The sequence below is a fragment of the Bufo bufo genome, chromosome 7 (assembly GCF_905171765.1).
Source record: "Bufo bufo chromosome 7, aBufBuf1.1, whole genome shotgun sequence".
NCBI lineage: Eukaryota > Metazoa > Chordata > Amphibia > Anura > Bufonidae > Bufo > Bufo bufo.
This window is the reverse complement of record NC_053395.1, coordinates 78,098,441-78,170,529: the sequence shown is the minus strand read 5'-3', so window position 1 is coordinate 78,170,529 and position 72,089 is coordinate 78,098,441. Positions and strand designations below refer to the sequence as shown.

The 72,089-nt window shown below is 44.1% G+C and overlaps 1 long non-coding RNA gene across 1 annotated transcript; it reads left to right on the top strand.

The window, feature by feature from the left end:
• The first annotated feature begins 12,687 nt into the window (after window positions 1-12,687).
• Window positions 12,688-37,964, top strand: LOC121009013. The gene is made up of 4 exons (XR_005780664.1): window positions 12,688-12,698; window positions 17,163-17,166; window positions 22,651-22,661; window positions 37,810-37,964. It is a non-coding gene; the product is annotated as an uncharacterized LOC121009013 (long non-coding RNA).
• Window positions 37,965-72,089: the final 34,125 nt, after the last annotated feature.

Genomic DNA, 72,089 nt, shown 5'->3' with positions numbered 1-72,089 from the left:
AGTGGACACTGAATACACTAGCCTAGCTATCGATTTCCCTATTAAAACAGCAGCAGCTACACTGTCCCTCCTCTCACTAAGACTGCAGCTTCCGAATGAATCTAAAATGGATGCTGTCCAGGAGGTGGGAGGGTCTGGGAGGGAGGGTATGCTGCTGATTGGCTGGAATGTGTCTGCTGACTGTGAGGTACAGGGTCAAAGTTTACTCAATGATGACGAATAGGGGGCGGAACGAACATTGCATATGTTCACCCGCCGCGGCGAACGTGAACAAACTATGTTTGCCGGCGAATAGTTCGGGACATTTCTACTGTTGACTTGTCTCAGATGGAGTAGCCCCCCCTGGGAATTCATTCAGCATTGCGACTTCCTCATCTTCCAGCTCCTCGATGTCGCCACTAAAAGTCAGCAAGGCAGCCATGGCCGTGTAAGATCTTCTAAAATGGGCTGCCGCAAGACGTCCTGGTCCCCGGGGTATTTGGCAACGAATCGCTGCATGACTAAGTTCTGGACGTGTGCTACGCATGGCATGTGTGTCATCTTGCCCTGTTTCAGTGCGCTCAGCAGATTGGCACCGTTGTCGCACACCACTTTACCAACTGTCAAATTGAGCAGGGTTAGTCACCGATCGGCCTGTGACCACAGAGCTGAAAGCAGTGCAAGACTGGTGTGGCTCTTAGCTTCCAGACACAACAGCCGTAGCACAGCATGGCAACGTGCCACCTGGCACGTTGATTAGGTTCTGGGGAGCTTCGGGGGTGCAGCGGAAGAGGCAGTAGCAGTGGAAAAGGAGATGTCAGCTGAGGAGGAGACAGAGGATGGAGTAGGAGGAGAAGAAGAGGCAGGCCTGCATGCAATCCGTGGCAGTAACACCAAATCCACACAGGTGCCACGGGTTACATGCTCGACGGTTGTCAGAAGGTTCACCCAGTGGGCAGTAAAAGTTATGTACCTTCCCTGGCCGTGTTTGGTAGACCACATGTCTGTGGTCAGATGTATCTTGGCACCGACACTGTATGCCAGAGATATATTAACTTGCCGCTGAACGTGGCCATATAGTTCAGGGATGCCCTTCTGGGAGAAATATTTCCTTCCGGGGACCTTCCATTGCGGTGTGCCAATGGCAACAAATTTTCTAAAGTCCTCAGAGTCTCCCAATTTATATGGTAGTAGTTGGCAGGCTAGCAGTTCCGACAAGCCAGCAGTCAGCCATTGGGCAAGAGGATTATCTGGCGTCATCATTTTTTTATGCTTGAACACGACGACAACACGGTGGAAGGTGGAGTGGAGGACAAATGGGAGGAGAGATTAGAAGGAGAAGAGGCAGGACGTGGAGCGCCGGGAGTGTGGCTTTGTGGGTTCTGATAGCGTTGCACCCACTGGGCTCAGTGATGGGAGGCCAGGTGCCTTCTTAAGGCGGTCATCCCTAGGTGAGTGTTGGGCTTACCGTGACTTACACATTGACAGCACAGGTTGCAGATGGCAACAGTATTATCAGCAGCTGACACGTTAAAAATAGCCCACACTGCGGAGCCATATGCCGGCATCCTGGGAGCACAATATGTGACCGTGCATGGTGGATGGCTCGCTCCAGATACATTTGCAGTCAGCTTTTTGCCATGTGCACTGCGAGATCTGCCTGCTTCTCCTCCTTCTCCTCAATATCTGCTGTTCCGTCTCTCCCTCTGAACTCCCCTCCTCTTCCTCTCTTGTAAGCACCCACATGACGTCCATCGACACATCATCATCGTCACCTTCACCACTACTGACATTAGAGATTTCGGAGTAGGCAGCAAAAGCGGGGACCACCCTCCTTGGGCTGACCTGGGTACTGTCGTCAGACCGCTCGGTGGCGGCCCTTGCTACCTGCTCTTTCTCATCCGATGCCAAGAATGACTGCGCTTCAGTAAGGTCTGGGAATGAATGGGAAAATATTTCCTCTAACTTGAGTGGAGGGTCTATGGTGGTGGTGGTGTCTTTGGGGGTGCACACAGCAAAGAGTAAGCCACTCAACCAACTCTGGTGTGTCCTTTGACGTAATCGCACGCACCTTCTCCAACTTTCCACTTAGGCTCAGGCCAGGTGCAACTGCCCGACCCCTACCATCCCTGCGGAACGACCTGCTTCGTCCTCTGCCTGTCATTTTCAAAATGACCCTGTGCAAAAGTCCCTAGAGATGAGTAGTATTTGTGGAAGCAGGTATATTGCGGGCCTCAATCAGTATTTGGTGGAAACAGGTATATCAAAACCTTTAAACAGTATTTTGTGGAAGCAGGTATATCAATCACCATAATCAGTATTTTGTGGAAGCAGGTGTATCGCAGGCCTCAACCAGTATTTGGTGGAATCAGGTATATCAAACCCTTTACTCAGTATTTTGTGGAAGCAGGTAAATAGAACCCCTTAATCAATATTTGGTGAAAGCTGGAATATCGCACCCCTCAATCTGTATTTTGTGGAAGCAGGTATATCAAACCCCTTAATCAGTATTTTGCGGAAGCAGGTATATCGTAGTTCTCAATCAATTTTTGTAGAAGCAGGTATATCAATCCCCTTAATCAGTATTTTGTGGAAGCAGGAATATAGAACCACTTAATCAATATTTGGTGGAAGCAGGTATGTCGCAACCCTCAATCAGTATTTTGTGGAAGCAGGTATATCAAACCCCTTAATCAGTATTTTGTAGAAGCAGTTATATTGCACCCCTCAATCAGTATTTTGTGGAAGCAGGTATATCAAACCCCTTAATCAGTATTTTGTGGAAGCAGGTATATCGCACCCCTCAATCAGTATTTTGTGGAAACAGGTATATAGAACCGCTTAATCAATATTTGGTGTAAGCAGGTATATCGCACCCCTCAATCAGTATTTTGTGGAGGCAGGTATATAGAATCCATTAATCAATATTTGGTGGAAGCAGGTATATCGCACTCTTTAATATGTATTTTGTGGCAGCAGGTATATCAAAGCCCTTAATCAGTATTTTGCGGAAGCAGTTATATCGCAGGTCTCAATCAATATTTTGTGGAACCAGGTATATAGACCCCATAATCAATATTGGATGGAAGCAGGTATATTGCAACCCTCAATGTGTATTTTGTGTAAGCAGGTTTATCAAACCGCTCATTCAGAATTTTGTGGAAGCAGGTAGATCGCAGGCCTCAATTCATATTTGGTGGAAGCAGGTATATCGCACCCCTCAATCAGTATTTTGTGGAAGCAGGTATATAGAACCCATTAATCAATATTTGGTGGAAGAAAACCAAATAGACAAAGGGACACACATATAAGAAAATCTCAAATTTTTATTAAGTAATTGACATTACAGAAGTCATAAAAATAATAATAAGATTAGCAGCAGTAATGCAGACAAGCCCTACGACAAGCAGCTCATTTGTCGAATAGAGGGTGTACCCGATCCTAATATAGGGGGAATATAAATGCCGCAAAAGCAGGCAATATTGGAGCAGTCCCCACTTAACTATATAAAATCCCTGTTAGATGTATAAGACTACACTAATATGAGCAGTAATGAGGGCCAGCTATAAAGCACCTCCAACAAAAAGCCCATAGGCAGTGTAACAACAAACATTAGTAGTAATAACAAGCATGTAAAAACAGCAACATATTACCTAAAATAAATGGGATCACAAGAGGATCAGGCCCTGGATCAACAAAGAGCGCACCCCGACCTACGTTTTGCTCCGCTTCTTCAAGGGGCGTATATAGTTGTACCCATCTAATATACCCTAACTAATGAAAATAGAATACAGTTCAGCTGTGCACCGACCAATCATTGTATACCAAACAGGACCTGGCACAAGCTAGACCAATCAGCGATGGCCGCGTCATCTCGCGAGACAACGAGAAGATGACATCAGCCATCACATGACCCGCCGAAGCCAGGTAGAGGGATACATTGTGCAAGTAAGTATTGCTCGCATCATCTCGCAAGATCTCGGGAGACGACGCCGGCCGTAACGTGACCGACCAGAGCCCAATAAAGAACACCTCGTGAGGCTGCAAAGGTGTGATTGCAAATGAAATTGCTATCACATGATCACACCCCGCCTCCTAGTATGCAGATGACTCGCTCGCCATGGTAACCGGGAGATGACGTAGGCCGTCACATGATCCGCCAGCCCCAGGTAGATTATACATGACGCATGGCTAAGGTCCTACACCACCTCCTACTATGCAAATAACTGTCTCACCATGGTAACCGGCAATGCTATATGCAGACCAACTCACCTACGAAAGAGCGCTACCCACCAAACCACATCAGATCTTGTGCACAGTTGTTATTCATTAGGGGTGACAGGGATATAAGGTAAGATCTACTATATAATAGAATTTAAGCAACCAACTACAAATCTATAGCAGACCAGAAGCCCAAATGGCAATATAGTTGTGATAATATAACACAATATAGCGCTATATAAGGGCAACAAAAGTGCTAAGTGTATAATAGGTACATAATATAATCTAAACATCATCAAAACTCATTAAACAGACGCAACACCGTCTAGTTTGTAATGACATAACAATAAATACGAATATGGCGCTTACAAAGCGCAATAAAAGTGCTATGTGCGTTACTGATACAAAACATGAACCTAAAAATACATGTAATGAGCACAATAATTTTTTACAAGATTGACCAGTGTTCATGATATATAGATCAGATTTAAAAAAGAACATGTCCCAACTCTTGGAATTGATTCCCTGGTTTTTAAGATATTCCTCACTGGCCCAACCCATGTTCCAACTCACATTTGTTAATCATGGATACTATATAAAAGAGGACATTACACCTCCACTGTTCAAACCACTGAAGAAGGGGTTCCCTTACCCCGAAACACGTTTGGTTACAACAGTGAGGGATTATCAAAATAGGAGCGCTCCACATCATAAATTCTGACGTGTACCATCTAATATTTGGAACAGCGATCACGTCCGAATTCACTACCATTGAACACAGGTGATTTGAATCCCCGCTCAAAAGACGTCAGCAGCACATGACCAAGCAGTGAACCACGTGGGACGCCACGTAAGGTCCTGGAAGGTCACAGCAAAGAACTTTGCAAAATCGCTGCGCTCTGTGCTGAGGAGCGGGAGACTTCATCTACTCGGAGGACCGAATAAATAGTATGCCCAGCAAAAGATCAAGTGGATACTGGATAAAGATGTGGTAATGTACAATTAACCAACCAACTCACTTCTTTTGCTATATGTTATACGGATGAATTAATGACTATTCACAGCTCCGGTTGATAACAATTTGATCCAACCAGACAGACTTGTCACTTGCGCCAATCTATATTCCCTATTATATAGCCACTACAATTATCGATATTGGGACATTTTGATAAGAGTGGCATTAGAGTGCGGTATATACATTTTAATGTTGTTTCAATTGCATTTTTATGAGATGTTTTATTTATATATATCATTGTAGCGTGTTTATATATTTTTAAGCCTATAAAGTTGTGTGGATACTAATTCATCGTGTGTTTGCCTAAATATCGAGTGACCCCCTATCCAAGCTTTATACCAATTTTCACATATCAGCATCTGGGAGTGCTGAGGGGTAGTGCACCATTCCAGAAGTGGTACAGTGAGAGAGCCACCATCTTTTTTTCTAATGATGGATCACTTGTATATATCTATCTACACCATCTCTAATGGGAAGGCCTGCTATATTCTTCCCCTTAACGATATCCGCATTATAGAGGCCTGGATTAGTGTATTTACTTAGTTTTTTATCAATGATAATTGTCTTGTAAAGTAAAAACTAAAAATAAACCTTAGCATAACTTACTTGTCTTATATTTAACTGCACTTCTTTGTAACTTCAACACACATGGTGGCTTACAATCAGAGTGTACTATTTGCTCTGCTGGATTACAGTTGAGGTGCTGCCCTGCGCCTGTCAACCACTCCATGGTGAAGTCTGCCCCGGGCTGTGTGTCACTACTCCCCATTTGTAGTCAAGCCTCGCAGCTGAGTGCTTATTCTGCTGCATGATCTGCAATTGCTGAACCAGGCTGCGCACCTCAGGCAGCCGCTGAGGACCACAACAGTAGATGGTTACCATGACAGAATTATGACCCAGTGGGAGAGGAACTTTCCTCAGCAGTCGAGCCGGGGACACTTACACACCCGGCAAATGGCAACCAACTTGTCTACTGCCTTCTGGGCTCAGACGATCTAAGGACGACGTGGTCATGTCCATGTCCTTAGCCCTGAGAGTGTACAGTCGTGGCCAAAAGTTTTGAGAATTACATAAATATTGGAAATTGGAAAAGTTGCTGCTTAAGTTTTTATAATAGCAATTTGCATATACTCCAGAATGTTATGAAGAGTGATCAGATGAATTGAATAGTCCTTCTTTGCCATGAAAATTAACTTAATCCCCCAAAAAAATTTCCACTGCATTTCATTGCTGTCATTAACCCCTTAAGGACTCAGCCCTATTTCACCTTAAGGACTTGGCCATTTTTTGCAAATCTGACCAGTGTCACTTTAAGTGCTCATAACTTTAAAACGCATTGACTTATCCAGGCCGTTCTGAGATGGTTTTTTCGTCACATATTGTACTTCATGGCACTGCTAAAATTGGGTCAAAAAAGTTAATTTTTTTGCATAAAAAAATACCATATTTACCAAAAATTTTGCAAAATTAGCAAATTTCAAAGTTTCAGTTTCTCTACTTCTGTAATACATAGTAATACCCCCAAAAATTGTGATGACTTTACATTCCCCATATGTCTACTTCATGTTTGTAGCATTTTGGGAATGATATTTTATTTTTTGGGGATGTTACAAGGCTTAGAAGTTTAGAAGCAAATCTTGAAATTTTTCAGAAATTTACAAAAACCCAATTTATAGGGACCACTACAGGTCTGAAGTCACTTTGCGAGGCTTACATAATAGAAACCGCCCAAAAATGACCCCATTCTATAAACTACACCCCTCAAGGTATTCAAAACTGATTTTACAAACTTCGTTAACCCTTTAGGTGTTGCACAAGAGTTATTGGCAAATGGGGATGAAATTTGAGAATTTCTTTTTTTTGCCTAATTTTAAATTTTAACCCATTTTTCCACTAACAAAGCAAGGGTTAACAGCCAAACAAGACTGTATCTTTATTGCCCTGACTCTGCCGTTTACAGAAACACCCCATATGTGGCCGTAAACTACTGTACGGGCACACAGTAGGGCGTAGAGGGAAAGGTGTGCTGAATGGTTTTTGGAAGCCAGATTTTGCTGGACTGGTTTTTTGACACCATGTCCCATTTGAAGCCCCCCTGATGCACCCCTAGAGTAGAAACTCCATAAAAGTGACCCCATCTAAGAAACTACATCCCTCAAGGTATTCAAAACTGATTTTACAAACTTTGTTAACCCTTTAGGTGTGGCACAAGATTTAATCAAAAATAGAGATACAATTTCAAAATTTCACTTTTTTGGCAGATTTTCCATTTTAATATATTTTTTCCAGTTACAAAGCAAGGGTTAACAGCCAAACAAAACTCATTATTTATGGCCCTGATTCTGTAGTTTACAGAAACACCCCATATGTGGCCGTAAACTACTGTACGGGCACACAGTAGGGCGTAGAGGGAAAGGTGCGCCGTATGGTTTTTGAAGCCAGATTTTGCTGGACTGGTTTTTTTGACACCATGTCCCATTTGAAGCCCCCCTGATACACCCCTAGAGTAGAAACTCCATAAAAGTGACCCCATCTAGGAAACTACACCCCTCAAGGTATTCAAAACAGATTTTACAAACTTTGTTAACCCTTTAGGTGTTGCACAAGATTTAATGGAAAATAGAGATACAATTTCAAAATTTCACTTTTTTGGCAGATTTTCCATTTTAATATTTTTTTTCCAGTTACAAAGCAAGGGTTAACAGCCAAACAAAACTCATTATTTATGGCCCTGATTCTGTAGTTTACAGAAACACCCAATATGTGGTCGTAAACCGCTGTACGGGCACACGGCAGGGTGCAGAAGGAAAGGAATGCCATACGGTTTTTGGAAGGCAGCTTTTGCTAGACTGGTTTTTTGACACCATGTCCCATTTGAAGCCCCCCTGATGCACCCCTAGAGTAGAAACTCCAAAAAAGTGACCCCATTTTAGAAACTACGGGATAGGGTGGCAGTTTTGTTGGTACTAGTTTAGGGTACATATGATTTTTGGTTGCTCTATATTACACTTTTTTGTGCGGCAAGGTAACAAGAAATAGATTTTTTCGCACGTTTTTTTTTTTGTTATTTATAACATTCATCTGACAGGTTAGATCATGTGGTCATTTTAGAGAGCAGGTTGTCACGGATGCGGCGATACCTAATATGTATACAATTTTTTTTATTTATGTAAGTTTTACACAATGATTTCATTTTTAAAACAAAAAAAATGTTTTAGTGTCTCCATAGTCTAAGAGCCATAGTTTTTTCAGTTTTTGGGCGATTATCTTAAGTAGGGTCTCATTTTTTGCGGGATGAGATGACGGTTTGATTGGCACTATTTTGGGGTGCATATGACTTTTTTATCACTTGCTATTACACTTTTTGTGACGTAAGATGACAAAAAATAGCTTTTTTTACATTGTTTTTATTTAAAAAAATTTACGGTGGTCACCTGAGGGGTTAGGTAATGTGATATTTTTATAGAGCCGGTCGATACGGACGCGGCAATACCTAATATGTATACTTTTTTTTTATTTATTTAAGTTTTACACAATGATTTCATTTTTGAAACAAAAAAAATCATGTTTTAGTGTTTCCATAGTCTAAGAGCCATAGTTTTTTCAGTTTTTGGGCGATTATCTTGGGTAGGGTATGATTTTTGCGGGATGAGATGACGGTTTGATTGGTACTATTTTGGCGTACATGCGACTTTTTTGATCACTTTTATTACCTTTTTTGGGAAGTAAAGTGGGCAAAATTTCAATTTCCTAATAGTTTTTATTTTTTTATTTTTATGGCGTTCACCGTGCGGGGAAAGTAACATGACCGTTTTATAGATCAGGTCGTTACGGACGCGGCGATACCAAACGTGTAGGGAATTTTATTTTTTTCATTTTTAATCAGTGATAAATGTGTTTTTTGATTTTTACTTTTTTTTCACTTTTTTTCACTTTTTTTTTGACCCAGACCCACTTGGTTCTTGAAGATCCAGTGGGTCTGATGTCTGTGTAATACAGTACAGTACAATATATATTGTACTGTACTTTACTTACACTTTGTCTGAACAGATCTCTGCCTTTAGCACAGATCTGTTCAGCACCATGGACAGCTGGATGCCTGAGAGGCGTCCTGTTGCCATGGGAACCTTCCCCGTCTGCTCAGTACTGCTCAGAACTTCGCAGACGGGGAAGGGTAAGGAGGGGATCTGTCGGGGGGCTGTCTGGGAGCTCTCTCCCTCTCCATCGGGGGGCTGCAATGGCACAGCAGCCCCCGATGGGAGAGGGAGGGTGCTCCCTCTTACTGTTAACTTTTTCCATACAGCGGTCCGTACGGACCGCTGTATGGAAAGGGTTAAACGGCTGACATCGCATCATCATGTGCTGGCACCCTGGTATACCCACTGAACACCAACGATTATTCAAGGGGAGGCGGGCGGGGGATCGCGATCCCGCCTGCCGCACCGCCCGCCTCCCGCACCGCCCCCACCGCCCACAACTCCCCCCCCTGCACCACCCGCCGGCAAAAAAATCATGCAGGGGTGCAGGGGGGGTGGAAAATATATATTTTAGGGACACTAAAGGGCCCGCGGGGATCATAAACTGCAGAAAGCGCAGCAAACCGCAGGTCTGAATTGACCTGCGGTTTTCTGCGATCGCCGATGCAGGGGGGTCAAATGACCCCCCCCCTCATGGTTACGGGATGCCGGCTGAATGATTTCAGTCGAAATCCCGTTCCGATTAACCCCTGGGGCGCCGGAATACCGATTTCAAGTTATGACGTACTGGTACGTCATGGGTCCTTAAGGACTCGGGACCCATGCCGTATTGATACGTCCTAAGTCCTTAAGGGATTAAAGGACCTGCTGAGATCATTTCAGTAATCGTCTTGTTAACTCAGGTGAGAATGTTGACGAGCACAAGGCTGGAGATCATTATGTCAGGCTGATTGGGTTAAAATGGCAGACTTGACATGTTAAAAGGAGGGTGATGCTTGAAATCATTGTTCTTCCATTGTTAACCATGGTGACCTGCAAAGAAACGCGTGCAGCCATCATTGCATTGCATAAAAATGGCTTCACAGGCAAGGATATTGTGGCTACTAAGATTGCACCTCAATCAACAATTTATAGGATCATCAAGAACTTCAAGGAAAGAGGTTCAATTCTTGTTAAGAAGGCTTCAGGGTATCCAAGAAAGTCCAGCAAGCGCCAGGATCGTCTCCTAAAGAGAATTCAGCTGCGGGATTGGAGTGCCACCAGTGCAGAGCTTGCTAAGGAATGGCAGCAGGCAGGTGTGAGCGCATCTGCACGCACAGTGAGGCGAAGACTTTTGGAAGATGGCCTGGTGTCAAGAAGGGCAGCAAAGAAGCCACTTCTCTCCAAAAAAAACATCAGGGACAGATAGATCTTCTGCAGAAAGTATTGTGAATGGACTGCTGAGGACTGGAGCAAAGTCATATTTTCCGATGAAGCCTCTTTCCGATTGTTTGGGGCATCTGGAAAAAGGCTTGTCTGGAGAATAAAAGGTGAGCGCTACCATCAGTCCTGTGTCATGCCAACAGTAAAGCATCCTGAGACCATTCATGTGTGGGGTTGCTTCTCATCCAAGGGAGTGGGCTCACTCACAATTTTGCCCAAAAACACAGCCATGAATAAAGAATGGTACCAAAACACCCTCCAACAGCAACTTCTTCCAACAATCCAACAACAGTTTGGTGAAAAACAATGCATTTTCCAGCACTATGGAGCACCGTGCCTTAAGGCAAAAGTGATAACTAAGTGGCTCGGGGACCAAAACGTTGACATTTTGGGTCCATGGCCTGGAAACTCCCCAGATCTTAATCCCATTGAGAACTTGTGGTCAATCCTCAAGAGGTGGGTGGACAAACAAAAACCCACTAATTCTGACAAACTCCAAGAAGTGATTATGAACGAATGGGTTGCTATCAGTCAGGAATTGGCCCAGAAGTTGATTGAGAGCATGCCCAGTCGAATTGCAGAGGTCCTGAAAAAGAAGGGTCAACACTGCAAATACTGACTCTTTGCATAAATGTCATGTAATTGTCGATAAAAGCCTTTAAAACGTATGAAGTGTGTGTAATTATATTTCACTACATCACAGAAACAACTGAAACAAAGACCTAAAAGCAGTTTAGCAGCAAACTTTGTGTCATTCTCAAAACTTTTGGCCACAACTGTACATCGGCAAACGTGTGTGGGAGGGTCCACCAGTGGTACACATGACTCCTCAAAAACAAACGGAGGGCAACTGAGCCGATGCTCAAGCCTGCCAATCCTACCGCCGTCTGGCTTGGAGGAATCAGCACACGGCGAGGAATGCTGTGTTAACGCAGTGGTCTGCGTCACAGTTGATGTGCCTTATATGGATAATTCGATATTCACAGTTGAAAGGTCTAAGCGTAGATCAAAACATCTCGGTTAATCATATATCTTATTCTAAATTTACAATAGCTTGCATGAAATCAATTTTAATTTTCAATAATCACACAAATCAAAATGTTAGCACATTACTGTTTTTACTCTTTAAAGCCTAAACAGTAAACTGTGTTTGATATTTTATTTTATTTTTTGGTGGGGCCTGGATCTGATTGAAGGGGTTCATTAATTAACATAGATTCCTGCTGCAAAGTTACATCCTGCTGCGTTTTGCGTTCTTTTATTTAAATTATGGCGTTGGCCCCTTCTGGTGGTGTGGAAATTTCAGGGAACATTATCCTGCTGCATATTCTGCTGCTGCTGCTGTCCATTATGATGATGTTGAGTTACATTTGGCCCTTTTTACATACAACTACTGCTGCTGCTGCTAAAGAACTGGGGCAAGCTATATATGTCCCTCATACTAGACCTCTTATAAAATCCTCCTGATGCTAGTTATGATCATGTTGAGTTACATTCGGGCCTTTTTACATTCATCTACCTCTGCTGCTGCTGCTGATGCTGCTGAATTGGGGCAACCCACATGTGTCCTTCATACTAGACCTTGTTGTGCATTTTCATACGTATACAATATTATCTAATGACATTATAATCAAAATGAATGCTCATCTCATTGCCTTTAAGAATAAGATCAGCCTGAACCAAAGTTATATTATGTGGCTGAGGAAGCCAAGATGAGTTCATGGCAAGTTCAGTCTCATAAACGGACATTGTATTAAAAGTTGTTGCTAAAGATATGAGACCATCTGTAAGGAGTATGCCAACTCCCTAAAACATGTCTGTCTGGAGGGAACAAGGTTACTTGATAAGGAACTCATATCCTTGGGGCACACCTGCTATAAGAGGTTCAATTTATATATTCATAATTATATTATATATATCTTTGCATGGTATATTTAGTTTACAACATATGTTAATCAATAATTCATATAATGTGTTATCTATGTGTAACAATGTATCAATTTATATATATGTTATACCATGTATTTACCATTTAGAAGGTACAGAAACAAAGTAAGTTTAAGTTAATTGGGTTTCTGGGAGAAGTAAATGCCATTTTAAAATAATAGTTATTCATGGACGTAGATAAGTGAAATGTACAAGTTCCGATGCCAAGCATCAAAGCCGCTATATAAAACTTTCACCAAGTCAACCTATATTTCAAAAAGATAGGAGAAGACAGTCAACTCCAACAAGTCCAGGATATAGGTAATTAAAAGTGTCAGGAAAAGACCTTCCTCAATGATTTATAGTGAGAAAGGTCAACGAGGTCCTGTAAAAATATTATTAGATATTTAATTTTAATGCTTAAAAGTTGGGATGTTCACCTACAGTACCGCAGTGCCATCTGGAGGCAGATGGGCAACATTATATTATTTCATTATTTTTCCTATTCCATATTAGGAGTTGAGATAACGTCATGAGGTTATTAGCATGCGAATACACCCACCCTACCTGATTGGGAATCCATAATCTAAAGGGGATGATTCTTAGATAAGGGGGGGATAATTACTTGTGTGCGGAGTAGCATAAAAAGTTAGCAAGAGAAAAAAAAGAGCTAGAGGAAAAGATCCATATATCCATTGATCCATCCATTCATTCAATCAAAAAGAAAAACTTTACCAGAAGAAACTTGGATTATTCTTTTTGGATTACTAGGAAAGTTCCTCAGAACTGGTCCCATCTGAACTCTGTCTACCTTTGACCCGGTAACGTATATTTTGCCTACTACTCATGATATTAATAAGATATTTCTCTCGGTATATAGCCAAGAGTTCCCATATTGTGGGAATATATAGTGTTAGGTGCCTCCATAATGCTGATTATTCTCTTAGCAAAGATGCATATTGTTAATGGAAGATCTGACATTATTTGAAAAGAGGACCAAATCCTTGGGAAGTTATTTTCCTTAGTCTGATTGCCGAGCTGAATATTTTATCATATTAATATCATATATTTTTGATTGGTCATAGGAAAACAGAGTCAAGGGATAACAGTTATTTTCCTGTAAATCCGTGTTTTATTGTTATAGCCTGTTTGATAACAGAAGATCCTAAGTTTCTCTTGGTATATGAGTCTGTTTGTTAAAGTATGACACTGGTTGTCATGAATCAATAAATCATACTGTGCTGATCAGATAGGGGTGTGTTAATACCACCGTGTGGTACATTTCGGATGTTACGTTGTAACTTCATCATTTGTTTTGCAGTTGTATTGTTTTTATATTCTTTGTTTTTATAATAAACAAATATATTTTTGCACATACAATTGTTCCTTTGTTTTACTGCTTGCACAAATCAAATTAAGATACTTGATAAAAATAACTTAGAGGCATTTTTTTTATGTCCGCCTGAAGGATAATATATTTTTATATTTTTTTATCCTCTCTTTTATATGAAGATTATTTTTCATATAGAAGATATATGACAACCTGTTATAAATTCCTGCTGCTGCCTGTTATTATCCTGTTGAGTTACACATGGGCCATTTTAACATTACAAATACTGCTTCTGCTGCTGATGCTGCTAAATTGGGGCAACCTACATGTGGCCCTCATACTAGACCTCTTATGAAATCCTCCTGATGCCAGTTATGATCATGTTGAGTTACATTTGGGCCTTTTTACATTCATCTACCTATGCTGCTGCTGCTGCTGCTGCTGAATTGGGGCAACCCACATGTGTCCTTCATACTAGACCTGTTATAAAATCCTGCTGCTGCCTGTTATTATCCTGTTGAGTTACATGTGGGCCATTTTAACATTACAAATACTGCTGCTGCTGATGATGCTGCTGAATTGCAGCAACCCACATGTGGCCCTCATACTAGACCTGTTATAAAATCCTGCTGCTGCCTGTTATTATCCTGTTGAGTTACATATGGCCCATTTTAACATTGAAAATACTGCTGCTGCTGAATTGGGGCAACCTACATGTGGCCCTCATACTAGACCTGTTATAAAATCTTACTGCTGCCTGTTATTATGCTTTTGAGTTACATATGGGTCATTTTAACATTACAAATACTGCTGCTGCTGATTTTGGAAATGTACATGTGGGCCTGAAAATAGACCCCTTATAACATTCTGCTGCTGCTGCTAATGGCTGTTATGATCCTGTTGAGTTATATTAGGGCCTATGGACATTACAACGACTGCTGCTGCTGCTGAAGTGGGGGAAGCTACATATGTCTATCATACTAGACCTCTTATGAAAGCCTCCTGATTTCAGTTTTGATCCTCTGGACTTACATTTGGCCCTTTTTTAAATTACAGATGCTGCAGATGCTGCTGAATTGGTGCAAACTACAGGTGTCCCTCATACTACACCGCTTATAAAATCCTGTTGCTGCCTGTTATGATCCTGTTGAGTGAATTTTGGCCCTTTTACCATTAAAACAAACGCTGCTACTGCTGCGGTTGCCTGTGCAGCTGAATTGTGGAAAGCTACATATGACCCAGAATCGAAAAACTTTGACATCCTGATGTTGTTGCTGCGGCCTGTCATGATCATGCTGATAAATCTGAGGTCATTTGCACACAAGATTACATCACGTGCTCACTTCAGTTGATAAAATTCAAGGGCTCACACTACGTTGTTGACATAACAATGATTATGTATGAGATGATACTACCTTCATCTGGATGTTGTTTTTTAACACCTTAAAATTTTAGTTCAATTTACTTGCTTTGGCCCCACCTTCAAACCTCAGTACTTGATGTGAATAAGATAATTTGTAATATTGTAATATGAGTCAACTATTGGAGACTTTATGCAGGTTTTTTTTTTTTTTTTTTTTAGAACTTACAGAAACATGCAGACAATCAGACCCCAAATCAATGGACGAATATACCAACACTAAACCAAAAACACCTAAATCACATCTTTTCATTTTTTTTTTTTTTTTTTTAGCAGGCAGTATACTAACCTACTTGTGTATGCCTGAATTAAACCAATTTACAAATGTCAAATTATAATTCATTATTCAAATACAGTATAACCTGTAGATGATGTATGTCCTGATCGTGCGTAGACAAAGACTACCATGATGGATCTTGTTTTCTCTCTTCCACTTTCTAAATTATATAATTATGATTATGTATTGTATTCTCGCATGAGCTCTACTAATTATTTATTGTCAATATTTAGATTAATAAATAGGTATCCTAATAATTTTAAATAATATAAAAAATAATATAAAAAAAATTTCTAATTCGGCTTTGTTTACAAAATGATTTTATTTTATTTTATTAATTTTTATTTTAAAATAAGTGCGGTTTGAGGCGGGCCTGTTGTGGTTAACGCTCTAGAAAAGTGTGTAGTGCATGTGGCCTTCTCTTGTCAAAAGGTCTTTGGCAGTTGACACTGTATAGGACTGATTGATGAACCTACTTAATTTTATTTGTTTTATTTATTTTTATTTTGTTTAAATATGGATTTAGGTTCGAACACGGTGTCGTCTGTCATCCTGGGAGGGATGGCTGACTTCCGTGTTGACCTCTCTACATGGTTGACTGTGACTGGCCTTATACTCATCCGTGTGGAAATCCGGTTTTGTCAGTGGAGCCGTATTGTAACATGTATATATGCCTACCTACTTTTCTAGTTAAATTTAATTATTGGCATTAATAAAATGATTATTTGCTCATGCGAATTATAGTTAACCAATGCTTTAAAAAGTGAAATATAGACTGACAACTATATTATGTTCTTTAATCACATGTTTCTGGATGTAAAGCAGAAGCTATGTAACAGTATCCAAAGTTGAAAATAAATCTATGTAATGGAAGGTCCATGCTGGTTTGTTCTTTCCCTCTACCGTTCTGTTTTTTTTTTTTTTCATTTTTCATTTTTGGAAATATAATTTTTTGGGTTTTCCCAATTTTTTTTTTACGCTCATTTTTTATACTTTTAAAATGTTCAAGAGTTATCACGTTTAAGAATGTTAAGATGTTTTGTAGTAGTTAGTATTTTCTTATAAGTTTTTATTCTAATATTGTATGTTTTGTTTTTAATGTTATTCTGTTAAAACTGTTGATTTAAATGTTGTAGGATTTTGGATGTACTGTAGGGGCCGTAAATGTAACCCAAAGTTAAAAAATTAGAAATAAACATAATTTAGTTTTTTTTTAATAAAAACACAAAACAATTAAAGTTTAAGATAAATCCTTTATAAATAGAATGATTAGAAAAATAATAAAAACTATGTAATATAACAATTCCCCCTAGGGCAAGGCTTTGAGTTTGTCGTGGAGGTTTAAAAGCACCTCCACGGCCTTACAATTTTGCAAACTGCAGCTTCAATTCCCAAATTTTCCGGGCATGGTGTTCCCGCAGCTCCTTGACATCCCGTTGGTGATCCCGCTGAAGCTCCAAAATTATTTTTTTTCATTTCTTTCAATACTGTCAAAAAAAAAGGTTTTTTTTGTGTAAATATTTACATTTTCAAAGAATATTGTATAAACCACTACAATGATGGTGACTGTAGCAGCAACACAGAATGGTAAAAAGCACTGTTTGAGCGGTTATGTCTACATAAATTCTGTTTGTTTAATCTATCCATTATGGCCGGAATAGTTATTAATTTACCTATCATATGTGTGCTGTGACAGAAATTTTTAACAATTGGTATTAATGAGAGGGATTTTGGGATTTTTGTACTTTTAAATTGCAACACTATATACTCAATAATGAATCTACAACTTAACCATTCACTTTACACATAAGAACTATAAACTCTAATGAATTGTTCCAAAATAAACTACTAGCTGTAAAGGATTCCTTGAGATCTAAAATAAATTCAATGATATTCAGGAACACCACCCATTCTTAATGGTCAACGGTGCTCACTGTGGATTCATCTCCAGAATTCAATACTTTGTAGTGCACGAGCCATGTATCACAAAGGTGGCATAGTACAACGGGTTTGGTTGGTGGTTGTCACATTTGTGTTGTTGTTTTAAATTAATGTTGTTCTTGTGATACCTTCGCAGTTTACATAATTGTTATAATTTTTTATTTTTTTTGTTAAATTTGGATTTGTATTACTGTCTGCTTTGTAGTTGCACTAAGAGAAGAATCATAGATGCTCTGTATGTCTCAATGTGACTGTATGCCTCATTGAGATAATTTTTGTGAATCTTTACTGCTGTAACAATAGGTTTATAGAATCTTTTATTTAAAAAGGATATGGAGTGAACAGAGACATTGGGTGGGACAGGTCTCACCCGTACTACAGCTAGTGGTTTTCATTACGGTGTGGTTAAAAAAGCGGTTCAAATACAGTGTCGATTGACGATCACAATGCAAAACAATCCAAGAGGGGAACCAGACCTCACATAGACTGTAAAGAGTGTGGAGATAGTACTTTTTTTCTAATGCAATTGTATCTAAATGTAAGTGTGGGAATTTAGGTTATCCAATATGTGTGTCGTGAACAAAGATTCATTTCAAAGCGTTTAAATTGTTATTATTGCTTGGTCAAAGAAAGTATGCCTGTGGTGAAGACTAAACTGACATGTGTTTGTGTGTGTGAACAGGGAACAATTTAAAACAGCCATAGTACATAAATACCCTTCTGATGGGGGGTGGTTGCTAGTATTGCTACCTCCGCATCGTCGTCCTCATCCTCAGACAATTGGGTGGGGGAAGCAGATTGGGCTGAGGGTCCGCCCTCAAGTCCCTCCATGTACTCGGCCTCCTCCGGGGGGCTAGGGGCAGGTGGCTGACCTAAGGGCCCAGGCTGTGCCTCCTCCTCCTCTTCCTCAGACACCTGTCACACCTCCATTGTGTCAGTCCGGCGACGGACTGAGGGCAGAGGAACACCTATAACAACAAATTTGAATAGGTTTTCAAATAAAAATGCGACCATAAATGTACATATGCTTCACATTACTCTTGTATCTTTCACCAACACTCTGTAATCATTATACCTGGACAAGTTTGGTCCCAGATTTCCCTGATTTTGGCCGCATGCCTCCTCTTTAAATCTGACCATTTTTTGAGTATAGCCAGCCGCTTATGCTGGCCATCGTGCTCACTCCACAATTCGTTCGCAATCCTGTGCACAATTCTTCTTTTTTCAATATGTGAGTGGGTCTGTTCATATCCCCGCTCAAGCATTCTCTGCAATGTAAAAAAAAAAAGCATATGATCAGATGTTATAACTGTAACTTTACAGCTAATATTCCGCTACAACATGCGCTGCAGTATAAAAAAAACAAGCATATAATCTGATCTTATAACGGTAACATTAAATCTAATATTTACCTTTCAAACAATAATGAAAAAAAATTTGGGTGGTTGACATGATGTAGAAATGTTGGTGGCTATAGAAAACTTACGGCAGAAAAAAGGCAGCGCATGGCAAGAGGTTCCCCGGACTTAAAAAACGACATGCATAGCTTTTAGTTAGACTGTCTCTCGCCAGGTGCTGCCTTGCTGCTGCTGGAACTCCGCCACCGTCACCATTATTGTCATGGGGGAAGAAGCGTCATTCTGGGGGCTTAGGTGACCTAGCAGCAGTACGGATACGACATGCTGTTCACCTTCCTGGAATAGTCAGATGTACTCCCCGCCCACTAATGTTAAAGTCGCGCAATCTTATGTTTTACAAATATTAGGGATTGTACTGAAAGTGTATGTGTGTGGAGTATGAGCTACTGTATACGGCCATCTTAGGAGAGGAGTACCTGTCTAGTGAAGTAACAGTACGGTATGGGGTGTAAAACTGGTTCGCCTCCCCACGGTGCACCCTGGGTAATGCTAAATGAACCAGCAAATACTGAATGTCCAACATTACTTCTGACCACCAGGACACTTATTAGAATCTATCAGGGGTCAAGTCCTGGGAAAAAAAGTGTGGGAACTCACCCAAGTGCCTCCGCGTGATGTCACAGCGTGCGGCGTTCGCAAAGGGCAAGGGAGGTCGGCTGGAGCAAGCAAGTACTGTATTTTTTGCCCTATTAGACGCACCGGTCCATAAGACGCACCTAGGTTTTAGAAGGGGCAATAAGAAAAAAAAAATTTCATTACACCTCAGGTCAGACCACCAATCAGACCCCCAATGTTAATCAGACCTCAGCTAACAACCCCAATAAGATCCCCAATGTTAATAAGACCCCAATAAGACCTCAGATCAGACCCCAATATGAATGACCCCCAATCAGACCTCAGATAATAGCCCCATGCCTCATAGCAGCCCCCCAGTGCCTCTCATCAGCCCCCCCAGTGCCTCTCATCAGCCCCCCAGTGCCTCTCATCAGCCCCCCAGTGCCTTGTCTCATCAGCCCCCCAGTGCCTTGTCTCATCAGCCCCCCAGTGCCTTGTCTCATCAGCCCCCCAGTGCCTTGTCTCATCAGCCCCCCAGTGCCTTGTCTCATCAGCCCCCCGCCCATAATATATGAAAAAAAACTGGTCCTTTTGCCCTGAAACTTTGGGAATGGCGTTCCTGCCATGAAAAAAGTGCAGGAACGCCGTTCCCACCCGTTCCCCCTCGACTCGAGCCCTGGAATCTATGGACTAGGCATCATCAAAGTGTGGTCCTCCTGCAAACTGTGGCCCTCCAGCTGTTGCAAATATAACAGTCCCTTCATTCCATTATAGCCTAAAGCTATCATCCGAAGCGTATAATACTGCATCATGGAAGTTGTAGTTTAACAACATCTGTAGGGCTGCTGCTTCAGAATGCCTGCTATAGACTGTGTGTGTGTGTGTGTGTGTGAGTATGTGTGTCTGTGTGTTGTGTTGGGGGTGGGGGGTGGTCTTAGGGGGTGTGGGTTTGAGGTGGGGGTCTGGTGGTATATAGTGGTGGGCATATAGCGAGGGTATATTGTGTAAGGCGGAAAATCAGATGTGCAATGTGCATCTAAAATATATTTGTCTGCTATCTATGCATAAGGACATTAATGTAGGCCGCATGTATGTATGGTTAGCATGTAAATATCTATCAGATGACAGTGACATAATGCTCTGATGTCAGACCAACCGTTTATTGATATGGAAAATGTTTATCTATATTTTGTTTCAATCCATATTACATAACATATTATTTAGGTTTCATAGATAATAATGATTTGTGAAAAAAAATATTTTTTTAAAGTAAACTAGGTTTGTTTCCAATAGTCATTTATATGTAAGCAATAAGCTAATGATGTGAAAATAATTTTTTAAGTATTGCGAAAAAAGTTTTATATATTTTTTGTAATCGCGAACATTTATTCACAGGAGTTATTAAGTTAACCCCTTACGGACCGGACTCATTTTCACATTAAGGACCAGGACATCAGGCCGTACAGGTACGCCCTGTGTCCTTAACAGGTTAACATACATTTTAATATTACAAGCATGTGCAATGTACTAGATTTAATCTTGATAAATAACTTACTTTGATTAGGACTTCTTCCTCCGCCTCGCTGAACTTGCCTCCAACCATTTTGTTGAAGATGGATTCGCATCCACAGACTTGTTCTATCCGCCTTCCGGAAGAAGCCACGCCCAAAATTGCGCAGGCGCATACGAATATGTTATCACAGTATGACGAACAACGAATACTATCTATGCGCACACGATTAATCTTTAGTAAAATAATCGGATACTATGCGAATTCAGCGAATATACGAATATAACAAATTTGCGAATATATCACGAATATCTCGCAAAATATTCGTTAAATATCGAGAATACCAATATTGCCCCTGCCGCTCATCCCTAAATGAACACTAGCAACCTCACCACCACCAGCATGATCCGTCACATGACATCCAAGCACCCTACTAAGTGGGCTGAACGCCTGGGTCCACAATCTGGGTCTGCCGGTCACACCACTGTCTCCTCTTCCCCAGTCTTACGTACTGTCCAAGACGCAGGCCCGGATGCCTCTCGCCCTGCACCTGGACCTTCAAATGAACCAGCAGTAACAACATCCACTTCCCTGTCCCAGTGCAGTGTCCAAATGTCCATACCACAGTAATTTGAACGCAAGTGCAAATACCGACCCACCCACCCACAGGCCATAGCACTTAATTGCCAACTTTCAAAATTACTGGTCCTTGAAATGTTGCCATATAGGCTTGTGGACACTGAGTCCTTCCGCAGCCTGATGTCAGCCGTGGTCCCTCGGTACGCAGTCCCCAGCCGTCACTATTTTTCACGGTGTGCCGTGCCCGCCTTACACCAGCATGTGTCCTAGAACATCACCTGTGCCCTGACCAATGCAGTTACTGGGAAGGTCCACTTAACCACAGACACATGGACAAGTGCTGGAGGCCAGGGACGCTACATTTCCCTGACCACACTGAGTCAATGTGGTGGAGGCCGGGAGTGAGTCGTACCCTGGGATGGCACAGGTGCTACCCACGCCCAGGATTGCGGGCCCTACGTCCATCAGGGTCTCCGCAAGCAGCTATGTTACTGGCTCCAACCTCCACTTCTCCTCCTCTTCTGCCTCATCCTCCTCCACTTCCACCTCCATCAGCCATCAGTTGCTAGCTGGAAGCAGTGTATCACTGCTGTGGGTAAGCATCAACAGGCCGTGCTGAAGCTGATCTGCTTAGGAGCTTTGGCAGGGTATAAGGGACCAGACCGAGCCGTGGCTCTCTCCAACCTACAACCAGGCATGGTTGTGTCTGACAATGGCCGTAACTTGGTGGCGGATTTGGAGCTCGGCAACCTGACTCACATCCCATGCCTAGCCCACATCTTAAACTTAGTGGTTCAGCGGTTTATGAAAACATACCCAAATTGGCCGGAGCTACTAGTGAAGGCGCGCCGCGTGTGTGCCCATTTCCGCAAGTCGTCCACAGCTTCAGCCGGCCTGTCAACGCTGCAGCAGCGCTTGCGGCTTCCAGCTCACCGACTGTTGTGCGACGTGAGCACACGCTGGAACTCTACGTTCTATATGTTGGTCAGGCTTTGTGAGCAGCAGAGGGCAGTTGTGGAATACCAGCTGCAACATGGTCGTCGCCTTTCAAGTCAACTGCCACTATTCACAAGCGAGGAGTGGGCATTGATGTCAAAACTTTGAAGAATCCACACAGATGGTTAGTGGCAATAACGCTATTATCAGCGTAACCATCCCACTGCTGCGTCTACTCAAACAATCGCTGCTCACAATTAAGAGCGACGCTCTGAATGTGGCAGACGAGGAACTGGGGGAGGACATCTCACAGGGTGATACCCAGACCCACCCACAGTTCGTCTTCTCAGCACGAATTAGACCGTGAAGAGGAGGAGGAGGAGATGGAGACTGTTGCCTCTGCTACTGAGGCTAGTACCCATGGAACTTTAATTCCATCTGTTCAGCGTGGATGGGCCCAAGAGGAGGAGGAGGAGGAAGAGGAGATGGAGAGTCATCCTGATGTCGACATCTTGCCTGTTGGTCCATGGCTGAATTCATGTTAGGCTGCCTTACCCACGACCCTCGCGTTATACGCATTTTAGATAACACGGATTACTGGGTGTTCACCCTTCTCGACCCCCGCTACAAAGAAAACTTCATCTCTCATTCCTGTGGTGGAGAGGAGTAAAATGGTGCAATACCAGAAGGTACTTGTTGACAGATTGCTCTGGAATTTATCATCTGACAACGCTGACGGCTGTACTTCCTTAGGCAACCAGGGAAGGGAGACAATGGGAGCACACAGCAGTTCCAACAAAGGCAGGGTAACACTCTCCAAGGCATGGGACACTTTCATGACACCCCGCCAGCAACCTCACCCTGAAGCACGGCCTAGTGGTACAAGGAGGGAAAAGTTTTGGAAAATGGTGAAGGAATACATAGCAGACCGTGTCAGAGTCCTAAATGATCCCTCAGTGCCTTACAACTACTGGGTGTCCAAGCTGGACACGTGGCACGAACTTGCGCTCTACGCCTTGGAGGTGTTGGCCTGCCCTGCCACCAGCATTTTGTCAGCATGTATTTAGTGCTGCTGGTGGCATCATTACAGATAAGCGTATCCGCTTGTCCGCTGGCAATGCTGACAGGTTGACTCAGATAAAAATGAACAAGGCCTGGATTGCCCCTGACTTCTCTACTTCACCAGAGTAACGCTGAGCTAATTAGGAACAAACACACAATTTAATTGTATGCTTTACAATGTACTCAATCCACAAAATTTAGATGCACCTTTTTCACCTCCAAAAAAGGGTATATGTTTAATCTTGTTTACTCATTCTCCTCCGGTTCCATACAGTATATATGCCCTCAGTACAATGTTTCATAAGGTCTGCTCACCTGTAGGCCCTCACTACAATGTTTCATACGGTCTGCTCACCTGTAGGCTCTCACTCCAATGTTTCATACGGTCTGCTCACCTGTAGGCTCTAACTCCAATGTTTCATACGGTCTGCTCACCTGTAGGCCCTAACCTCCAATGTTTCATACGGTCTGCTCAGCTGTAGGCACTCACTGCAATGTTGTATGGGGTTTGCTCACCTGTAGGCCCTCACTGCAATGTTTTATGGGGTTCGCACACCTGTAGGCCCTCACTCCAATGTTTCATACGGTCTGCTCAGCTGTAGGCCCTCACCTCCAATGTTTCATACGGTCTGCTCAGCTGTAGGCCCTCACTACAATGTTTTTATGGGGTTCGCTCACCTTCAAGCCCTCATCTCCAATGTTTCATACGGTCTGCTCAGCTGTAGGCCCTCACTACATTGTTTTATGGGGTTTGCTCACCATAAGGCCCTCACTACGATGTTTTATGGGGTTCGCTCACCTGTAGGCCCTCACTACAATGTTTCATATGGTCTGCTCAGCTGTAGGCCCTCACTACAATGTTTCATACGGTCTGCTCAGCTGTAAGCCCTCACTACAATGTTTTATGGGCTTTGCTCACCTTCAGGCCCTCACCTGCAATGTTTCATACGGTCTGCTCAGCTGTAGGCCCTCACTACAATGTTTTATGGGGTTCGCCCACCTTCAGGCCCTAATCTCCAATGTTTCATATGGTCTGCTCAGCTGTAGGCCTTCACTACAATGTTTTATGGGGTTTGCTCACTTGTAGGCCTTCACCCCCAATGTTTGATACGGTCTGCTCAGCTGTAGGCCCTCACTACAATGTTGTATGGGGTTTGTTCACCATAAGGCCCTCACTACAATGTTTTATGGGGTTCGCTCACCTGTAGGCCCTCACTCCAATGTTTCATACGGTCTGCTCAGCTGTAGGCCCTCACTACAATGTTTTATGGGCTTTGCTCACCTTCAGGCTCTCACCTCCAATGTTTCATACGGTCTGCTCAGCTGTAGGCCCTCACTAAAATGTTTTATGGGGTTCGCCCACCTTCAGGCACTCATCTCCAATGTTTCATACGGTCTGCTCAGCTGTAGGCCTTCACTACAATGTTTTATGGGGTTTGCTCACCATAAGGCCCTCACTACGATGTTTAATGGGGTTTGCTCACCATAAGGCCCTCACTACAATGTTTTATGGGGTTTGCTCACCTTTAGCTCCTTACTCCAATGTTTTTTTAAACGGTCTACTCAGCTGTAGGCCCTCACCTCCAATGTTTCAAACGGTCTGCTCACCTGCAAGCCCTCACTATAATGTTTTAAGGGGTTCGCTCAGCTTCAGGCCCTCATCCTCAATGTTTCATACGGTTTGCTCAGCTGTAGGCCCTTGCGACAAAGTTTTATGGGGTTTGCTCACCATAAGGCCTTCACTATAATGATTTATAGGGTTCGCTCACCTGTAGGCCCTCACTCCAATGTTCCATACGGTCTGCTCAGCTGTAGGCCCTCAGTACAATGTTTCATATGGTCTGCTCAGCTGTAGGCCCTCACCTCCAATGTTTGATACAGTCTGCTCACCTGTAGGCCCTCACTACAATGTTTTATGGGGTTTGCTCACCTTCAGGCCCTTATCTCCAATGTTTCATACGGTCTGCTCAGTTGTAGGCCCTCACTAAAATGTTTTTCAGGGTTCGCTTACCTGTAGGCATTCACCTCCAATGTTTCATACGGTCTGCTCAGCTGTAGGCCCTTACTACAATGTTTTATGGGGTTTGCTCACCATAAGTCCCTAACTACAATTTTTTATGGGGTTTGCTCACCTGTAGGTCCTCATTCCAATGTTTCATACGATCTGCTCAGCTGTAGGCCCTCACTACAATGTTTCATACGGTCTGCTCAGCTGTAGGCCCTCACCTCCAATGTTTGATACAGTCTGCTCAGCTGTAGGCCCTCACTACAATGTTTTATGGGGTTCGCTCACCTTCAGGCCCTCATCTCCAATGTTTCATACGGTCTGCTCAGCTGTAGGCCTTCACTACAATGTTTTATGGGGTTTGCTCACCATAAGGCCCTCACTACAATGTTTTATGGGGTTCCCTCACCTGTAGGCCTTCAACCGCAATGTTTCATACGGTCTGCTCAGCTGTAGGCCCTCACTACGATGTTTTATGGGGTTTGCTCACCATAAGGCCCTCACTGCAATGTTTTATGGGGTTCGCTCACCTGTAGGCCCTCACTCCAATGTTTCATACGATCTGCTCAGCTGTAGGCTCTCACTACAATGTTTAATAGGGTCTGCTCAGCTGTAGGCCCTCACTACGATGTTTCATACTTTCTGCTCAGCTGTAGGCCCTCACCTCCAATGTTTCATACGGTTCGCTCACCTGTAGGCCTTCACCTCCAATGTTTTATATGGTCTGCTCAGCTGTAGGCCCTCACTACAATGTTTTATGGGGTTTTCTCACCATAAGGCCCTCACTACAATGTTTTATGGGGTTCGCTCACCTTCAGGCCCTCACCTCCAATATTTCATACGGTCTGCTCAGCTGTAGGCCTTCACTACAATGTTTTATGGGGTTCGCTCACCTGTAGGCCCTCACTTCAATGTTTCATACGGTCTGCTCAGCTGTAGACCCTCACTGCAATGTTCCATATGGTATGCTTAGCTGTAGGCCCTCACCTCCAATGTTTCATGCAGTCTGCTCAGCTGTAGGCCCTCACTACAATGTTTTATGGGGTTCGCTCACCTTCAGGCCCTCATCTCCAATGTTTCATAAGGTCTGCTCAGCTGTAGGCCCTCACTACAATGTTTTATGGTGTTTGCTCACCTTCAGGCCTTCACCTCCAATGTTTCATACGGTCTGCTCACCTGTAGGCCCTCACTCTAATGTTTCATAATGTCTGCTCACCTGTAGGCCCTCACCTCCAATGTTTCATACGGTCTGCTCATCTGTAGGCCCTCACTACAATGTTTTATGGGGTTTGCTCACCATAAGACCCTCACCTCAATAGAGATGTCCCGAACTATTCGCCGGCGAACAGTTTCCGGCGAAAATCGCTTGTTCGCGTTCGCCGCGGCAGGCGAACATATGCGATGTTCGGTCTGCCCCCTATATGTCATCATTGAGCGAACTTTGACCCTGTACCTCACATTCAGCAGACACATTCCAGCCAATCAGCATACCCTCCCTCCCAGACCCTCCCACTTCCTATCAAAAAGCAAGGACAGCATCCATCTTAGATTAATTTTGAAGCTGCAGTGTTAGTGAGAGCAGGGAGAGTGCAGCTGCTGCTGATTTAATAGGGAAAGCGTTAGCTAGGCCAGTGTTCTGTGTCCAATCCAGTCCTCAAAGACTCATCTGATCTGCTGTAAGGACAGCGTCCTGACAGCACCCCAAAAAGCCCTTTTTAGGGCTAGTACATCAGTCTGCTATTTTTTTCTCTGTAATAAAATTGCAGTTGCCTGCCAGTGTGTGTCAGGCCCACAGAGTGTACTGTGCCCACTGCCAGTGCCCACCACTCATATCTGGTTTCACAGTAGCTTGCAGATAAAACAGTAAAACAATTTTTTTCTCTGTAATATAATTTCAGTTGCCTTCCAGTGTGTGTCAGGCCCACAGAGTGTACTGTGCCCACTGCCAGTGCCCACGACTCATATCTGGTTGCACAGTAGCTTGCAGATAAAACAGTAAAAAAAAAAATCTCTGTAATATATTTGCAGTTGCCTGCCAATGTGTTTGACAGAGTGTACTTTGTCCACTGCCCAAAACTCATATCGGGTGGCACAGTACCTTGCATGCATAGTACCACCAATCTAAAAAAAAATGACAGGCAGAGGCAGGCCAACCCGCAGGGGCCGTCGCGGTCGTGGTGCTGTGATTTCCTTTGGCCCTAGAATAATGCCCAGTGTTCAGAGGCCACGTACCCTGAACTCGAAAAGTTCTGAGTACATAGTTGACTGGCTAACACAGGACACCCAATCTTCTACAGCTTCCGCTCGGAACCTTGACGCACCATCCTCCTCCAGCTCAGCTTCGGGCACCTCTCAAGTTACCACTCGCCCGCCTGCCGCCACCACCAACACTAGCACCACAGCTGCTTCACTTGATCTGTCAGAGGAGTTATTTACACATCAGTTGGAAGAAATTAGTAATGCGCAACCATTTTTTGCCAGAGGATGTAGATAACAGGGATATGTTTCAGTCAGGCAGCATTGCACACATGGACGTACGGTGTGATGATGATGATGATGTACCCGCTGCTGCTTCCTTTGCTGAGTTGTCAGATACAAGTGAAGCGGTTGATGATGACGATGTGTCCGTTGATTTCACGAGGGTACCCGCTCGAAGAGAAGAAGAACAGGGGGAAAGTTCAGATGGAAAGACAGAGAGGAGGAGGAGACGAGTTGGAATCAGGGGGAGGTCGTTGCAAGGAGCTAGTGGCACAGTCAGACAGCATGTATCGGCACCCGGGGTCAGCCAGACAGCACGCCAATCACCGCATGCTGTTGCCACCACCAGAATGCCGTCATTGCAAAGCTCAGTAGTGTGGCATTTGTTTTGTGTGTCTGCCTCTGATAACAGCAATGCCATTTGCCACCTGAGCCAAAAGAAACTGAGTCGTGGGAAGTCTAACACCCACCTAGGTACAACTGCTTTGCGAAGGCACATGATCTCACATCACAAACGCCTATGGGATCAACACATGATGAGTACAAGCAGCACACAAACTCAAAGCCGCCATCCTCCTCCTGGTCCAGCATCTTCAGCCACGTCAACCACTGCTGTCCTCCTTGCCCCCTCTCAACTACCCGCCACTCCGCCTCTCACCTTCAGCAGTTCCTGCTCATCTGACCACAGTCAGGTGTCTGTCAAGGAAATGTTTGAGCGTAAGAAGCCAATGTCACAGAGTCACCCCCTTGCCCGGCGTCTGACAGCTGGCTTGTCGGAACTCTTAGCCCGCCAGCTTGTACCATACAAGCTGGTGGAGTCTGAGGCCTTCAAAAAATTTGTAGCTATTGGGACACCGCAGTGGAAGGTATCCGGCCGAATTTTTTTTTCACAAAAGGCAATCCCCAACCTGTACTCTATTGTGGAAAAGGAAGTCATGGCATGTCTGGTCCACAGTGTTGGGTCAAGGGTCTATCTGACCACTGATACCTGGTCTGTAAAGCACGGTCAGGGCAGGTATATCACGTACACTGCGCATTAGGTAAACCTGCTGAAGGCTGCCAAGCATGGACTGCATGGCTCTGCAGAGGAGTCGGTGACACCGCCACGACTTGCAGGCAGGCCTGCTGCCACCTCCTCTACTCCTCCTACTCCATCCTCTTCGCTAACCTCCTCGGCTGAGTCCTCTTCTGCTGCTGCGTCTTGCTCCACATCAACTGCACCCCCCAGCTCCCCAGGGGCTATTCCACATCCCGGATACGACAGTGTCACGCCGTCTTGCGGTTGACTTGCCTGAAAGCAGAGAGTCACACCGGACCAGCACTCCTGTCCGCCCTGAACGCACAGGTGGATCAGTGGCTGACCCTGCACCAACTGGAGATCAGCAAAGTGGTGTGTGACAACGGAAGCAATTTGTTGGCGGCATTGAATTTGGGCAAGTTGACACATGTGCCGTGCGTGGCACATGTGTTGAATCTGATCGTACAACGCTTTGTGCATAAGTACCCAGGCTTACAGGACATCCTCAAGTATGCCAGAAAGGTGTGTGGCCATTTCAGGCGTTCCTACACGGCCATGGCGCACTTTTCCGATATTCAGCGGCGAAACAACATGCCAGTGAGGCTCTTGATTTGCGACATCCCGAAACGTTGGAATTCAACACTCCTAATGTTTGACCGCCTGCTCCAACAAGAAAAAGCCGTCAACGAGTATTTGTATGACCGGGGTGCTAGGACAGCCTCTGCGGAGCTGGGTATTTTTTTGCCACGTTACTGGACGCTCATGTGCAATGCCTGTAGGCTCATGCGTCCTTTTGAGGAGGTGACAAACCTAGTCAGTTGCACCGAAGGCACCATCAGCGACATCATCCCATTTGTTTTCTTCCTCGAGCGTGCCCTGCGAAGAGTGCTGGATCAGTCCGTAGATGAGCGTGAAGAGGAAGAGTTATGGTCACCATTACCACCAGAAACAGCTTTATCAGCATCGCTTGCTGGACCTGCGGCAACGCTGGAAGAGGAGTCTGAGGAAGAGGAGTCATAGGAGGAATGTGGCTTTGAGGAGGAGGAAGACCAACCACAGCAGGCATCCCAGGGTGCTCGTTGTCACCTATCTGGTACCCGTGGTGTTGTACGTGGCTGGGGGGAAGAACAGACCTTCAATGAGATCAGTGAGGACAAGGAACGGGACATGAATAGCTCGGCATCCAACCTTGTGCAAATTGGGTCTTTCATGCTGTTATGCCTGTTGAGGGACCATTGTATAAAAAGGCTGAAGGAGAACGACCTGCATTGGGTGGCCACGGTACTAGACCCCAGGTATAAGCAGAAAGTGGCTGAAATGTTACCGAATTACCGGAAGTCGGAAAGGATGCAGCAGTTACAAAACAAGTTAAAAAGTATGCTTTACACAGTGTATAAGGGTGATGTCACAGCACAACGGGAATCTAGCAGGGGAAGAGGTGAAAGTAATCCTCCTCCTATCACGACCACGCCGGCAAGGACAGGATGCTTTACAGACGTGTTGTTGATGGAGGACATGCAGAGCTTTTTAAGTCCTATGCATCGCCATCGCCACTTCGTATTATTGTTTAGAGACATGGATTTATCTACACTGGTTTCTCTAAACTTGTCTGTCTGAGGAACAATGGGTGTTTCATGGCTAAACCATGATCTGATAAGAGACGTCCATAAAACACATCTGGTGTGGAACAGATATCTATTCATATATTCACACACATATATATATATATATATATATATATATATAAAAAGTAAAAAATCGGACTGCACTCCAAGCGTATCTTCAAAAAAGTATGTTTTTAATCACCCATACGGTGGCAAAAGCGACGTTTCGGCTCAAGCATGAGCCTTTTTCATGAGCCTTGAAAAAGGCTCATGCTTGAGCCGAAACGTTGCTTTTGCCACCATATGGGTGATTAAAAACATACTTTTTTGAAGATACGCTTGGAGTGCAGTCCGATTTTTTACTTTCTATAAGTGGTAAGCACCTTTTACCATACTTGGATATTGCACCCGTCTATTTTTTCATACTTTTTTAGGGTGGTGCTGCCAGTGGTTTTTTTCCCCCTTAGATCGATTACTTCGACACTATGCGGTTAGCGCCAGGTCCTACATCAGGGACACTGGTGACTTTTTGGATAAGATCTCTGACATTGTGCTGCCAGATGGTTATCTCCTGGCATCCTTTGATGTCACGAGCCTGTACACCTCCATTGACCATGATAGGGGGTTGGCTGCGGTCCGGAGACAGCTATCTGGCAGCAATTATTCTCTATCTTGTCAGGATTTCATTATCCATCTTTTGGATTTGGTTCTGAGAAACAATTATTTTTTGTTTATGGATATCTTATATCTCCAGTTACGAGGGACCGCCATGGGGTCGAATGTGGCACCCACCTATGCCAACGTCTTCATGGCGGCCCTCGAGGAGGACCTTATCTATGTGTCCCACCACTTCAGCCATGTGCTGGGGTGGTGGCGATACATAGATGACGTCTTCCTCATCTGGCATGGTGACTCTTTTTCTCTTGAGAGCTTTTATGATTTTTTGAACCATATGGACCCGGACATCAGTTTTACTCTTGTGCACTCGACCACCCATGTCCAATTTCTTGACAGTTACCATAGTGGGTGATCAATTATCTACTGACATCTTCACTAAGCCTACTGATTGTAATACATTGCTGCATTATGGCAGCTGTCACCCAAGGTCTATTATCAATTCTGTACCATACAGTCAACTACTCAGGGTTAAGAGGGTGGTGCAGGATCCTGATTTACTCCGGACTCGTTTTTCTCAGATGATGCACAAGTTTAGGGAATGTGGTTACCCTGCTCGGGTGATTAATAAACACCTTATCAAGGTGAAAGATTCACAACAGATATCACCAGATGATATACACAACAAAGTTGAGAGGATACCTTTTATATCTACGTATTCGGAACAAAGTGTCCAAATTGCTCGTATTGTCCGTAAACATTGGGCAATACTTAAGAGTAATTTTTCCAATGTCACGGCTTTGACAGTGTCGCCTTTGCTTTCCTATAGGCGCTCTGCCAATTTTTGGGATAAGTTGGTCTGAGCAGACATTCCTGTCAAGACCTTGGTACAGTCTCATATTGGCTCTCGCAGGAGGGGTTCCTATCCCTGCCTTGGTTGCGTTAATTGCGCGTATATGACCAAGGGGGAGAGGTTTACTCATCCAGTTACGGGGACCCAGTATGAGATTGGTCATTTCTTGACATGTAACAGTTCCTTTGTGATCTACGTGCTCTTCTGTCCTTGTGGTCTCCTTTATGTTGGGGAGACCACTTGTGACATGAAGGCACGTTTAAATAATCACCGGTTCTCCATCAAACAAAAACGAAAAGATCTGCCTGTTCCTAAACACTTTGTTGAGGCCAACCACAAGGAGAAGGATTTAAAATTGTTAGTGGACCAGATCACTCTGTCTAGAAGGGGAGGAGACAGGACATTGGCTCTCAAACAACGGGAGCTGAGATGGATCCATCGTCTCAACACACTGAGATCTCATGGTCTCAATGTTGATTTTAACCGCCTCACGTCCGCCCATAGGATATAAACGTCCTATGGGTGGACGTCTATTTCTGAAAGCACGTTTTAAAACGTCCTGTCAGAAATAGCAGCTGCACGCTAATCGTGGAGCTGCTGATCGGGTTGCCCGCTGTCAGTGACAGCAGGGCAACCCTAAGACAAGGCAGGGACAGTGCCCAGGTGTCCCTGCCTTCACGATCGCTGCAGACACAGCGCTCGCCGAGCGCTGTGTCTGCAGAGCAGGAAGCGCTGTGCGCTTCCTGTTCCGGCCCGGTGGTCATGTGACTGCCGTGACCGGAGAGTGCAGGAGTTGTGTGAGGTCTCTCAGAGACCTCGATCAGCCCTGCTGTGAGGCTGTACAGCGCAGGATTGCTGGTGTACAGCCTCTATAGGGGTGCATTTGTCCTGTAACTGGGGCTACTATGTCAGCCCCAGTTACAGGAGAAATCAACAGTGAAAAAAAAAAAGTGAAGTAAATGTCCCCCAGAGGTCTTGTATGACCTTATGGGGGACGAAAAGTGTAAAATAAAATAAAAATAAAATAAAGGGTTGAAAAAATAAAATAAAAAAAAGTTTCACATGTAAAAAAAAAAAAAATCCCAAGTAAGGAATAAAAAAAAAAATTAAAAATAGAAAAAATAAAATAGACATATTTAGTATTGCCGCGTCCGTAAAAACCAGCTCTATAAAAATATCACATGACCTAACCCCTCGGGTGAACACCGTAAAAAAAAGAAAAAAAAAAACTGTGTCAAAACAAGCAATTTTTGTCACCTTGCATCACAAAAGGTGCAATACCAAGTGATCAAAAACGCGTATGTCCCACAAAATGGTACCAATAAAACCGTCACCTCATCCCGCAAAAAATGAGCCCCTACATAATAAAATCTCTCAAAAAATAAAAAAAACTATAGCTCTTAGAACATGGAGACACTAAAACATCATTTTTTTGGTTTCAAAAATGCTATTATTGTGTTAAAGTGAAACAAATAAAAAAAAGTATACATATTAGGTATTGCCGCGTCCGTAAAAACCAGCTCTATAAAAATATCACATGACCTAACCCCTCGGGTGAACACCGTAAAAAAAAACTGTGTCAAAACAAGCAATTTTTGTCACCTTGCATCACAAAAGGTGCAGCACCAAGTGATCAAAAATGCGTATGTCCCACAAAATAGTACCAATAAAACCGTCACCTCATCCCGCAAAAAATGAGCCCCTACATAAGAAAATCTCTCAAAAAATAAAAAAACTATAGCTCTCAGAACATGGACACATTAAAACATAATTTTTTGGTTTCAAAAATGCTATTATTGTGTAAAACTTTAATAAATGAGAAAAAGTATACATATTAGGTATCGCCACGTCCGTAACAATCTGCTCTATAAAAATCTCACTTGACTGAACCCCTCAGGTGAACGCTGTAAAAATAAATAAATAGAAACTGTGCTAAAACAACCAATTTTTTGGTCACCTTGCCCCATAAAGTGTTATAATGAATGATCAAAAAATCATATGTACCCAAAAATAGTACTAATAAAACTGGCACCTTTTCCCCTAGTTTCCAAAATGGGGTCACTTCTTGGGAGTTTCTACTGTAAGGGTGCATCAGGGGGCTTCAAATGGGACATGGCATCTAAAAACCATGTGGAGTTCCTTATCTTCTGCGCCCTGCCGTGTGCCCATACAGCAGTTTACGACCACATGTGGGGTGTTTCTGTAAACCGCAGAATCTGGGTAATAAATATTGAGTTTTGTTTGGCTGTTAACCATCGATGTGTTAAAGAAAAAAATTGATTAAAATGGAAAATCTGCCAAAAAAGTGAAATTTAAAAATTTGATCTCCATTTTCCTTTAATTCTTGTGGAACGCCTAAAGGGTTAACAAAGTTTGTAAAATCGGTTTTGAATACCTTGAGGGGTGTAGTTTCTACAATGGGGTCATTTATGGGGGTATCCACTATGTAGGCCCCACAAAGTGACTTCAGACCTGAACTGGTCCTTATAAAGTGGGTTTTGGCAATTTTCTTAAAAATTTGAAGAATTGCTTCTAAACTTCTAAGCCTTCTAACTACCTAAAAAAATAAAATGACATTTCCAAAATGATGCCAACATAAAGTAGACATATGGGGAATGTTAAATAATAAATATTTTATGAGGTATCACTTTCTGTTTTAAAAGCAGAGAAATTGAAATTTAGAAAATTGCGAATTTTTCAAATTTTTGGGTAAATTTGGGATTTTTTCATAAATAAAGGTGAAATATTTTGACTCAAATTTATGACTATCATGAAGTACAATGTGTCACGAGAAAACAATCTCTGAATGACTTGGATAAATAAAGGCGTTCCAAAGTTATTACCACATAAAGTGAGATATGTCAGTTTTGCAAAATTTGGCCTGGTCAGGAAGGGGGCAAAGGGCCCAGATGGGAAGTGGTTAAGTGGAGTGTAATATAGGATGGGGCTTTTTGCTATTCTCTCTTATCCCTCTCCTGGTTATGCCCTGGTGTATGTGAATTTTATATTGGTGTTATCAATTATATTACGAATTTGTTTCATATAGATGTACAGCTTTCTGTCTTATTGCTTATATACAATCTCTTTTCTTTCTCTAGATTATTGGTGCTCCGCTGGTGGTGTTCATGGACGGTATGCGCCCTCTTCTGCGTCTCCGTGTTGGGATTATGGTGATGGGAGAGATCCTTGGGCGCATCTACATTGGTTATGCTATACAATGTGTGGATCAATTATAATTATATTGTTTGTTTGGAGTGGTGGTTTTTTCTCTTTTTATTTTATTTATGGACTGAAGGGTCGGTTATTGGGTTTGGGACCTGTGGCATGGACGTGTCTCTGATCCCATACCCTCAATGGACCTGGGGTCTTTACCGTGAGAACGGCATGACCTTTGGCCCCGTCCTGTTGTCTTATAATATGAGTATGGCACAGGTCATGAAGGTTCCTCTGCCCAGTGCTGATATACTCTTCTAAGCCACGTTCACTCCGCTCTTTGAAATACATATATAGTGACCCGATGGGGAACTTATTGGTTTCCTTTTACCCACTTATTTCTATGTTGCGGTGCCCGGTATGTTTCTCTCCCCTCGTCTATATTTCTTCCCCCTCCCCCTGCTGATCCTTGTGCCCTAGTGTCCGTGTCTGTCATTTGTTTGGGGCGGACCTCTGTGCACGTTGCTGGGCTTCTGTTGCCGTGACAGCAATGTTTGCATTGTTGCCTGGCGACGCACGTCCGGCTGTGTGGGCGTGGTTCTACCCGGTGCGTCCTCTTGATGGGTCATGTGACGGTCGCTCTGGTCATGTGGTTTCACATCTCCATGGCGATGACGCTTGGCTCCTCTCCTGGGGGTGTTTCTCTTGTGACATAACGGGGACTCTGGGCATGCGTGGTCCGGCGGCGAGGACGCGGATTTTGGCGCTCCTGTCCATACGCCCCGGTGTGAGTTGTTTTTAATCTTAATGAACTTTCTTTATGTACACAGGTGATATGACACTATATTGATGAATTTGATATTGGTCAATTAACTCACTATCATGTTATCACTATAATTAATGCGTGCGTACACTGCATTGAATTATGATGAACACTATGTTATGTAAACCACTTGGTCATGTAAATCACGGGAGTTTCTATATATTATATAATGTATTATCCATGTTATTTCATCCAGTATTGAATAATTGTCACTTTTATTGTTTGCAATGTATTGTGGGTATATATACCCTTGTATGACACCATGTGATATGCTTGAGAAAGACCGCATTAAGACGGTTGAAACGTTGCACAGAGGGGAATAAAGGATCCACTTTTTTACTTCATTTGGAGTGCTGCTTCATCTTTGGATACTATACTTGTTTATAGCCGTCTAAGCCTGCGGCTGAGAGGACTTGCACCCGCAATTTTTTGGTCTTGTGCTGCTGTGATTCTTTTTTGGTTTCTATATATATATATATATATATATAAATCCAGAAAAACGGGCGGCACTCCAAGAGATAAAAGAAAGTGAACCACCTGGGTGAATAAAGGTTCACTTTCTTTTATCTCTTGGAGTGCCGCCCGTTTTTCTGGATTTATACATTGGGGTAAGAAGCCTATTCCCCTTGGGACGTGCACCCTAACTTCAACTGATCTTGTACCAGTGCCGCCTTTTTTCCTTGGTATATATATATATATATATATTCCTGTGTGCATTTATTTAGCGTTTGAACTTGTTAATGAAAGCTGTAATGGCACCGGACGGGGTTACAAGCAAAGTGTACTTGGCTTGCATGCTGACCTGCATTCCCTGGATTTTGTGTGGCTGTCATGGCCCATGAACAGGTAGGAACAAGAGTTAGGGACCACTCAATTGAGACGACCTTGACGCGGTGAGTGGCTTACTATGCTTTGGCCAAAATATAAACCAATGTCTCATCCAGCATGGAGGGCAGAGTGCTGGATGCAGTGTGCGATCACATTTGCATTTTCCGTTTGTGTATATATATATATATATATATATATATATTCCTGTGTGCATTTATTTAGCGTTTGAACTTGTTAATGATTCATATATACTATGTGGTATTGATGTATTATAACCAAATATTATTAATGTATATTTTATAATGTATGTATCTCACTGAGTAGGATATATAATTTTAAAAGGATGTGGAGAGCGTTTAGGTTGAATTCTCCTAGATCTGATTCAGAGGAGCTGATGTTATTTCAAACATCATTACTCAATAGTTAAGACAGTTAGGGTATACAAACCAGCAGAAAGCTTTCTAAGGGCCATTATACTCTTAACTGCCCCATAAATTCAGGGATTAGGGAAACTTCTAATACCGCCAGTCAGTCTGAGCAAAATGTCAGAAAGAGTCCCTCCTAATTGATTTAAGGTGGAAAAGGTCAAAGTTTAAGTGGTGTAGTAAAGCAATATATATGTGTTAATTCTTAAAATATTTAAAATTGTTATATGATACAACAGTGCCATCAAGTGGTAGATGGGCAGAAGTTTCTAGGGAATGCCAATTAAATGACATCATCCCCATGTTTAACATACGTCACACCCACCTTATCTAATTGGAAATCCCTAATCCAAGAGGGGATGGGCATAGATAAGGATTAGAATATCTGATCCAGTTTGGAAGATCAGGGGAGACTTCACAAAGAAAAAACTGGACAAAGATTCCCTCATTAGCATCACTTCACACATCAGGAACGTACCACAGGACGGGACATATCTAAATCTTGGAAAGCTGGGTCCATTCTAAAAGCTCTTTATCCCAAAGCCAGGGGTAATGTATAATCTATTCCATTTGCAGTAATTATAAATCGCTCCAATTGGCATATAGTTGAGACCCCATTATTAGTGGGTTAATAGTGTTAAAGCAATCATTTTATAGGAAATTTTAATGAACGTGCACATCATTAGAATTCCTGTAATATTGCTATCAGAGTGGGATCTCTGATCGGATTTTATTATCCGTAGTTAGGCCAACGGGTGTATTTATAAGGTGTCTCTTACTGCCATATTCTTTGATTGCGCATAAGGGTTTTTCCACAGATTCATTTCTATAGTTTTTTTTGTTGTTGCATTATAATATTTTGATAACCAGTACACTAATCGGTAATAATTTAATAAAAGAAAAAAAGTAGTATTGTATTGTACTTGGTGTACTAAATTAAGTGAGCCCATCGTAAATGGTGGAGCACCAACTTGTGGTCAATTTTGATATTATCCTTGTATTCATTTGTATGCCATTTTTACTGCATGTATTTATAATAAATTATATTTTATATAATTAATTGCACCCTGTTTCATTAGCTGCACAAATTAACTTTAGATCTCATCAATAAAAGAACTGGCGTTTATATGTCCGCCAATTAAATTTTTCATTTTTCATTTTTAATATTTTATAAAAATATGAAATCATAATTTTTTTAAATTTCATATCTTATATGAAATAAATATTCGACATCTGTCATAAGAAAAGAAAAATGAGACGCACAACGGATCCTGTCTGTGTAATGTAAGGCCTGTCCACTGACACCCTCTCCACTCTGTCGGGGGGCTCTACTTGTATAAGCGCTTAATAAAACATGTTCTGTTGACATCTATGTGGAATCAGCTGACAACGGTGTAAAAGGAGTGCGCTTCTTCTTGGCGCTGACATCGACCTGTAAGGCTCAGTTCATACTTGAGTTATTTGGTCAGTTTTGGCCCCGTGACTGCCCAAATAAGTGAAGTGTGCAGTGATTCTAAGAGCGATGCCTGTCATCTACATGTCATACTGACTCACAGTATAATTTCACTACCACAGCAGACTTCCTATGTGTGTTACGGCAAGGCACAGGCTCTCTGCAGCCAGGAAATAGCCATTTTATAACGTGATTGGCCGCAAATAAATTCGGATCGAACCAAATTTTTTAAAATAATTTTGGAGAACCGGATGAATTTTTGATAAATTCACTCACCTTTAGTCCTTTTCATACCCATAATACTCAAGTGTACTCATGTTGTAGGATACTCACATACAACTCAGCTTTGAGACCACTATCAACCCTGCTCAAGTTTTCAACGCCTTTGGATGTGAAACAACCCCATATCATCAGGCTTCCTCCACCAAACTTGACAGTTCCTTCAAGTTCTCAATCTGTTAGGCCCCTTTTCCCTTGTTTCTTACAGACCCATTTGCTCAGTTACTGGTTTCGTCTCATAGCTCCAAATCACCTGTTTCCAATTTTCTACTGTCCATTGTTCGTACTTGTGGCGAAACCAACCTCGCTACTGGGCTTTGGAGAGGACTGGCTGCTGGCCTCTTGCCCCAGGATTATGGGCCCTATCATCAGCCCATGCAAAACTTAAGCTCCATGGCAATTGAACTGTATATATGTGGTCTGAGCGCCATTCAATAATATGCGCTCAGACCTAAGCTATCTGGGGATATGTTGCATGTCTTTATTTTATGTAGTAAATGTAACCTTGTGTATTTTATTGTATTTTATGTCTTTTTGCAACCATGTGCTCAATGGAGTCTGCCTCTATCCCTGGATATAATTTGATTATTTCCCATTGTCTCCAGGAAAGAGGGCTCTGTAAAACTGGTTTGAGCCAGATAGCCATGTGCCAGCCAGGGCCCAAAAGATATTTTACTAACTTTTGAACCCCTGGTCTGATTCATGCCAGTTTTTAATATGTTGTTCCCCTGAATGGATTGATTGCGAATATGTAATTTTTATGTGAATGTGATGTATGGTTTTAGAGTTATGAAAGTTGGGTAGAAAGTATGTTTAACTGTATGTATAATTGAGTCTCCTCTCAGGATAAGGGGAGGGAATATGCTGGGTGTGTTTCTATTGTCCCATTGTGTGTTTAAAAGGGTGATGTCTGTTCTGTTGTCCTCACATGTGTATTGGCGATCTCCTTTTGTCCGCAGAGATAATTGGATTGCTCTTCAGGTTGTCTGGACAGAGAGGAGGAAACCATGATGCATTGTGGGGATATGTTGTCCTATGTTACAGTCTTCATTCTGGTCCTCTGGGGGCGTGAACGATTGGTTGCTGTAGTTACATTGTATGTCTTGTTAATTACTGATTGGTTGTATTTCAAACCCCTGTGGGCAGTACTATGTTTGTTTTTTGTGAATAAAAGAGGCTGTACTTCAAGTACAGTCAGACCACTGTTTGACCCTCAACACGGAGCCTTGTCTCGTTATTGGGGGGATTCACTGTATGCTGTTAGAAGACCGATTGCCAGGATTGTATGCTTTTCCTGTTCGTCTGCTAGCAGCTATTCGTGAGGTTCCAGTTCGGAGTGCTATTTTGTATCCAGTTCGGGAGTTTGGTGTATCCTGCAGTAGCTGTGCCTGTCTCTCAGAAAGGGGCTTATCGCCTAAACGGATTTTAACCCCTTGTCTGCTGAAACGGACCGTTACAGTACTATTTTGCAAACTGGAGCTGATGCTTCTTAAATGATGATATTGAAGCCAAGGCTTCTTTTTTCGGGCAACCATTCCAGACTTGTGTAATGCATGTCACACAATGCTTGCATGAACATCTGTGTCATAAGCACCTCCTCTGCCATGTTTGTTGTGCAAGAACTGATAGAACCTTGTGATGAGCTGACTTATTGGCTCCAATATTTTGCCAAGGACATCCACCTCTTGGCGTTGGGATGGATGGATGGACTTAAATTCATATACTTCCAACTTTTATGGCACTCACATGATGCAGTTTGGAAATGTTCTTGGCTGAGATACCGCTATCGATGAGCTGGATGATGCTGTTCCTCTTTTCTTGGGAAATCTTCTTCATGGCAGCTCCTGGAGTCAAACCAGTGACCTTTCGCTTGGGACTCAACCTAATAACACACTGTGCTATTAGTGAATGTGAGAACAGGTTGTAATTTGTAGTATACAAGAAGAAAAATATCGTTCCACCACCAGGAGCAAAACAATAACAATGCAGTTACATAAGAATCTGCATAACTAATCATATGCTAAATAGTTGCAAGTCCAATATATGTAGGAAATAGCTAAAATGATTGTCTATAAAATGTTAGTAGTCTAACTTTTGAAGCTGTAGTGGATGGTGAGATATGAAGCCTGAAAGTCAAAAGTTCAAAACATTGTTACCCTTTTGTTTGGCAGTGTACATCAGAAACATTGTCAAATGACTCCCTAGGTATGTTTGTTGTGGCCAGGAGAGAGGAACACCATTAGTTTCATTGCTTCTTCTATGAAAGGAGGAAGGACACTACAGGAACTCAGCAAGTGATAGGAATGGATTAGTCCAACTGTGCATGGTTGGTAGGAATGCAGATCCCAAAAATGGAAACCTTGAAAAACTTAGAGCTATTCTCTCTTGTCTAAAGTTTATTGCAAAAGAGTTTCTGACTCCCCCATTAAATGGTAAGTATAGCATACCGTTGCAAAGGTCCAGGAAAATGAATGATAGGTCTTGTATATAGAAGCGACAGGGGTGGCTCAACAAAACCGCTGTAGGTGGACAGTGGGACTCACCCAGCTATTGTTCTGTCCAATGCTGGGGCAAGGTATCAATTGCTGGGATGCTTGGCAAATCTTGAGTGGTATACCAGCTGCTGTAGAGTACTTGGGCATCCTCTAACATGAGGTGTACAAAATGTGGTTGTGCTCCAGTTTTCCTCTCCTGGGACAGAGCTCAGCCGCCTTGTGTCACAGAAAAGGAAACACTCCTATAGGTCACACCACACACTTTCTGGGAAAGTGTGGATACAGTTTCGGGAGTCCTCAGAGTGGCATACAAAGCTTTTCAGGGCAATCTGAGCACTTTTGAGTAGAAGTTACTCACATCTGAATTAAATTGTCCAAATGAGTTGTTAGAATTGGACCCAAGTTGAATTCAGGAAATTGGCTCATCTCTGATGTGTACCCTTTTCCTGCAACTTGCCTTTGAGGGTGTCAAAAGTTCAGGAAAGCACAACCATTTTATATGATATTATTTGTAAAACTGCTATTCAAATTTACTTACACAGTTTAATTTATTAAGGTTACACCAGATGTCCAGCAGTGTTATCATTGCTAGATTACATTACTGTTGGTAAAATAGCGACAGCAATCCTAGGTTAAAATGTACTTTATAATGATTGCTTGAAGCAACTAGAAATGATTTCATAAATACAGTACTTGACCTATGGATACAAAATTTTTAAGCATTGTTGTTAATGTCTCTCTCTCTCTCTCTCTTTCTCTCTCTCTTTCTCTCTCTCTCTCTATCTCTTTCATTTCTCTTTCAAGTTTGTGGTATTCTTTATGGGGTTTCTTTGGCCAAAACACTGGCCCAGGTGTTGCTTTAAAGTCTTAGCTGTGAATAATAGAAAACACTAAATGGAAAGCCCTTTTGCTATTGGTGACTTCTTTTTTCAATATGCAGCATACTCTAGGTATGACATCTTTTTCTGGTGTTTCCCCAAATGCTTCTCTATGTGACTTTAAAGACACCAGGAAAAAAATGATCAGAATTAATATCAAAAGATCAAACTGACCAATTGTGAATGTTTAATTTCTATTTAATATTATTCAATAGAAATTGAATTGAAATTAATTTAAGTTTGTGTTTTGAAGGTTTTCTATTAAGTCTGACATTTATGCACTAACTGAAATTGATTTATTACATATGTGACATTTAATTTTTCCTTTATTTGACTATTGACACATTTCTCAAAAAGAAGAGTGAAAGTAGAAATATTGCTTATTAATCTTTTTTTTTTTTTATTAAAAATTCTGATTCTAACAAACTAAAATAATTATAATCTTCTTTGGGCGAATCAGAGACCCACATATAAGGCTCCATTGGTAAACATCTCCACATTATACTTCTCTGAAAAAAAAACATACAAATCAGCTCTCAATCCAAAAGGAAACTAAGAGAGTACACCTGAGTACCTGACAAAAGCCACTTAGGTAGCAATGTTTTTTTTTTTTGTTTTTTTTGTGTGGGGAATTAGAAGAGTAATGTGGAAATGTTCAGCTTTTCTTTTCCTGTTTGAGGAGAGAGCTGTCTTGCATTTCTCTTTTTCAGTGGAATGTTACACCTGAGTCTCTACAATGTTTTTCTCTGGTTTTTGAAAGAAAAAGAAATAAGTCATAGGAGATTTTGGAGTGTTATATATACATTTTCAGGACAAATGGAGAGTATTTGATTCAGGTAGAACTGAATTAGACCTGAATCAAATTTTTGAAAAATTGAATGAATTGGAAACAAAACAAATTTCAGAAAAATCTGCTCATGTCTAAGGGTAGGTTCACATCATTGTTTAATTTTTAATTCTACTGATATGTCAGAAGAACAGGAAGAAAAACTGATTCTTGATTTTAAGCATCCATTATGCTCATTTTCATCTGTTTGTCGCCTGCTCTGTGAGAGATCTGAGAAAATTGGATAGACTTACAGCACGTGAGTCTATCTGACAGGTATTTCTCTGTTTCCCTTCTGTTTGTTGTTGTGGGCAGGATCCCACCCTTTCCACAGGTTCTGCTCGTTAGCTGTTTTAGAGGCTCTATTTTAGTCCGCCTTTTACTGCTGACTTTGCGGTTGATATTTTCCTTCTGGAGTTCTATACTGGTTGTTTGTGGATCTTCTACTTCCCGCTCGTCTCAAGCTAAGTTATCCTGTTCTCCCCTTTGTGTGTGTGTTGCTTCTAGGTCTCAGGGAGACACTGGTCCGTTCACGGTGGAAGGTACTGGCTGTCTCATTCCCCACTCCCTAAGTTAGGGTTTGCTTCAGTGTCAGCAGGGCTTAGGTTCCAGCGTATGAGATCGTTCACCATCAGGACTTGCTCATACTGTCAGCAGTCAGGGAGAGGCTCAGGGATTGTTAGGAGGTTACCATTTCCTCCTCCCTAGCTTTGGGGCCTAGTCTTTTACCTGTTGCTGTATGTTTACTTGGTGTTCCTCTTATGCCCACTTGCCGTGACACTGTTTTAGCCATTGCCGTCTGAGATCAGTTATCTTAGGCGTAAGAAAAATTCCTTTGTGGAAGACTTTTTTTTTAGTTTAAAATAACTGATCTCACAAAAACATGGATCAAGCGGATGCAAAATGAGATGCTTAAAATTAACAATGTTTTTTTTTTCTGTTCTTCTGACAGATCAAAAGAACTGAAAACAAAATGGTGATTTGAACCTAGCCTAATGCTATTAATCTCAGTGCATTTATTAATAAATCCTTGTATTTCAATGGCTGAGGTTAACTTGAAAAACAATGGAAACATGCGTTACTTTGGTCCATTTTGCACTAAACAACTACCAGGGAGCTCTACGTTTTCTGAAGTTCTAGGGTTCAGAATTGTATACACTACACATTACTAAAATAAAATGTAGGTAGAGTAGTTTAAAAGAGCCTGGACAGGGTTGAAGGGTAGATGAGGTTCCCTAGTTTCTGAAGCTGGTGTCCCATGCATCATTGCAATATGCTGCCTCTTTATTTAATTTAGAAGTAGTTGCCTAGTGCTTAGAGATGAGTGAATCGATTCTAAATTCTGAACAGTGGCGTACCTACCATATATGCAGACCACACAGCTGCAATGGGGCCCCTAAGGAAGAGGAAGTCCCCACCCCTGTCTATCTTCCTAACTGTCTCCCATCTGCTAGCCCCGCCTCTCGCCTGCTAGCTCCGCCTACCTCCTGCTAGCTCCGCCTCCCACCTGATTCCTCTGGATTGCCACAACCCCACCAGTAATGAAGTAAGTGACGACTTGTAGGTGAGGATAGTGCAGAGGTGTGTGTGTGTGGGGCGAGGGGGGTCACTCAGCTTTCCCAGGCTATTCCTCTGCACATATGCCATTGAGAACAGGAGGAAAGATGGGTGCTATTATGTAATGTGACTCAGCTTTCCTTATGTCCTGCATGGCACAAGGGCAGAGGCAGGAGAAGATATGAGGGTAGGTGGGAGTTGTGTTACTCAGCTTTCTCATGTCTCTCCACATGTGCCATGCAGGACAGCAGAAAAGATGGGTGCTATTACATCATGCAATGTCACTCAGATTTCCTGCTACCCTGCAAGGCATAAATGCAGATAATAAGAACATGGAAAGGCAGGGGGAGGGGTTCACCCAGCTTTCCCAGAGACTCCTGTCTTTGCACATGTGTCATGCAGGATAGCAAGTAATGTCAGTGTCTCCCAGCTGTCCTGCATGACACAGGGAATGGGAGAAGGGGGGCACTCACTTCCTCACACTTTTCTCATGTCTCTGCGCATGTGCCATGCTGGACAGCAGGAAAGTTGGGTGGTATTACATCATGTAATGCCCCAGATTCTTGTCAATATATGCTGAACACCGCCAGAACCTACCAGATCCCATTCACTATAATGGGTCTGTTGGGTTCCAGCGTGAGTGCTGCCATTTTGTAGAGCAAAATACTGCTGCACGAGGTGGAGCAGGGGAGAAGGTAGGGAGGGTAGTGAGAGGAGCCAGGGCGCATAGTGGGGGAGACTAGAAACGGACATGGGGGCCCAATCTAAATTCTTGCTATGGGGCCCAATGATTTCTGTGTACGCCCTTGATTCTGAATTTGATTAATCAAAAATTTCATAAAAATTCTTCTGCCAAATGATGAACTGTACAAAATACCGGCAGCAAATACCGGCAGCCATTTTACATTTAAAATTTGGTACACTAGTAAGAGTGATAGGGTAAGAAAGATGAATGCAGAAAATCACATGACCCTGTGCAGGGTCTGGCTACAGGACTTGCCCAAATTTCCATACAGTCATCCTGACAAGCAATCAGGAGGGAGGATATTAATTGGTATATAAGGCACTTACTTAGCTCTGAAGCAGAGATGCCATTATAACATCAGCCACTAATGTGATAGAGCATATCTGTTATGTCTCAGACACAGATATAGCAATAATACACACCAAACCTGTTTAGTCCAAACATTGCTATTTTTCGGACAGTAGACAAACCTGAATATTTACGTGTTCGTTTCGGCCGAATCCACAAAAATGGGACGTTGCATCATTTTAGTGAACATGTTGGTGGGAAAAAAGAACTAGGGAGGAAGAAGAAATGGTCTTATATGAGCATTAGAGGAAGTGGGAGGGGGAGGGCTTGCCCTGATTGGCTCCCAGGCTGACAGACAGCCTGGATGAGCCAATCAGTGCTGTAGCAGGCAGGGAGGTGCCCTAGCAAAACAAGCAGAATGCCATTCTGTGCTGGACTGTGAAAGAGGGTGGTTGGGTGTTACCGTGTCTGCCAAGAAAGCGAGTCAGGGACAGGCAGAAATCAATCAATCAATCAAGGGAAAATCTAGGATTCCAAGGAAGAATTGTGTGTGTTGTGTACAATAGAGAGGAATAGGGAGGCTGACAGATAGGTAGAGAGGAGACAGAACCTGTGGCTGGCTGTGCCTGCTTTCAAAAGTGTAGGTGCACCTCAAAAGCAGCTACCTGCAAGCAAATACTTTAATTTTGCTTCCCCATTGTCACTGAAACACTTTTTTGTGTGGTTCAAAATATAATTAGGATAGCTAGATGGATATATATGTGTAAAAAAGGCCAAGGCAGCACTCAAATATCCGTGAAAAAAAGGGTATTTTAATCACCCATGTGGTAACAGCAACGTTTCAGCTCACTCCATGGAGCCTTTGTCAAGCCATAATGCATAGTGCAAAATCAAGTGCTTATATAGCATACATGATTAACAAAGTGATTACATGATTATACATCAATCTTTACAAAAACAATGTTAAAAACAATATATATCAAATGTGCATAATTATATCTCACTAAAAACAGACAAGAAGTCATAAAGTGCTATGTGGCAAAAATGTGTCCATAAATTCATATGATTACAGTGCATAACATCATTACTCAATATCACAAATCAGGTGTACATAATCGTGTTGATTAAAAACAGATAATTCATCCAATAGAAAGTTCTCACATGTAGCTTGAGACGGCAGGACCCAGTCGGCGTCCGGAATTGAGTAGTGTGCAGGCGTGAAGAACTCCTCATCCCTCGAGACTATCTCTCACATAAAAGACATAGGCGCCCACATTCAAGATGGCGACCTGGCATTGAGCATCGACTGAGCATGCTCATTCCCAAAGTAGGGTGGAAACATTCTGACACACACATCTCACATGACAAAGTCACATGACCCCCATTCATACCAGCGGACCGATCATACTGCACCATTTCTTTAATAATTACTCAAAAGGAGGGAGTCAAACAATGCAAACTGGGCTAATGGAATCCCGCCAATATCACCCTTATAAACATAGTCCCATACCATCATATGTCAATGGTTATATATCTAATGGTCCACCTGTCGTAGGCAGTCACACTTTATCTCAGGGGGCGTGGCGTCTTCACCGGGGGTCACTCGTTCAGAGGCAGCATGCCCAAATGGGATCCACAGACGCAGCCGTCACCATGAAGCGACTCGGCATCCCGGTCCCCAATCACACGCAGACTGTATAATGCCCTAGGGATCCAATATACACAGATACATGGCCTAAAACCAGTGGCCATCTGCACTGTGCCAAAGGTCCCATAATATTAGAAAAAATATATTGCAAGCTCAGATCATGTCTGTGTCGTCATATGTCCCAATGTGATTACATACATGCATCAGTGAGCACAAAAAAAAATTTAACAAATTAATTACAAACAGGAAAAACAGAAAAAGAACAGGAAAAAGACAATGAGAGATATTCATATAACCCTGAAATCCACATTGAGGCCTCTGGGCTTGAGAGTTTGTAACTCAAAGATCCAGTAGAGCTCTCTTCTTTTTAAACGTATCGTCCAATATCCACCCCTTCTGGACAAAGGCACTTGCTCAAGTACTCTAAATTTCAAATTACGCTCACAGTGTCCTGCCTTCTTAAAATGTTTGGGCACAGGTAAATCCAGCCTCTGTTTTCTTATAGTGTACCTATGTTGGTTTAGGCGTGTTTTAACATTCCAAATTTTTTCACCAACATAGCACAGGTTACACGAACATGATAATAAATAGATCGCATATGTAGAATCACACGTGGGATATTGTTGAATTCTGATTATTTTACCAGAGGCTGGATTTACAAAAGAATCACCTCTGATCATATAGGGGCAGTTAACACAATTGCAGCACCGATAGCAGCCCTTGCATGTAGAGCCAAAATATGCGCTGCAATCAATTCTAGAGGACCCAACATCAGCCCTGACTAATTTGTCGCCTAAGTTACGACTCCTACGAAAGGAGCACAATGGGGGGACCCTGAACTCCTCGATATTGTCAAAACCACTGGCCAAAACCGACCAGTGTTTTTCCTGACAATGGAAGAAACCTGATGACTGTTGATGCTATAATCAGTGACAAATGGAATCCTAGGCCTCCTTGGATCTCCATTCTTCATTCTAGTTTTAATTTTACAGATACTGTCAGAGATGAGACTCTTGGGATAACCTCTAGTCTGAAACTTAGTAGCCATCTCTGATAATCTAAGGTCCCTGACAGGGCCCACATCGACTATCCTAGCTACCCGTAGCTAGAGATGGCCCGAACTATCCGACGGCGAACAGTTCCCGGCGAACATAGCTTGTTCGCGTTCGCCTCTGCCGGGCGAACACATGCGATGTTCGGTCCGCCCCCTATACATCATCATTGAGCAAACTTTGACCCTGTACCTCACAGTCAGCAGACACATTCCAGCCAATCAGCAGCATACCCTCCCTCCCAGACCCTCCCACCTCCTGCACAGCATCCATTTTAGATTCATTCTGAAGCTGCAGTCTTAGTGAGAGGAGGGAGACTGTAACTGCTGCTGATTTAATTGGGAAATCGATAGCTAGGCTAGTGAATTCAGTGTCCACTCCAGTCCTGAAAGACTCATCTGATCTCTGCTGTAAGGACAGCGTCCTGACAGCACCCCAAAAAGCCCTTTTTAGGGCTGCAACATTAGTCTGCTTTTTTTTTTTCCTTTATATACATATTGCAGTTGCCTGGCCTGCCTGTGTGTGAGGAGCTGCAGGCCCACAGACTGTAGTGTGCCCACTGCCAGTGCTCACCCCTGTCATTCCGTGTGGCACAGGACTTTGCTTAAAAAAAGGCACTTAATTTTTACACTTTAATCTAAGGTTAGTTGCCTGCCAGTGTGTGTCAGGCTGACTTCCACTGACTGTAGTGTGCCCACTGCCAGTGCCCACCACTCATACCGGCTGGCACAGGACTTTGCATAAAAAAGGCTTTTAATTTTTACACTTTAGTGTAATTTCAGCTGCTTGCCTGCTGCTAGTGTGTGTCAGGCCGACTTCAACTGACTGTAGTGTGCCCACTGCCAGTGCCCACCCCTGTCATCCCGTGTGGCACAGGACTTTGCTTAAAAAAAAGGCACTTCATTTTTACACTTTAATCTAAGGTTAGTTGCCTGCCAGTGTGTGTCAGGCCGACTTCAACTGACTGTAGTGTGCCCACTGCCAGTGCCCACCCCTGTCATCCCGAGTGGCACAGGACTTTGCTTAAAAAATAGGCACTTAATTTTTACACTTTAATCTAAGGTTAGTTGCCTGCCAGTGTGTGTCAGGCTGACTTCCACTGACTGTAGTGTGCCCACTGCCAGTGCCCACCACTCATACCGGCTGGCACAGGACTTTGCTTAAAAAAGGCATTTAATTTTTACACTTTAATGTAATTTCAGCTGCTTGCCTGCTGCTAGTGTGTGTCAGGCCGACTTCAACTGACTGTAGTGTGCCCACTGCCAGTGCCCACCCCTGTCATACCGAGTGGCACAGGACTTTGCTTAAAAAATAGGCACTTAATTTTTACACTTTAATCTAAGGTTAGTTGCCTGCCAGTGTGTGTCAGGCTGACTTCCACTGACTGTAGTGTGCCCACTGCCAGTGCCCACCACTCATACCGGCTGGCACAGGACTTTGCTTAAAAAAGGCATTTAATTTTTACACTTTAATGTAATTTCAGCTGCTTGCCTGCTGCTAGTGTGTGTCAGGCCGACTTCAACTGACTGTAGTGTGCCCACTGCCAGTGCCCACCCCTGTCATACCGAGTGGCACAGGACTTTGCTTAAAAAATAGGCACTTAATTTTTACACTTTAATCTAAGGTTAGTTGCCTGCCAGTGTGTGTCAGGCTGACTTCCACTGACTGTAGTGTGCCCACTGCCAGTGCCCACCACTCATACCGGCTGGCACAGGACTTTGCATAAAAAAGGCATTTAATTTTTACACTTTAGTGTAATTTCAGCTGCTTGCCTGCTGCTAGTGTGTGTCAGGCCGACTTCAACTGACTGTAGTGTGCCCACTGCCAGTGCCCACCCCTGTCATACCGAGTGGCACAGGACTTTGCTTAAAAAATAGGCACTTAATTTTTACACTTTAATCTAAGGTTAGTTGCCTGCCAGTGTGTGTCAGGCTGACTTCCACTGACTGTAGTGTGCCCACTGCCAGTGCCCACCACTCATACCGGCTGGCACAGGACTTTGCTTAAAAAAGGCATTTAATTTTTACACTTTAATGTAATTTCAGCTGCTTGCCTGCTGCTAGTGTGTGTCAGGCCGACTTCAACTGACTGTAGTGTGCCCACTGCCAGTGCCCACCCCTGTCATACCGAGTGGCACAGGACTTTGCTTAAAAAATAGGCACTTAATTTTTACACTTTAATCTAAGGTTAGTTGCCTGCCAGTGTGTGTCAGGCTGACTTCCACTGACTGTAGTGTGCCCACTGCCAGTGCCCACCACTCATACCGGCTGGCACAGGACTTTGCATAAAAAAGGCATTTAATTTTTACACTTTAGTGTAATTTCAGCTGCTTGCCTGCTGCTAGTGTGTGTCAGGCCGACTTCAACTGACTGTAGTGTGCCCACTGCCAGTGCCAACCACTGATACCGGGTGGCACAGTAGCTTGCCGATAAATAAGGCATTTAATTTTTAGACAGTAGTCTAAATTCAGTTGCTTGCCTGCTGCCAGTGTGTGTCAGGCCCGCTTCCACTGACTGTAGTGTGCCCACTGCCAGTGCCAACCACTGATACCGGGTGGCACAGTAGCTTGCCGATAAATAAGGCATTTAATTTTTAGACAGTAGTCTAAATTCAGTTGCTTGCCTGCTGCCAGTGTGTGTCAGGCCCTCTTCCACTGACTGTAGTGTGCCCACTGCCAGTGCCAACCACTCATACCGGGTGGCACAGTAGCTTGCCGATAAATAAGGCATTTAATTTTTACACTTTAGTGTAATTTCAGTTGCTTGCCTGCTGCCAGTGTGTGTCAGGCCCGCTTCCACTGACTGTAGTGTGCCCACTGCCAGTGCCAACCACTGATACCGGGTGGCACAGTAGCTTGCCGATAAATAAGGCATTTAATTTTTAGACAGTAGTCTAAATTCAGTTGCTTGCCTGCTGCCAGTCAGTGTGTCAGGCCCTCTTCCACTGACTGTAGTGTGCCCACTGCCAGTGCCAACCACTCATACCGGGTGGCACAGTAGCTTGCCGATAAATAAGGCATTTAATTTTTACACTTTAGTGTAATTTCAGTTGCTTGCCTGCTGCCAGTGTGTGTCAGGCCCGCTTCTACTGACTGTAGTGTGCCCACTGCCAGTGCCAACCACTGATACCGGGTGGCACAGTAGCTTGCCGATAAATAAGGCATTTAATTTTTAGACAGTAGTCTAAATTCAGTTGCTTGCCTGCTGCCAGTGTGTGTCAGGCCCGCTTCCACTGACTGTAGTGTGCCCACTGCCAGTGCCAACCACTGATACCGGGTGGCACAGTAGCTTGTCGATAAATAAGGCATTTAATTTTTACACTTTAGTGTAATTTCAGTTGCTTGCCTGCTGCTAGTGTGTGTCAGGCCGACTTCAACTGACTGTAGTGTGCCCACTGCCAGTGCCAACCACTGATACCGGGTGGCACAGTAGCTTGCCGATAAATAAGGCATTTAATTTTTAGACAGTAGTCTAAATTCAGTTGCTTGCCTGCTGCCAGTGTGTGTCAGGCCCGCTTCCACTGACTGTAGTGTGCCCACTGCCAGTGCCAACCACTGATACCGGGTGGCACAGTAGCTTGCCGATAAATAAGGCATTTAATTTTTAGACAGTAGTCTAAATTCAGTTGCTTGCCTGCTGCCAGTGTGTGTCAGGCCCTCTTCCACTGACTGTAGTGTGCCCACTGCCAGTGCCAACCACTCATACCGGGTGGCACAGTAGCTTGCCGATAAATAAGGCATTTAATTTTTACACTTTAGTGTAATTTCAGTTGCTTGCCTGCTGCCAGTGTGTGTCAGGCCCGCTTCTACTGACTGTAGTGTGCCCACTGCCAGTGCCAACCACTGATACCATCTCCCCGTTCGAAAAATCTATTCAATAAATGGCACCCAGATTGGGGACGTTAGAGGGATTAAACTGATGAGAATAGTACTACAGAAAATACCACTCATATCGGGTGTGACAGTAAATTGCACGGCGCAGACGCAGTCACCGTGGATAAAAACAAAGGGGAGGGAGCCAGCGTTTTTTTAACCATCTCCCCGTTCGAAAAATCAATTCAATTGACCTTTCGGGGACCCTTGGTGTTGTACGTGGCTGGGTGGAGGAAGAAACCTTCAATGACATCACCGGGACGTGGCTAGCTTGGTATCCAACCTTGTGCAAATGGGGAGTTTGCGGTTGTGCAAATGAACTGTTTGCGGTGCATTAAAAGGGGAGTTTGGTCTGTCAATGTCTGTGATGCGGGCGTAACCCTTACACTACCTGATCGATACAACATCATACCTGATCGTATACACACACTGGATGTTTTAAAGCACGTTATTCCAAACAATTTAGGAATGTTAGTTGATTTATGCCCTTTATGGATTAAAACCCGACTCTGCGTCCACTACGTAATTTTCCATGGGAGTTTTGCCATAGATCCCCCTCCGGCATGCCACAGTCCAGGTGTTAGACCCCTTGAAACAACTTTCTCATCACTATTGTGGCCAGAAAGAGTCCCTGTGGGTTTTAAAATTCGCCTGTCTATTGAAGTCTATGGCGGTTCGCCCGGTTCGCCAGTTCGCAAACATTTGCGGAAGTTCGCATTCGCTGTTCGCGAACTGAAAATTTTATGTTCGCGACATCACTACCCGTAGCATTTGGCTAAGAGGAAGAGACTTGATCATCGGTCGTGGGTGATGACTTTCGAACCTTACAAGGGTATTTTTGTCAGTGGGCTTCACATACAGATCAGTGGCCAACTCGTCTCCCATAATCGAAACCTCGGTGTCAAGAAACTGTAGCTTGTCATGGGAGTGTACCAAAGTGAATTTGACACTCAGGTCAATGTCATTCAAAAAAGAGTGGAAAGCCATGAGGTCCTCTGTGGAGCCCACCCATAACAAAAAAATGTCATCTATATAGCGCCGCCACCCCAGCACTTACTGAAGTGGCGGCACTCATACAGGGAGTGCAGAATTATTAGGCAAGTTGTATTTTTGAGGATTAATTTTATTATTGAACAACAACCATGTTCTCAATGAACCCAAAAAACTCATTAATATCAAAGCTGAATATTTTTGGAAGTAGTTTTTAGTTTGTTTTTATTTTTAGCTATTTTAGGGGGATATCTGTGTGTGCAGGTGACTATTACTGTGCATAATTATTAGGCAACTTAACAAAAAACAAATATATACCCATTTCAATTATTTATTTTTACCAGTGAAACCATTATAACATCTCAACATTCACAAATATACATTTCTGACATTCAAAAACAAAACAAAAACAAATCAGTGACCAATATAGCCACCTTTCTTTGCAAGGACACTCAAAAGCCTGCCATCCATGGATTCTGTCAGTGTTTTGATCTGTTCACCATCAACATTGCGTGCAGCAGCAACCACAGCCTCCCAGACACTGTTCAGAGAGGTGTACTGTTTTCTCTCCTTGTAAATCTCACATTTGATGATGGACCACAGGTTCTCAATGGGGTTCAGATCAGGTGAACAAGGAGGCCATGTCATTAGATTTTCTTCTTTTATACCCTTTCTTGCCAGCCACGCTGTGGAGTACTTGGACGCGTGTGATGGAGCATTTTCCTGCATGAAAATCATGTTTTTCTTGAAGGATGCAGACTTCTTCCTGTACCACTGCTTGAAGAAGGTGTCTTCCAGAAACTGGCAGTAGGACTGGGAGTTGAGCTTGACTCCATCCTCAACCCGAAAAGGCCCCACAAGCTCATCTTTGATGATACCAGCCCAAACCAGTACTCCACCTCCACCTTGCTGGCGTCTGAGTCGGACTGGAGCTCTCTGCCCTTTACCAATCCAGCCACGGGCCCATCCATCTGGCCCATCAAGACTCACTCTCATTTCATCAGTCCATAAAACCTTAGAAAAATCAGTCTTGAGATATTTCTTGGCCCAGTCTTGACGTTTCAGCTTGTGTGTCTTGTTCAGTGGTGGTCGTCTTTCAGCCTTTCTTACCTTGGCCATGTCTCTGAGTATTGCATACCTTGTGCTTTTGGGCACTCCAGTGATGTTGCAGCTCTTAAATATGGCCAAACTGGTGGCAAGTGGCATCTTGGCAGCTGCACGCTTGACTTTTCTCAGTTCATGGGCAGTTATTTTGCGCCTTGGTTTTTCCACACGCTTCTTGCGACCCTGTTAACTATTTTGAATGAAACGCTTGATTGTTCGATGATCACGCTTCAGAAGCTTTGCAATTTTAAGAGTGCTGCATCCCTCTGCAAGATATCTCACTATTTTTGACTTTTCTGAGCCTGTCAAGTCCTTCTTTTGACCCATTTTGCCAAAGGAAAGGAAGTTTCCTAATAATTATGCACACCTAATATAGGGTGTTGATGTCATTAGACCACACCCCTTCTCATTACAGAGATGCACATCACCTAATATGCTTAATTGGTAGTAGGCTTTCAAGCCTATACAGCTTGGAGTAAGACAACATGCATAAAGAGGATGATGTGGTCAAAATACTCATTTGCCTAATAATTCTGCACTCCCTGTAGATATAAGACTCCTCGAGTTGAGTCATATATATATTTGCATTGGTGGGCGCCACATTGGACCCCATCGCAGTCCCCCTCAGCTGGACATAATACTCATCTTGGAATAGAAAATAATTCCTAGATAAAATGAATCTCAGCAATGTAAGTAGAAATTTCTTGCATTCCTCTGTGTAATCAGTATGCCGTAGGCATTGTTGAACCGCCAGGAGGCCCAACTCATGTTCAATTGCGACGTGTATAAACTACACACGTCAAATGAAGCCAGAATGGCGCCCCCAGGTACCCTCAAATCCTTGATTTTGAGCAAAAAATCACTAGTGTCCCTTATATAGAACCTGATGTACATGGCAAATGGCCGCAAGATCCTATCCAGGAAGACAGCTAAATTTCAAAATAAAGAACCCCTGCTGGACACAATGGGCCGGCCAGGGGGAGCAAATAGATTTTTATGTATTTTAGGTAGGGTATATAGTATAGGTGTGGTCGGTTTTTCACAAAATAAATAGGTAAACAATTTCTCATCTATGATGCCGCCAGATTTGGCTTGCATCAACACATCTCTAAGTTCTTTCAACAATCCAAACTTACGGTCATTTTGGACCCGCTGATACACATTCACATCTGCCAGCTGTGACTTAATTTCATGCACGTAGCGATCTGTGTCCATGATTTTGCACTATGTATTATGACTTGACAAAGGCTCCATGGAGTGAGCTGAAACGTTGCTGTTACCACATGTGTGATTAAAATACCCTTTTTTTTACTGATATTTGAGTGCTGCCTTGGTCTTTTTTACACATATCTAATAGGACCGGGTCCGTGGTCTGCTTCACGGAATTGCACCAGTTTGAATTTGTGTGCTGCTCTTCAACTTTTTTATACATATTGTCTGGACCTGAGGAGCTCTGCACCACCATCATGGACACAATATTAGATGCTGCTAACCCTGATGTGTTTTCCTATACATGAGAGGATGAGGAGAGAATTTTTCAGAACACGTGAGAGATGTTTCTTTTTTATCCACCCCCTCTATTGTGGACATAAAAAAAAAGTTTGAAAATGAATCAAAACGCTCCATAAATCTGGAATTACATCTGCAAACATTGAGTGAATATCACCATCTCCACAGGATACCGAGAGGTATGCGCTCGCACCTTAGACCGGATTAATTTTTACATAATCCCGAGTGTTGCATTGACAATCCAACACAATGGACAGCACATTGAACACATTTTATAAGTGGTCAGAAACTTGTAAATAACTCATGAAATAATAAAGTTACGTTAAAACCAAGCACACCATTGTTTTTCTTGTGAAATTCCCAATAAGTTTGATGTGTCATATGACCCTCTTCCTATTGAAAAAACAAAAGTTGGATTCAAAATGGCCGACTTCAAAATGGCCGCCATGGTCACCACCCATCTTGAAAAGTTTCCCCCCTCACATATACTAATGTGCCACAAACAGGAAGTTAATATCACCAACCATTCCCATTTTATTAAGGTGTATCCATATAAATGGCCCACCCTGTTGTCATGGTCTTACCTTCTTGCTGTTCTCCTTCGTTTGACATGTGCTGGTGGCCATCTTGGTTTCTGGGTTTCTTGTAGCCTTCCACCCTGCGGCTCCTCCTTCCCACTGGGAGGAGCTGGATGCCTAGCTCATATATATAGGAGGTCTGTGGCTTCAGTTCCTTGCTTGGTCCTCCTGTGTTCTCATGCTTCTTAGACTGCTGCTGCTTCTGGTTCCTGATCCTGGTTTCGTCTGACTACCCTGCTGGTTCCTGATCCTGGCTTCGTCTGACTACCCTGCTGGTTCCTGATCCTGGCTTCGTCTGACTACCCTTCTGGTTCCTGATCTCTGGCCTCTCAAAGACTCTGCTTCGGTTTCACCATTCGTTTGGACTTTTGCTTTACAGCTTTATTTTCAATAAAGCCTTCTTATTTTCACTTATCTCTTGTTGTACGTCTGGTTCATGGTTCCGTGACATTAGGACCAAGCCATGAGTTCTGACGGTACAGGGCCATCCTCGCTACCCATGCTGGTTGCCAGACTTGATCAGCAGGATCACCTGTTGGGTCGGTTCGCTGTGGCGTTGCAAACCCTGCTTGAACGCACGGCTCATTTCGCTCCCGTTGCCGATGGGTCGGTTGTCGCTCCTACTGCCGCTCCGGTTGTTGCGCCAGAGTCTACCCCGACACCTGTTGTTGCGCCTGCGGTGCTTCGGGGTATGACCGGTTCTGCCCCTCTTCCACAGCGCTTTGGGGGAGAGCCAACTCAGTGCCGAGGTTTCCTTAACCAGGTGGGCATTTATTTCGAGTTGCTGCCACATGCCTTTCCTACTGAGAGATCAAAGGTGGGCTTCTTGATCTCGCTGCTCTCGGACAAGGCCTTGGCCTGGGCCAGCCCTTTATGGGAGAACAACAATCCGGTGGTTGCCGAGTTTTCCGGTTTTGTTGCTTCTCTTCGGAAGGTATTCGATGTGCCGGCTCGTGCTGCCTCTGCTGCGAAGCTCCTTATGTCCATCAGACAGGGTCCACGATCCGTAGCTGAATACGCCATTGAGTTTCGTACCCTGGCAGCAGAGGTGGGCTGGAATAATGAGGCTCTGGTCGCTGCTTTCTCTCATGGTCTCTCGGATGCCTTGAAGGATGAGGTTGCAGCTAAGGACCTACCAGTGGAGCTCGAGTCTCTTATTTCTTTCCTGATTTTGATTGACACCAGACTCAGGGAGAGACCTTCCTTTAAGGAGAGCCTGCGGAGGTCTTCTAACAGATTGGCGCCTACGTTTGCTGTCCCACCCGTGCCTCCCTCTCCTCCCACGCCTCCTGGGGATGACTTGTCTGGGGGTGAACCCATGCAGCTGGGGTTTGCTCGCCTGTCCGAGGGGGAGAGGGTACTCCGGAGACGCGAGGGTCGATGCATGTACTGTGGTCTCGGTGGGCATTTTCGGTTGACATGTCTGAACCGTCCGGGAAACGCTCGTACCTGAGATCCTGTCGGGGGCAGATCTTGGGTGGAGTCTCCTCGTCCCCGGTTTCCCGTGTTGACAAACCACTGATCACTGTTGTCCTTTCCTGGGTCGGGGGCTCGGTGACGACCCAGGCGTTGGTGCTGGTGGTTTGTTCATTGATAGTGTGTTCGCTGCCGCCAATTCCATTCCTCTGCAGGCTCGAGGTTCCCCACTGGCTCTCGAGGCGATAGACGGCAGACCCCTTCTGTCGTCACACGTGACTCATGAGACCCTTCCAGTGGGGATAGCCATTGGTGCCGTTCACAGAGAGTCGGTCTGTCTCCAGGTTATTTCGTCTCCACACTACTCGGTGGTCTTGGGGTAACCCTGGCTCCAGAAGCATAATCCGACTTTCGATTGGAGATCGGCCGAGATCCTCTCGTGGTCACCGCAGTGTGGGGCTAGTTGCATCCATGGGTCTGTCAAGTTGCTGTGTACTTCCTCGGACTCTCTGTTGCCTCCTGAATACGAGGAGTACCGGGATGTATTCGATAAGGTGCGCGCGGTTGCCCTACCTCCGCACCGCCCATACGATTGTGCCATAGAGTTACAACCTGGTGCCGTTCCTCCTCGTGGCAAAGTCTATCCACTGTCGGTAGCGGAGAATGAGGCCATGGAGGAGTACGTGAGGGAGGCGCTTTCACGCGGACACATTCGCAAATCCTCGTCCCCGGCAGGGGCTGGATTTTTCTTTGTGAAAAAGAAGGGCGGTGAGTTGAGGCCTTGCATCGATTACAGGGGTCTCAATCGCATCACGATCAAGAACGCTTACCCGATACCCTTGATTTCCGAGCTGTTCGATCGCCTTAAAGGGGCCACGGTCTTTACCAAACTCGACCTGAGGGCGGCATATAACCTGGTAAGGATCAAGGCGGGCGATGAGTGGAAGACCGCGTTTAACACCAGGACCGGTCATTATGAATCCTTGGTTATGCCCTTTGGGTTGTGCAATGCGCCCGCAGTCTTTCAGGAATTCATCAACGATGTTTTCCGTGACCTGTTGCAGCAGTGTGTGGTGGTCTATTTGGATGACATCTTGGTATATTCTGAATCCATGGAGGCCCACATTCTGGATGTCAGACGAGTGTTGCAACGGTTACGAGAGAACAAGCTGTTCGGTAAGCTTGAGAAATGCGAATTTCACCGATCCCTGGTAACCTTCTTAGGTTACATCATTTCCGCTGAGGGGTTCTCCATGGATCTTGAGAAGGTTTCGGCTGTCTTACAGTGGCCCCAGCCCAGTGGTCTTCGTTCCCTGCAGCGCTTTTTGGGCTTCGCCAATTATTATCGGAAGTTCATCAGGGACTTTTCCATGCTGGCCAAGCCTCTCACGGATCTGACCAGGAAGGGCAGTAATTCCCAGGTCTGGCAGCTCAAGGCCATCCAGCTTTTGGGGCCCTAAAGTCCGCTTTTGTGTCGGCTCCGATTCTGTCGCATCCCAACCCTGGGATGCCCTTTGTCCTCGAGGTGGACGCATCTGAGACGGGAGTAGGCGCCCTTCTGTCTCAGCGTAGAACACCAGAGGGTCCTCTGCTTCCTTGTGGGTTTTACTCACGGAAACTGTCTTCCGCGGAGTGCAACTATCAGATTGGTGACAGGGAGTTATTGGCCATCGTGCAGGCCCTTAAAGAATGGAGGCACTTGCTTGAGGGTTCGGTGGTTCCGGTTCTCATTCTGACGGACCATAAGAATCTGACCTACCTTTCTGAGGCCAAGAGATTGACACCACGTCAGGCCAGATGGGCTCTGTTCTTGTCACGTTTTAATTACGTGGTCTCCTACCTACCCGGTTCCAAGAACATCAGGGCGGATGCCCTATCACGGCAGTACTCCGAGCTGTCCAGGGAGGAGTCGATTCCGACTTCGGTCATACCTCCGAATCAGATCCTGGCCGCCATTCGCACCAGCCTGACCTCTCCCCTGGGTGAGCAGATTTTGGCGGCTCAATCTGGTGCTCCCTCTGGGAGACCCAACGGCAGATGTTTTGTGCCTGAGGAGTTGCGCACTCGGTTGTTGCGAACCTACCATAACTCCAAGACCGCGGGGCATCCTGGAAAGAATCAGCTGTCCTGGGCTGTTTCACGTCTGTTCTGGTGGCCTTCCCTACGTTCCGACATCGCCGCATATGTAGCAGCATGCTCCGTTTGTGCCCAGAGTAAGTCCCCTCGGCACCTTCCGTTGGGCCTTCTGCAACCCATAGCCACCGGGGAGCGCCCATGGTCACACCTGGGGATGGATTTCATTGTGGACCTCCCTGCATCCTGAGGCCATACGGTCATTCTCATGATTGTGGATCGGTTTTCCAAAATGTGCCACTGTGTTCCTCTCAAGAAGTTACCCTCTGCACAAGAGTTGGCCACGATTTTTGCCAGGGAGGTCTTCCGGTTGCACGGTTTGCCCAAGGAGATTGTGTCGGATCGGGGGAGTCAGTTTGTGTCCAGGTTCTGGCGCGCCTTTTGCTCCCAGTTGGGGATTCATCTCTCCTTCTCGGCCTACCACCCTCAGTCCAATGGGGCCGCAGAACGATCCAATCAGGCCTTGGAGCAATTTCTTCGTTGCTATGTCTCCGATCACCAAGACAATTGGGTTGACCTTCTGCCTTGGGCTGAGTTTGCCAGGAACACGGCGGTGAACTCTTCCTCTGGGACGTCTCCCTTCATGGCCAATTATGGGTTCCAACCTGCCGTGTTACCGGAGGTATTCTCTCCCCAGGATATTCCGGCAGTGGAGGATCACCTTTCCGTCCTACGTGCTTCTTGGGTACAGATCCAGAAGTCCCTTGAGGCCTCTGCGCAGCGCCAGAGACTCCAGGCTGATCGCAGACGAGCGCATGCTCCTTCCTACCAGGTCGGAGACCGTGTATGGTTGTCCACCCGCAACCTCAACCTTCGAGTGCCCACTCCCAAGCTGGCGCCTCGCTTTGTTGGTCCCTTCCGAGTGCTTTGCAGGGTAAACCCGGTAGCCTATGCCCTTGCGCTTCCTCCTGGCATGCGGATCTCTAACGTGTTTCATGTCTCCCTGTTGAAGCCACTGGTGTGTAATCGTTTCACTTCCTCGGTTCCTCGGCCTCGTCCGGTCCGAGTGGGCAATCATGAGGAGTATGAGGTGAGCAATATCCTGGACTCACGCCTGGTCCGCGGTCGGGTGCAGTTTTTGGTCCATTGGCGTGGTTATGGTCCAGAGGAGCGTTCCTGGGTTCCCTCCGCAGATGTCCATGCTCCTGCCTTGCTCCGAGCCTTCCACGCACGCTTCCCTCAGAAACCGTTTTTTGCTCCGCGGAGGAGGGGCCCTTGAGGGGGAGGTACTGTCATGGTCTTACCTTCTTGCTGTTCTCCTTCGTTTGACATGTGCTGGCGGCCATCTTGGTTTCTGGGTTTCTTGTAGCCTTCCACCCTACGGCTCCTCCTTCCCACTGGGAGGAGCTGGATGCCTAGCTCATATATATAGGAGGTCTGTGGCTTCAGTTCCTTGCTTGGTCCTCCTGTGTTCTCATGCTTCTTAGACTGCTGCTGCTTCTGGTTCCTGATCCTGGTTTCGTCTGACTACCCTGCTGGTTCCTGATCCTGGCTTCGTCTGACTACCCTGCTGGTTCCTGATCCTGGCTTCGTCTGACTACCCTTCTGGTTCCTGATCTCTGGCCTCTCAAAGACTCTGCTTCGGTTTCACCATTCGTTTGGACTTTTGCTTTACAGCTTTATTTTCAATAAAGCCTTCTTATTTTCACTTATCTCTTGTTGTACGTCTGGTTCATGGTTCCGTGACACCTGTATAATCATGTAATCACTTCGTTAATCATGTATGCTATATAAGCACTTGATTTTGCACTATGTATTATGGCTTGACAATGGCTCCATGGAGTGAGCTGAAATGTTGCTGTTACCACATGGGTGATTAAAATACCCTTTTTTTCACCGATATTTGAGTGCTGCCTTGGCCTTTTTTACACATATCTAATAGGACGGGGTCCGTGGTCTGCTTCAAGGAATTGCACCAGTTTCGATTTGTGTGCTGCTCTTCAACTTTTTTATACATAGATGGATATATATATATATATATATATATATATATATACACACACACACACACATTTTCCGTTTACACACAGTCACAACAGAATTTTTTGGGGCATTGTTAAATCTAATTAAACCAGCATACTTAAGTTATTACTACAAGACACAAGGTACAGCACCAATCAACAAGTGTGTATTAATTAGTGATGAGCGGCAGTGGCAATATTCGAATTTGCGATATTTCGCAAATATTTTGTGGAATATTTGTCGAATATTTGTGAATTCGAATATTTGTTATATTCTACATTCTTTTTTTTTTTACTCGAAAATCGGCAAGGTAATGATCGCAAATATTCGAAAAAACTACAAACCGGATTCCAAAAAAGTTGGGACACTATACAAATCGTGAATAAAAACTGAATGCAATGATGTGGAGGTGCCAACTTCTAATATTTTATTCAGAATAGAACATAAATCACGGAACAAAAGTTTAAACTGAGAAAATGTACCATTTTAAAGGGAAAAATATGTTGAATCAGAATTTCATGGTGTCAACAAATCCCCAAAAAGTTGGGACAAGGCCATTTTCACCACTGTGTGGCATCTCCCCTTCTTCTTACAACACTCAACAGACGTCTGGGGACCGAGGAGACCAGTTTCTCAAGTTTAGAAATAGGAATGCTCTCCCATTCTTGTCTAATACAGGCCTCTAACTGTTCAATCGCCTTGGGCCTTCTTTGTTGCACCTTCCTCTCTATGATGCACCAAATGTTCTCTATAGGTGAAAGATCTGGACTGCAGACTGGCCATTTCAGTACCCGGATCCTTCTCCTACGCAGCCATGATGTTGTGATTGATGCAGAATGTGGTCTGGCATTATCTTGTTGAAAAATGCAGGGTCTTCCCTGAAAGAGATGACGTCTGGATGGGAGCATATGTTGTTCTAGAACCTGAATATATTTTTCTGCATTGATGGTGCCTTTCCAGACATGCAAGCTGCCCATGCCACACGCACTCATGCAACCCCATACCATCAGAGATGCAGGCTTCTGAACTGAGTGTTGATAACAACTTGGGTTGTCCTTGTTCTCTTTGGTCCGGATGAAATGGCGTCCCAGATTTCCAAAAAGAACTTTGAATCGTGGCTCGTCTGACCACAGAACAGTCTTCCATTTTGCCACACTCCATTTTAAATGATCCCTGGCCCAGTGAAAACGCCTGAGCTTGTGGATCTTGCTTAGAAATGGCTTCTTCTTTGGACTGTAGAGTTTCAGCTGGCAACGGTGGATGGCACGGTGGATTGTGTTCACTGACAATGGTTTCTTGAAGTATTCCTGAGCCCATTCTGTGATTTCCTTTACAGTAGCATTCCTGTTTGTGGTGCAGTGTCGTTTAAGGGCTCGGAGATCACGGGCCTCCAGTATGGTTTTACGGCCTTGACCCTTACGCACAGAGATTGTTCCAGATTCTCTGAATCTTCGGATGATGTTATGCACAGTTGATGATGATAGATGCAAAGTCTTTGCAATTTTTCACTGGGTAACACCTTTCTGATATTGCTCCACCATCTTTCTGCGCAACATTGTGGGAATTGGTGATCCTCTACCCATCTTGGCTTCTGAGAGACAATGCCACTCTGAGAAGCTCTTTTTATACCCAATCATGTTGCCAATTGACCTAATTAGTGTTAATTGGTCTTCCAGCTCTTCGTTATGCTCAAATTTACTTTTTCCAGCCTCTTATTGCTACTTGTCCCAACTTTTTTTGGGATTTGTTGACACCGTGAAAATTGGAATCAACGTATTTTTCCTTTAAAATGATACATTTACTCGGATTAAACATTTGATCTGTCATCTACGTTCTATTACAAATAAATTATTGACATTTGCCATCTCCACATCATTGCATTCAGTTTTTATTCACAATTTGTTTAGTGTCCCAACTTTTTTGGAATCCGGTTTGTAATATATAGCACTATATTGAATATAGTGTTATATATTAGTTTTTTAGAATATTCGTATTTTTTTCCATCTGAAGTCTTGATTCCTCCCTGCTTAAATTGCTTGTGGGCCAATGACTCATTGTCCCACAAGCAAGAAGCAGGGAGGAATCATGACTTCAGATGGAAAAAAAATGACAAATATTCCAAAAACGAATATATAGCACTATATTCGAAATATTCGCAAATTCTCGAAGTTGCGATATTTGAGATAAAAATTTAATTTTCGAATATTCGCGCTCAATACTAGTATTAACGAGAAATTGAATGTCAAACCTCAGTCGTCCATGTACATTATTTTCGGTTTCCACACGGTTGGAATTTAAATTATTTTTGGCATTGTTAAATGTAATTAAAGTAGCATACTAATATATATATATACAGGGAGTGCAGAATTATTAGGCAAGTGAGTATTTTGACCACATCATCCTCTTTATGCATGTTGTCTTACTCCAAGCTGTATAGGCTCGAAAGCCTACTACCAATTAAGCATATTAGGTGATGTGCATCTCTGTAATGAGAAGGGGTGTGGTATAATGACATCAACACCCTATATTAGGTGTGCATAATTATTAGGCAACTTCCTTTCCTTTGGCAAAATGGGTCAAAAGAAGGACTTGACAGGCTCAGAAAAGTCAAAAATAGTGAGATATCTTGCAGAGGGATGCAGCACTCTTAAAATTGCAAAGCTTCTGAAGCGTGATCATCGAACAATCAAGAGTTTCATTCAAAATAGTCAACAGGGTCGCAAGAAGCGTGTGGAGAAACCAAGGCGCAAAATAACTGCCCATGAACTGAGAAAAGTCAAGCGTGCAGCTGCCAAGATGCCACTTGCCACCAGTTTGGCCATATTTAAGAGCTGCAACATCACTGGAGTGCCCAAAAGCACAAGGTGTGCAATACTCAGAGACATGGCCAAGGTAAGAAAGGCTGAAAGACGACCACCACTGAACAAGACACACAAGCTGAAACGTCAAGACTGGGCCAAGAAATATCTCAAGACTGATTTTTCTAAGGTTTTATGGACTGATGAAATGAGAGTGAGTCTTGATGGGCCAGATGGATGGGCCAATGGCTGGATTGGTAAAGGGCAGAGAGCTCCAGTCCGACTCAGACGCCAGCAAGGTGGAGGTGGAGTACTGGTTTGGGCTGGTATCATCAAAGATGAGCTTGTGGGGCCTTTTCGGGTTGAGGATGGAGTCAAGCTCAACTCCCAGTCCTACTGCCAGTTTCTGGAAGACACCTTCTTCAAGGAGTGGTACAGGAAGAAGTCTGCATCCTTCAAGAAAAACATGATTTTCATGCAGGACAATGCTCCATCACACGCGTCCAAGTACTCCACAGCGTGGCTGGCAAGAAAGGGTATAAAAGAAGAAAATGTAATGACATGGCATCCTTGTTCACCTGATCTGAACCCCATTGAGAACCTGTGGTCCATCATCAAATGTGAGATTTACAAGGAGGGAAAACAGTACACCTCTCTGAACAGTGTCTGGGAGGCTGTGGTTGCTGCTGCACGCAATGTTGATGGTGAACAGATCAAAACACTGACAGAATCCATGGATGGCATGCTTTTGAGTGTCCTTGCAAAGAAAGGTGGCTATATTGGTCACTGATTTGTTTTTGTTTTGTTTTTGAATGTCAGAAATGTATATTTGTGAATGTTCAGATGTTATATTGGTTTCACTGGTAAAAATAAATAATTGAAATGGGTATATATTTGTTTTTTGTTAAGTTGCCTAATAATTATGCACAGTAATAGTCACCTGCACACACAGATATCCCCCTAAAATAGCTAAAACTAAAAACAAACTAAAAACTACTTCCAAAAATATTCAGCTTTGATATTAATGAGTTTTTTGGGTTCATTGAGAACATGGTTGTTGTTCAATAATAAAATTAATCCTCAAAAATACAACTTGCCTAATAATTCTGCACTCCCTGTATATATATATATATATATATATATATCAGAAGGAAAGAATTAGAAATTCATTTTGTGTAATATGTTGAAGTCTAATCTATATTTGTGTCCTATGGCTACTCCACATTTGATTGCCAAATCACATTATTCTAAACATTTTTCAATTGCTTGTGGACACAAAATAATGGAAGAAAACTCAATTGAAAGCACTTTTTGTAGCTGCTTTCATTGTACCCTTGAGCATTTTCTAAGTTTGTGTTTAATCACACAATCCTAGCCATGATGTTTTTGACAGGTAATTTCCTTAATGCAGTTGACAGAGATGGATTATATGGGAGCCTATTGGATCTCTTGCTTTTGTTTACAAGTGATAAGAGTAGATTAAGGGTATCTTGCTCTAAATGCTTGGCATGATAGAGTCTCCTAATAAGTTTCAAAACACAGAAAACGTTGCTGGGTTCAGAAGCCCATGACCGGATAAAATGGATTTAGCTATGTTAGATTTGAAATAAATTTATTGAAAGTTTGCATTATGTCTCTTATATTGAGCATATTAAACAGGTATGAGAACAACAAATAATCATAAATAAATAATTACATGAACACATACAAAATAAAAAATATATAATTCTCAGATAAGGAACAGATTATAAACCATAAATACAGCTCCATCTTGACATATTGAATTTTTCCACAAATCACATACATGTATATCATGGTAAGGGGTCCTCTTTTACAGACCAGCATACATGCACATCACATTACCATCTGTCCACAAGCATCCACAGGGGGTAACAGCAGGGGTGGCATTTAAATTTTAACAACAGGTGCCCTTGGCAGGGCTGTTTTAGACAAAATGTAAACATGGGAAAGTTTTTCTGGAAAGCCTCTAGAATATAGTTGAGCGAACACCTGGATGTTCGGGTTCGAGAAGTTCGGCCGAACTTCCCGGAGATGTTCGGGTTCGGGATCCGAACCCGACCCGAACTTCATCCCGAACCCGAACCCCATTGAAGTCAATGGGGACCCAAACTTTTCGGCACAGAAAAGGCTGTAAAACAGCCCAGGAAAGGGCTAAGAGGGCTGCAAAAGGCAGCAAAATGTAGTTAAATCCCCTGCAAACAAATGTGGATAGGGAAATGAATAAAAATAAAATAAATAAAAATTAACCAATATCAATTGGAGAGAGGTCCCATAGCAGAGAATCAGGCTTCATGTCAGCAGAGAATCAGTCTTCATGTCATAGCAGAGAATCAGGCTTCACGTCACCCAAAACTGGAACAGTCCATTGTCAGATATTTAGGCCCCGGCACCCAGGCAGAGGAGAGAGGTCCCATAACATAGAATCTGGCTTCATGTCAGCAGAGAATCAGTCTTCATGTCATAGCAGAGAATCAGGCTTCACGTCACCCACCACTGGAACAGTCCATTGTCAGATATTTAGACCCAGGCACCCAGGCAGAGGAGAGAGGTCCCATAGCAGAGAATCTGGCTTCATGTCAGCAGAGAATCTGTCTTCATGTCATAGCAGAGAATCATGCTTCACGTCACCCAACATTGGAACAGTCCATTGTCATATAATTTTGGCCCCCGGAACCCAGACAGAGGAGAGAGGTCCCATAACATAGAATCTGGCTTCATGTCAGCAGAGAATCAGTCTTCATGTCATAGCAGAGAATCAGGCTTCATGTCACCCACCACTGGAACTCGCCACTGTCAGATATTTTTAGGCCCCGGCACCCAGGCAGAGGAGAGAGGTCCCATAAGATAGAATCTGGCTTCATGTCAGCAGAAAATCAGTCTTCATGTCATAGCAGAGAATCATGCTTCACGTCACCCAACATTGGAACAGTCCATTGTCATATAATTTAGGCCCCGGCACCTAGACAGAAGAGAGAGGTCCCATAATAGAGATTCAGGCTTCATGTCAGCGACTCAGCAGAGAATCAGTCTTCATGTCATAGCAGAGAATCAGGCTTCATGTCATAGCAGAGAATCAGGCTTCACGTCACCCACCACTGGAACAGTCCATTGTCAGATATTTAGGCCCAGGCACCCAGGCAGAGGAGAGAGGTCCCATAGCAGAGAATCTGGCTTCATGTCAGCAGAAAATCAGTCTTCATGTCATAGCAGAGAATCATGCTTCACGTCACCCAACATTGGAACAGTCCATTGTCATATAATTTAGGCCCCGGCACCCAGACAGAGGAGAGAGGTCCCATAACAGAGATTCAGGATTCATGTTAGCGACTCAGCAGAGAATCAGTCTTCATGTCATAGCAGAGAATCAGGCTTCATGTCACCCACCACTGGAACAGGCCACTGTCAGATATTTTTAGGCCCCGTCACCCAGACAGAGGAGAGGCTCATTCAACTTTGGGTTGCCCTGCAATATAATGGTAAAATAAAAATAAAAATAGGATTGAATGAGGAAGTGCCCTGGAGTACAATAATATATGGTTAAGGGGAGGTAGTTAATGTCTAATCTGCACAAGGGATGGACAGGTCCTGTGGGATCCATGCCTGGTTCATTTTTATGAACGTCAGCTTGTCCACATTGACTGTAGACAGGCGGCTGCGTTTGTCTGTAATGACGCCCCCTGCCGTGCTGAATACACGTTCAGACAAAACGCTGGCCGCCGGGCAGGCCAGCACCTCCAAGGCATAAAAGGCTAGCTCTTGCCACGTGGACAATTTGGAGACCCAGAAGTTGAATGGGGCCGAACCATCAGTCAGTACGTGGAGGGGTGTGCACACGTACTGTTCCACCATGTTAGTGAAATGTTGCCTCCTGCTAACACGTTCCGTATCAGGTGGTGGTGCAGTTAGCTGTGGCGTGTTGACAAAACTTTTACACATCTCTGCCATGCTAACCCTGCCCTCAGAGGAGCTGGCCGTGACACAGCTGCGTTGGCGACCTCTTGCTCCTCCTCTGCCTTCGCCTTGGGCTTCCACTTGTTCCCCTGTGACATTTGGGAATGCTCTCAGTAGCGCGTCTACCAACGTGCGCTTGTACTCGCGCATCTTCCTATCACGCTCCAGTGCAGGAAGTAAGGTGGGCACATTGTCTTTGTACCGGGGATCCAGCAGGGTGGCAACCCAGTAGTCCGCACACATTAAAATGTGGGCAACTCTGCTGTCGTTGCGCAGGCACTGCAGCATGTAGTCACTCATGTGTGCCAGGCTGCCCAGAGGTAAGGACAAGCTGTCCTCTGTGGGAGGCGTATCGTCATCGTCCTGCGTTTCCCCCCAGCCACGCACCAGTGATGGGCCCGAGCTGCGTTGGGTGCCACCCCGCTGTGAACATGCTTCATCCTCATCCTCCTCCACCTCATCCTCGTCCTCCTCGTCCTCCAGTAGTGGGCCCTGTCTGGCCACATTTGTACCTGGCCCCTGCTGTTGCAAAAAAACTCCCTCTGAGTCACTTCGAAGAGACTGGCCTGAAAGTGCTAAAAATGACCCCTCTTCCTCCTCCTCCTCCTCCTCCTGGGCCACCTCCTCTTCCATCATCGCCCTAAGTGTTTTCTCAAGGAGACATAGAAGTGGTATTGTAACGCTGATAACGGCGTCATCACCACTGGCCATGTTGGTGGAGTACTCGAAACAGCGCAACAGGGCACACAGGTCTCCTATGGAGGCCCAGTCATTGGTGGTGAAGTGGTGCTGTTCCGCAGTGCGACTGACCCGTGCGTGCTGCAGCTGAAACTCCACTATGGCCTGCTGCTGCTCGCACAGTCTGTCCAGCATGTGCAAGGTGGAGTTCCACCTGGTGGGAACGTCGCATATGAGGCGGTGAGCGGGAAGGCGGAAGTTACGCTGTAGCGCAGACAGGCGAGCAGCGGCAGGATGAGAACGTCGGAAGCGCGCACAGACGGCCCGCACTTTATGCAGCAGCTCTGACATGTCGGGGTAGTTGTGAATGAACTTCTGCACCACCAAATTCAGCACATGCGCCAGGCAAGGGATGTGCGTCAAACCGGCTAGTCCCAGAGCTGCAACGAGATTTCGCCCATTATCGCACACCACCAGGCCGGGCTTGAGGCTCACCGGCAGCAACCACTCGTCGGTCTGTTGTTCTATACCCCGCCACAACTCCTATGCGGTTTGGGGCCTGTCCCCCAAACATATGAGTTTCAGAATGGCTTGCTGACGTTTACCCTGGGCTGTGCTGAAGTTGGTGGTGAAGGTGTGTGGCTGACTGGATGAGCAGGTGGGAGAAGAGGAGGAGGAAGCCAAGTAGGAGGAGGAGGCAACAGGAGGCAAAGAATGTTGCCCTGCGATCCTTGGCGGCGGAAGGACGTGCGCCAAACAGCTCTTCGCCTGGGGCCCAGCCGCCACTACATTTACCCAGTGTGCAGTTAGGGAGATATAGCATCCCTGGCCGTGCTTACTGGTCCACGTATCTGTGGTTAGGTGGACCTTGCCACAGATGGCGTTCCGCAGTGCACACTTGATTGTATCGCATACTTGGTTGTGCAGGGAAGGCACGGCTCTCTTGGAGAAGTAGTGGCGGCTGGAAACAACATACTGTGGGACAGCAAGCGACATGAGCTGTTTGAAGCTGTCTGTGTCCACCAGCCTGAATGACAGCATTTCATAGGCCAGTAGTTTAGAAATGCTGGCATTCAGGGCCAGGGATCGAGGGTGGCTAGGTGGGAAATTTACGCTTTCTCTCAAATGTTTGTGAGATGGAGAGCTGAACGCTGCCGTGTGACATGGTTGAGATGCTTGGTGACGGAGGTGTTGGTGGTGTTGGTGGTACATCCTTTGTTTGCTGGGCGGCAGGTGCCAACGTTCCTCCAGAGGCGGAGGAAGAGGCCGAGGCAGCAGCAGCAGAAGAGGTAACAGGGGGAGCCTGAGTGAGTTCCTTGTTTTTAAGGTGTTTACTCCACTGCAGTTCATGCTTTGCATGCAGGTGCCTGGTCATGCAGGTTGTGCTAAGGTTCAGAACGTTAATGCCTCGCTTCAGGCTCTGATGGCACAGCGTGCAAACCACTCGGGTCTTGTCGTCAGCACATTGTTTGAAGAACTGCCACGCCAGGGAACTTTTTGAAGCTGCCTTTAGGGTGCTGGGTCCCAGATGGCGGAGGCCAATATCAGACGGACTCTCTTGGCAGCGGATGTTCTGCTTTTGCCCACCGCTCCCTCTTTTGCTACGCTGCTGACTCGGTCTCACCACTGCCTCTTCCTCCGAATTCTGAAAGTCAGTGGCACGACCTTCATTCCATGTGGGGTCTAGGACCTCGTCGTCCCCTGCATCGTCTTCCTCCCTGACCTCTTGTTCAGTCTGGTGGTATTCCCATGTCCTCATCATTAAGAAACATAAGTGGTTGTGCGTTAGTGCATTCTATCTCTTCCACCCCTGGGGAAGGGCTAGGTGGATGCCCTTGGGAAACGCTGGCAGCAGAGTCTTCAAACAGCATAAGAGACTGCTGCATAACTTGAGGCTCAGACAGTTTCCCTGATATGCATGGGGGTGATGTGACAGACTGATGGGCTTGGTTTTCATGCGCCATCGTTGCGCTTTATGCAGAAGACTGGGTGGGAGATAATGTGAACGTGCTGGATCCACTGTCGGCCACCCAATTGACTAATGCCTGTACCTGCTCAGGCCTTACCATCCTTAGAACGGCATTGGGCCCCACTAAATATCGCTGTAAATTCTGCTGGCTACTGGACCTGAGGTAGTTGGTTCACTAGGACGTGTGGCTGTGGCAGAACGGCCACGTCCTCTCCCAGCACCAGAGGGTCCACTAACACCACCACGACCATGTCCGCGTCCCTTACTAGATGTTTTCCTCATTGTTACCGTTCACCACAATAAGAAAAAAATTATTTGGCCCAATGTATTGAATTCAAATTCAGGCCTTTTTTTACAGGCACTTAACACTATCTGGCTATCTATTTAGGTACCGTATTACACTAATACAGGCACAACAGTAACGACAGATTTAGCTGAATATAAATTGTAGGCCTAGTATTTAGGCGCTGGATGACAGGTATCCCTTTTACGGACAGAATAAAACTTGGAAATGCACG